At 31.2% G+C, this 72,089-nt stretch overlaps 6 protein-coding genes across 10 annotated transcripts; 1 reads left to right on the forward strand and 5 right to left on the reverse strand.

Annotated features, from left to right (window-relative positions):
• Window positions 1-4,819: 4,819 nt before the first annotated feature.
• On the reverse strand, window positions 4,820-8,366 carry LOC108335663 (uncharacterized). Its single transcript, XM_017571739.2, has 9 exons — window positions 8,139-8,366; window positions 7,124-7,247; window positions 6,978-7,045; window positions 6,830-6,889; window positions 6,569-6,727; window positions 6,113-6,259; window positions 5,596-5,810; window positions 5,377-5,485; window positions 4,820-5,298 (listed from the first exon to the last, which is right to left on the reverse strand). The coding sequence occupies exons 1-9, from the start codon at window positions 8,241-8,243 to the stop codon at window positions 5,206-5,208; spliced, it is 1,080 nt and encodes a 359-aa protein (XP_017427228.1). The 5' UTR covers window positions 8,244-8,366; the 3' UTR covers window positions 4,820-5,205.
• Window positions 8,367-14,123: 5,757 nt separating this feature from the next.
• On the forward strand, window positions 14,124-20,605 carry LOC108324770 (uncharacterized). 2 transcript variants are annotated; one of them, XM_017557702.2, is made up of 10 exons: window positions 14,124-14,457; window positions 15,540-15,634; window positions 15,722-15,819; window positions 15,907-15,956; window positions 16,086-16,181; window positions 16,295-16,384; window positions 16,476-16,568; window positions 16,976-17,071; window positions 20,118-20,183; window positions 20,285-20,605. In XM_017557702.2, the coding sequence occupies exons 1-10, from the start codon at window positions 14,275-14,277 to the stop codon at window positions 20,438-20,440; spliced, it is 1,023 nt and encodes a 340-aa protein (XP_017413191.1). In that variant the 5' UTR covers window positions 14,124-14,274; the 3' UTR covers window positions 20,441-20,605. The 2 variants fall into 2 exon arrangements, with proteins under 2 accessions (XP_017413191.1, XP_017413197.1); XM_017557708.2 differs by lacking the exons at window positions 20,118-20,183; window positions 20,285-20,605 and adding an exon at window positions 19,251-20,088.
• Window positions 20,606-22,213: 1,608 nt separating this feature from the next.
• LOC108336810 (PLASMODESMATA CALLOSE-BINDING PROTEIN 3) lies at window positions 22,214-24,394 on the reverse strand. The gene is made up of 4 exons (XM_017573260.2): window positions 24,072-24,394; window positions 23,489-23,728; window positions 23,355-23,391; window positions 22,214-22,680 (listed from the first exon to the last, which is right to left on the reverse strand). The coding sequence occupies exons 1-4, from the start codon at window positions 24,121-24,123 to the stop codon at window positions 22,497-22,499; spliced, it is 513 nt and encodes a 170-aa protein (XP_017428749.1). The 5' UTR covers window positions 24,124-24,394; the 3' UTR covers window positions 22,214-22,496.
• A 3,413-nt stretch (window positions 24,395-27,807) lies between these two features.
• On the reverse strand, window positions 27,808-31,097 carry LOC108332807 (14-3-3-like protein GF14 iota). The gene is made up of 7 exons (XM_017568111.2): window positions 30,931-31,097; window positions 30,395-30,701; window positions 29,643-29,730; window positions 29,409-29,518; window positions 28,991-29,139; window positions 28,391-28,434; window positions 27,808-28,006 (listed from the first exon to the last, which is right to left on the reverse strand). The coding sequence occupies exons 1-7, from the start codon at window positions 31,001-31,003 to the stop codon at window positions 28,001-28,003; spliced, it is 777 nt and encodes a 258-aa protein (XP_017423600.1). The 5' UTR covers window positions 31,004-31,097; the 3' UTR covers window positions 27,808-28,000.
• A 9,395-nt stretch (window positions 31,098-40,492) lies between these two features.
• LOC108322177 (probable methyltransferase PMT5) lies at window positions 40,493-46,390 on the reverse strand. Of its 2 annotated transcripts, XM_052867586.1 has the most exons (9): window positions 45,391-46,388; window positions 44,951-45,086; window positions 44,490-44,730; window positions 43,486-43,708; window positions 43,148-43,307; window positions 42,732-43,036; window positions 41,607-41,739; window positions 40,886-41,093; window positions 40,493-40,680 (listed from the first exon to the last, which is right to left on the reverse strand). In XM_052867586.1, the coding sequence occupies exons 1-8, from the start codon at window positions 45,903-45,905 to the stop codon at window positions 40,944-40,946; spliced, it is 1,863 nt and encodes a 620-aa protein (XP_052723546.1). In that variant the 5' UTR covers window positions 45,906-46,388; the 3' UTR covers window positions 40,493-40,680; window positions 40,886-40,943. The 2 variants fall into 2 exon arrangements, with proteins under 2 accessions (XP_052723546.1, XP_052723550.1); XM_052867590.1 differs by lacking the exons at window positions 40,493-40,680; window positions 40,886-41,093; window positions 41,607-41,739 and having other exon boundaries at window positions 42,894-43,038; window positions 43,146-43,307; window positions 45,391-46,390.
• Window positions 46,391-64,325: 17,935 nt separating this feature from the next.
• Window positions 64,326-69,252, reverse strand: LOC108333784 (cell division cycle 20.2, cofactor of APC complex-like). Of its 3 annotated transcripts, none has more exons than XR_008246349.1 (4): window positions 68,523-69,252; window positions 67,538-67,624; window positions 65,001-65,162; window positions 64,326-64,567 (listed from the first exon to the last, which is right to left on the reverse strand). XR_008246349.1 is itself a non-coding variant. In XM_052871339.1 (2 exons), exons 1-2 carry the CDS (start codon window positions 65,166-65,168, stop codon window positions 64,427-64,429), a joined length of 309 nt encoding a protein of 102 aa, XP_052727299.1. In that variant the 5' UTR covers window positions 65,169-65,313; the 3' UTR covers window positions 64,326-64,426. The 3 variants fall into 3 exon arrangements, 1 of the variants encoding a protein (XP_052727299.1); XR_008246348.1 differs by lacking the exon at window positions 68,523-69,252 and adding an exon at window positions 68,162-68,302; XM_052871339.1 differs by lacking the exons at window positions 67,538-67,624; window positions 68,523-69,252 and having other exon boundaries at window positions 65,001-65,313.
• Between the last annotated feature and the right edge of the window lie 2,837 nt (window positions 69,253-72,089).

Consider the following 72,089-nt stretch of genomic DNA (forward strand, 5'->3'; position numbering starts at 1 on the left):
TTTGTCTAAATAAAAGATTATTAGAATAAAAATAATATTCTTAATATATCTATAGTAATATGGGGAAATATATTTGGAATCTTCCTACTTATTTTGTCATATTTTTACTTGGGTTTTAGTTACTACAGATAAAAACGATGAGAATATAATTTGAATTTGAAATCAATAAAATAATTTTATATTTTCTAAGTTGGTATAAGAATTCTTGATATTTTGAGCCCTATTTTCATAGATTTTTCTTAATTGTTATCATTGTTATTGTTGGTCATCGTTGTTGAAGTTAGTGGAGGGATATAAAGGTATATCTCATTTGATGTTGCTACACGTAGGTTATTAATACCTCTTAAACATCAAGTGTTTTGTTTAATAATTAAAACAATAAGGATTAAATCTTTATTATCTCTTTGTTGTCTATTTTATAATATTTAGTTTGAAAGCTTTAAGGAAATAGATCATTTAAAAAAAATGATTGAATTAATGATTAAGTCCTATTAATCACATACCCTCCCTCCAAAAGGTCAGAGTACATTCAAAACAATTGGTCCTTTGTCTAAGGGTGTTTGCATTCTTGATCAAGGAGAAATTGACCATATGACCCATTTTCCTAAGCTCTTCATTTTGTATGTCAAAATGATTAAAGAAAAACTTATTACAATTACAAATGGTGATAATGTACCCACACGTTGATCTAAGAATGTAAATTTAGAATCATCTATGGTTTGAAAGGATGTTGTAAATATATCACAACCGATCAATAATTTTATCTCTATACAAAAATTTACAAAAGATTTGAATTGTTTAATAACTTTTTTATCCACTTATTATGTATTTCAAGACCTTGGCATGAGAAAAATGATTTTAATTATTAATGAGAAAAATGAGTTGTAATTGAAATCTATGGGTAGAGTTATCAACTTAATTCATGGTTCATGAGTCAATCCTAACCTACTTTTAAAAAGGTTTCCTTTAAAAAATCCTTCAAGTGGAATAAAAAACAAGTCTCAATCTCTAGAGCCTCGTCTCAAATTAATTAGAGTCAGGATTAAGGTGAGTTTAGTCCCACTACAAATGTTACATCCTGCAACATATAATTACTAAATGCACCCCGCTTAAAAGAATAAAAATTTTCTTCAAAAGTTCTTTCCAAACATTTTATATGTTCTCGAAAATTTGTTCAAAAATTTCATTTTAAAAATTTGTTTCAGAAGGTATTATATGACAAACTTGTTCCAAAATGAAGTTTATGCATTTTAGAAATCCCATTCCAAAAATATTGCTTTTAAAATTTGTTATTAAAATATAGTTATGAAAATTATATAGTCAAGATTCTAAAATATTTTCAAATAGATGATCCAAAATTCACTTTTGAAAAGGATAAGATAGTTATTTTCAAAATTTAGGGATGTATTAAAAATTATGGGGTGGAGAAGAGAAAAAGCCTTCATTTTTGTAATGAAATATTGAAGAAAAGAACAAATTTCTTAAATGAAGTGAAATGAAGAAACCACATTAAATAAAAATTATGATGTGAAATGAACAAATTTCTTAAAACCAAATTAAATAAAAATTATGATGTGAAATGAAGAAATCTATGAATGAACAAACTTAGTCAACCAAAAAGTTAAATAATAATAAAACATTAAAGTAAGCTTTTATAAGAGCCAAGATTGTTATTATTTGACATCCACATTTTTTTACTTTCATTTTACAACATATTTTAACAATAATACTATATTTAACTAATAAAAATAAATATAAATAAAATTTTAAATTTTTTTATAAACTATACAGTGATACATATATAGTTTAATATGTTGTAATATAATTTATGTAATAATTTAATAGTTTAATATGTTGTAATTTTTTTATTCATGATGAATATTTTTTTAAAAAAAGTTCATGGATTGGTCCTAATCCATAGAGCTTATTTAGATATTTTGGCTCAATGGGCTTTTTCCATAGGAGACTTTTTGACTTTGTGGATTTTTTTGGCTCCAACTCATGTGGGTCAAGGTCAAACCATGTTAAGAGTACCAAATTGATGAGTCTATCTATGGGCCAAAACACCATAAATGTCATAATCCAATACACAACATCTTAAAGATGGAAAAAATTCTAAAATATGGCTTCATCATAAAAGACTTTGGCATCCCTCTTTCAACCTTATAAAATCTTTGTTCTTTCAATTGCTCACTACAAAGTATTTTAAGTATTTAAAATGTAATATTTATCAATTGTTAAAGCATCATCGTACATCTTATCCCATATCTAGTAAAAAAAAGTAATTCTCCATTTAATTTGATCTCTCAGATGTTTGGGACCTACTTTAGAATCTACTTTGAGTAAAATGGTTTGTTACTTTTATTGATGATTGTACTTGTGTCATGTGGGCTACCTTATATAAAGTAAATATGAGGTATTTTAAATTATTATTTTTTGTCTTGTCCAAAATCAATTTGCAAAAAATATCAAAAGAATTAAGTCTGATGATGACACTTGATATGAGAATCAAGAATTGTCCAAATTTTTGTCTCATAATAATATTGTTCATGAACTAACACGTGTTAACACTCCACAACAAAACAAAGATGCAAGTAAGAAAAATCGTCATCTTCTAGAGGTAGTTAAAACCCCTTTTTCTAAATGTCTATTCCTAAAACATAATGGGGAGAAGTTGTGCGAACTACTATTTACCTCATCAACAATTTATCCACTTCTATCTTAAATGACACTCATTCTCTTGAGTCTTTTTTTGTTTTTTGTTCCCTTTATTCCTTTAGTGTGAAGTTTATCCAGTCAAGTACATGGATGTTCTACTTTTTGTTCACTCTCATCATCCTAATCACACATTATAAGAAATTACGTAATTATAAAAAAAATTTATTAACAGAAAAAAATATGTCGGTAAAATAAATACTTGTAAACCAGAAGTGGTCAGAATACTTGTAAACCAGAAGTGGTGAAACTTGACTAGGCAACATATCAAGGAGGTACCAGGATTGTCTACGATATTAGAAGTGATGAAAATACTCATTGTAAACCAGAAGTGATGAGAATACTTGTCTAATTTTCTTAAAGATTAATGAAACCTCTCAAGAGTTCTTAAGGAAGAACTAGACATAACTTAGTTTGAGTGAACCATATAAAAGTACTCCTTATTCATTATTTTATTTTATAAGCCACTAAAAAATGTCTTATAAAACCTAGTGTCTGCACAACTCTTCCAAAAGACTTTCATAAATTATTTTCCAGACGCTGAATTCAGAAGCATATTTTTTAGTACTTACTACACTACTTTATTGGTTATATCTTTCCACAAGATTAGTAAAACAACATCTAGATAAATCCTCTTTATCAACTTCTTTCATAATACTCGTCATACACTACACTACAAAAAGAATTTCAAAACATTATTTAATTGATGGTATACTTCTCCAAAACTAGAGTTTTATAGATTTATTTGTGTTTAATATTAAATGATGAGTTTAATGATTTATATCTAATTGCAATTTAGTTACTATATTATGAAACGCAAGGCATAATTTTTAAAAAATAAATAAACTTATCTTTGATTTTTGTTGTTTGTGACTGATTATATATATATATATATATATATATATATATATATATATATATATATATATATATATATATATATATATATAATACATGAGTAAAATATTATGTAGATGAACATGTAGCTAATAATTTTATATTGTAATAATTTTATATTTTATTATATTGTGAATATGTAAATAAAATATATATTTTAAATTATACACGTTTAAATAATGAAAAACTTTTTGTACTTTATAATACATTCATTCATGTGTATGCCATTATATAAAATGGATATCAACTCTTAATACTATATTGAAGTAAATTGAAAAACATATTTATATTTATTTCGATAGAAATAATGAAATTCGTCCAGGTCGATTGTCATTCCCGTACACCCATTTATAAAAAAAGCATATGAATACAAAAATAAATAAATATGATATCAATCAAACAGGCAACTAATCTCATCATTTGCTGTGTAAAAAAAAAAGAGAAGATAAAAATTTTAAGTAGGTAGAAAACTATAATCATGTTACAGTAAAAATATGATTAACTCTTAACTTTGATTTTTTTTTTCTGGATGAAAATTTGTTAATAGTTTCTCGGTTGATATCGAGAGAATATTTTCTTAATTGATATCAAGAAATATTAATAAGTTTGTGTTAATGATTGGAGAATTTTTTTGTTTCATTTTTTTATTATTGTGTATTACAATTTTTTTTCAATTAACATTACTAAAAAACAGTTTAGTTAATATTAATCACAGATTTCATAATAAAAAATAAAAACAATGACCATTTAAACAAATTTAATTTAATATGTAAAAAATAATAGTCTTTCCAAAATTAACTAAGAAAACATTCTAATACCTGCAAGAAATAACATTTGTTACGATAAATATAAAGTAAAATTAAAAAAAATCCTATTAACATAAATAAATAACCCTAATCAATATCAATAAATATCATTTTAACAATGTCTCGATCTTAATAGACTCAATAACACTCAAAACAAAATCAAACAGAAGAGATAACACAAAGAGAAGAGACCGAATTTAATATAAAAAACTTTAAATTCTCACTATTTTAAGTGAAATTAAAATTATTTAATATTAATAAATTATTTTAATATATTAAGTGAAATTCAATTTTAAGTGAAATTATTTACTCAAATAACTTTCTTTTTCATTTCTAATTCATTAGAAAGAATAATTACGATGTTAAAATTTTGTATCCATACACACTCTAAAGCAGTCCCATTTTCTTTAATTTGATTTGAGGTATATATTTCTTCTATGCGTATCGTTTTATCTTAAATGCACACATATAAACCTGACTATGTAAATGTGAAAAGATGACAAGTGTAAGGACAAAAAAAATCAGCTCGTACAAATGAGAAAATGTTGATCTTCGTGTTATGTTGTCCTTTGTTCCCCACCTGTAACAGTTTATCTCATTGTGAGTGTTCCAGTTTCCACTGTAGCAAAAAGGACAGTCTTTTATCTACATTCTCCGCACACAAGGAAAAAGCTTTTGTAGAACTGTTTCATTTTCATGCGTAAAGATAACTGCGAAGTTATAACTCCTCTCCAAAATATAGGTAATGCTCGATTCTTCTGAGCTCAGAATTCTGACAGCTATTAATTCAGATATCTGATTTGCCTGTCGCAGTTGTCCCTATAGAAACTTCATGAAGTAAGTTTCCAAGTAGCCTTTGATCTAAAATCATATTAGGAACCTGGAGACCAAGCTGAAAGGTCAGGTCTGTGAACAAGGTCAGACAGATATTAGCATAGCTGGTAGAGGAAACGAATACCTTATCACCGAAGAAAATTTTTGTGTTATTAGCAATGGCTTCGATAAACTTTAGCTGAAGAAATTCAGGGGTCAGCTTCAAGGTATTTGCTTCAGCTTCCTTAATTACTCTTGACATGCAAAATAAAATTGATAATTTATTTTTTCCAATTCCATAAATTGTAATATCTTATTCATAAATGTACATTCAGCAAAGACACTAGAAATGGGAAAATCTCACCGGTAGAAGTCTGCATCTGCCAGGCTCTTTTCCCGGGCCAGATACATTGCATTCTCTATTTCTTCTTGTCTTCTAGTACTGTCCTTTTCCAGCAATTTTTGCTCCATAAGGATCTTGCTAACATTGGCATTCTTCTCAGCCTCGCTAATGGCCATCTTCTTCATAGTCTCTGCCTCCTTCTCCGCTACTTTCTGCTTCTCAATAGCAATTAAGACCTATCCCATAACATCCAAAGCACCTTCCTTAACATCATTTAGTAGAGAGAAGAAATAAAGCTAAGATACAATGATGGAGGATCTAGCATAAAAATTCCTGCTCGAAGCATTTATAGAACTCAAGAAAATGCACAAATTTGAGAGAACTAACCGCGCAAATCAATCATAAAGGGAAAAAAACAGACACGAGCATGTGCTTACACATGTTTAATAACCGTCTCCTTCAATGAAATTATCAACTGATTACTTAAATAGCTCCACACATCTCAACAGGAAAATGACAGCTCTTACTGAAAGTATACCTTAGTACGCTCCTCTTCCATTTGTTCGAAATTGCGTCTTATGCTATTTGGAATAGTTGGCTTTGTGACCCGGACACTAATGATCTCAATTCCTGGAGCATAGCGGGTGCAGTCAACTTGAAGAGCATCTTTCATCTTTTCATCAATCTGAAAGGATCCAAATGATGGTTTTATTCAGACCACAAGAAAGGAGAAAAACCATAAACTAAAAAGATGCACATCGTTTAACTCATCTGTACAAAGCAGGAAAAGAATTACAAAGTACGGTACAATAAAAAACTTAGCATAAACTCCTTTTCAGTGGATGACAATAGAAGCTACAAGTTACTAAGCATACATCAAACTGTTTAATATCAGGTCCAACCATAATCTTCTTCTTAATAATTACTCTATGGAAGATAGCAGCATAAAATAAACTATGGCTGTAAAACTCACTTATAAATATTAATATTTAACCTGATCAAACACATCAATATAGACTTGTTGTAGACTGTGAGAGCTGCAGAACTGATTGATCTCATGATGAATCTTGTCATATATCCATGTCTTGTCATAATGTACACCATAGTTGAGTAATGTCTCAAAGACAAATTCCTTATGCAGTCGGTTAACAACCTAAAAGAAGAATATATACCACTTCATATAAAATTATTAAATATGTGATAAAAAAACACACTAGTAAATATAAGATTCTAGAAAAAAAAAAGAAACTATCACCTCAATCTTCTCAAAATTGATCATAACACCGCCTTTAGTACCGCAGGGTATATCAGTCACCTGCAATGATCACCACAATTTCAAAATTCAAAGGGATAGAGCCAAAACAACTGAAATTCCAATCCTGAACTTTCTCTAACCAAATTACCTGATCAGTCTGAAGAGTCACTTGTACAGGTTCATACTGAGTAAGAAAAGGCATCTTTAGGTGGAATCCTAGAAAATTAATATAAATAAAATTAAGCAAACCGTTGCACTAGTATAAACTGAAGAAAATAAATGAATATCCGGCACCTGGCTCTGTAATTGTTTTCAGAAGGGCGCCTCCTCTCCAGTATACCCCCACATGGCCTTCTGGGACTTGGTGCAGAATGGATAAGGTATTTTGGAAGGATGGTGATGCTGAAGGAACAAAAACCTGTAGATGAAATCACATGTCTCTCTAAGTTTCAAAGCCTGAGCAGAATCAATAGAAATATTTTCCAATTGTAAAAAATAGTACAGAAATGAGGACAAAACTAAACCTTATACCACTGTGGCTCGTCTACAAAGATCATTTATAAAAAAAGTAAATGTTTGGAAAGCACAATTAGTTTAATAAAAGTTTCAACATACTCAACATTGATAAACAAGTAAAATATGAAAATGATAAGCAGAATATCTTTATTCTCCGAAGTGATCTTCCCTAAAAAAAGTAGGTAAAAAAAAATGCCAAATCAACATCGAAACAAGACTTATATCCTATTCACCACCATTTAACTTCAGTAATTTAGAACTTTCAACTATTCCTCTACCTAACAATTGTAAGCAGATTATTGAATGTTTACATCCCTGGCAATTCCACACGTAGGTATATTACATTCCCTTTGTATAACTACAATCTCAGCACTAAATGCAATGATAGTAAAATTCATCCAAAAGTGATCAAACATAATAATAAGTATATCAAGTTTATGGTAAAAACTACTGCAATTCAACTCTACTTTGCCTATTTAATTAAGGTCAGTCCACTGAAGGAATGCTTGTTATTCAGAAATAGCACATAATGTTTTGGTGAAATATTCCTAAATTATGATACACATAGAAATCAGAGAGAGGCAAACCAATTAAACAACCAAATCAGATATGTGCGTAATGAATCAATAAAGGACTACATATACAAGCGAGATTCAGCGGAACATCATTGTAGTTATACAGCATTAGCTTTGGAGGTGCAATAAAGTGAGGCATTGTCGCTTATAGGAAAGTGGAAAATGCAAGCGAGATTGAAAGTGGAATCGCAACGAGAGAGAGACAGAGAGAGGGTTACCAGAGCGACAACGGCAAAGAATGAGAGGAAGGTGAAGAGAATGGCGGTGGAATCGCGGCTTTGCGGTGACGGAGGAGAAGCCACTGTTCGGTGCTGCGAATCCATGGCGGTGGACAGCTTTTTTTTCTTCTTTTTGTTTTGTAGATTCTTTGAGTTTTTTTGGGGTATGTGTTTCCTTCACTAGAATACTTTTTGGACAATGTAGAGTAATCTTACTGCTTCAATCGGTACTTTCTCCAACCGCTCCAAACCCAACTTTTGAAAATTAATGTTCGGCCTAAGTTTATTTATTTTTTTTTTCTATTTTTAGTTGAGTCTCTCAACAAATCTTATTACACACCTAGTCTCCCTTTTCATTGCATGCCTAGCCTTTCTCAACTTATTAAATAACATTTTTATGATGTAAGTTTCATATTATTGTCTTAATATATCTTGCACTAAATATAATTATATAATTATTTAGTCATAACAAAGTAACCACGCACAAAAAAATAAAAAATCATTCATAATTTAAAATATAATGATATTTAAAAATACACAATTACGTATATATATATATATATATATATATATATATATATATATATATATATAATCAAACCAACGAACAGTTGTCTCAATCGAAAATCTTCCACTTATACTCCTTATATTTTATATTACAACTACATAAATATTTATCCAAAAATATCATCATAAAATATTACTAATTTAAAATAAACAAAATATAAACTTATATAAAAAGACAATAGTTAGTGATGTGCTCTCGTTTAACTTATATTCTTCCAATATTGAAAATCTATATTAACTTTTATATGTTTAAGTTGTATTATTGATAGACTTTATTACTTGAGTGTTTTGAGTTAATTATACGATGTTAGGATGTTAATATTTCTTATGAGAGAGAATTGACATTGTCTCTCATTTCTTGACGTCGAATATGACACTTATGAAAATGAATCTTCAATAAATTATATTTGACTCTTGTTGCTTGAACATCTCTTAGATCATTTAAACGACATAAATTGAAAAAGAATTGTATTCATATATCTCTCAAACCACCACTTAGGAGCTTAAGTGTTAAACGTCATTGTATGAATGACCAGATAGATGCTTTTGAGCGATGAAACTAAATAAGAAATTTTAATCTCTTTTGGTTCAAATGGTTATGATAATCAAATAATTTCAAAGACAAACTTATTCAAAACTAAAAGCAATACATTCCCATTTAAAATAATCATTCATTCATATAATTAAAAATTTAGTAGTTTTCCAAATATTTAATAAATTTCAATTAGGATGGATTCTATTTTCAACTACTTTATTCTTAAAATCAATAATTTTTTTTAATGAATATTGTTAAGCTAAAGATGTTTTAAGCTCATATAAGACAAAAGTATTAAATGTTATTTAACACTTAAGTTTTGATCATAAAAAATAAGATAGTTTTAATTTCACTGATATAATTTATTTAGTGTGTAACAAACACATGAAAATTTCAAAATAATGTTTAATCATGACCAAAGAACAAGCCCTTATTGAAGATACAGTCGTGATTGCATATTCAAATAAGTGAGAAATCACTGAACCATCATGTCATCTACAAATATTGTTTGGAATTCCTTCGAGACAAAAAGAATGAAAATTGACAAAGTTGTGATGAAGCAATTTTCCATTAAGAAGCTTCACAAGAAATAAAGTTATAAATATAATAAAAATATCAAGAAAACTTATTTTGAAGTCTATAGAGAATGTAGAATTAAACATTAATTGTGAAAAAGAAATGACTCCCTAAAACCAATCAATATCAAACAACTTGTTGTAGCACATGATAACAAATGACTTGGTGTGTCACGTAAAGGACGTCAAGTATAATAGGCCCAACATGTAAAGTGATTTGCACTAGACACATCCTTGTCATGTTATATTATATACTATTTATAATTGGTATACAATGATTATCTTATCAAAATGTTAACAAATACCAATTATAAATGTATGAAACCCATTTTTCATATTCTTAGTGATATAAAGGCATTCATAGAGATATAATAGTGTGTTTCAACCGCTTCCACATACCACCAGTCAAAGGATGTTGAGAAAAAGCTATGATTCTCCACAAAAGCTCCAACAAGCAAAGAATCTAACACACACTCTTCAATAGTTCATTTACACAACTATATATGAAAAACACTACTATGCATGATGAGAATCAAAGGGATTGATTTGTTTGTTTACGAATTTATCTAAGTTCGAATGCAAACAACAAGAAATTTGGACAAAATTAGTTTTCTGAATTCTAGTGAAAAAAATGCAAGAAATGATTATGAAAGGTGGAAGAAAAGAATCACTCTTTTTCAAGGAAGACAACATACAAAGAATGGAAAAATCCTTTGATACAACCAATGTTCTTGAATCACTCAAGAACTTAGGAGAATGACTCAAGAACTCTAATATTTTTTAATAAAAATCAATTTATATTCATTTGATCAAAATAGTTCAACTTATATAGAAGCTTAAACCATTGTAATTACAAAAAAAATATTAATTGCATTTACATTCCAGGAAAGTTAATAATGATCACATTAAACTAATGATTGATTGTAACTGCACCTGTGGTAACCAAAAGTCACCAAAAAACATTCAATTGTACATCCTTTTGGTCTCCCAAAAGGCTAATGACTAAGTGACAATTAGACCTTATTACAACTCAGCATAATTTGGTCAATCAATTTTACAAAGGATTGGACCATAATTTAAACAAATTAATTACTTAAAAACTACATCACATCACCATCATTAGTTGGATTCACATCAATGCAAGAAAGAAAAAGAATTATCAACATTACACGCCCATCTGAAAAGCCTTAAGTGCTACAATAATACATTTGTTGGAACAACTGACTTATAAAAGAGGTTAAACAGATCCTAAACTCTTTTTGGAGAGGACTAAACTAGTTAACAAGAAAAGCAAACAACATAATAGAATTTATATTAGTTTAACCAAATTCATAAGGGATGTCTAGTTCTTCTTTAATCCAATCACTTAAGATGTTCCATTAAAAAATTAGTTGAATAAAACCAAGTATACTAATCACTTCTAGTTACAAAAGTGAGTGCACAAACTACTGCTTATTCTCATAAGTACAGATCCTAGTTATATGTTTTTATTCTCCACTTAAGATTAATAAAAATACACTCTTAAAGAGCGCACAAATCAAGTTCATTGGGATATATTTAATGATGTGAAGGATTACAAAGATTATCACTCATCCACAAAGACTATGTGAAATCACTGTAAGATATAAAGAATAGTATAAAAGAATTATATTTTTCATCTTCAACTCGATCACTATATATATATATATATATATATATATGCTTGAAAAAGAAATGTTGCAACTTTAATTTTATTAATACTTGATCTTTGTTGATTTCCAATTCAATGCAATGCATTAGTTCTTTACTTCTAAATCAGAATTTGAAGTTTCCCGCTCTTGAACATTTCATTTTCACTCTTACATCTTAACAGGACTTAGTTATGGATTCATGTTGATGTTCTAGTGAATCCAAAATGATCACTATATTATAAAGATTTCATAATTGAATCTTAGAAAGCAAAATTGAGAGTTAAATTGATAGTAAACTTGTTCTATAATATTTTAAGTCTTTAATATGTTTTTCATCAAATTTACATTCCTTTACTTGTTTTAATATTATTAAACTCGTTACAATAATTTGATTTCAGTTTCAATTCAGATTTTTCAGTTCTTACACTTAGATAGTAATCTGGTTAATTCTCACGCCATCTCATTCTCTCTTAGGTTTGAATGTTGATTTTCAGTTTCTGCCGTTAAATTCCAGTTCTAATAATTGTTTCATTATTGTTTCTACATTTGAATCTTTCTTATGCATTCAATTCCTGTTTTAATTCTATGTTTCCAGTTCTTACCACTTACACTGTGTTCGCTTCAAGAGAAATTACTATTTATGAGGAAAAGCAAGTGCTGATTTGCGAGATAGTTGTTGTTCGGTTACGCTGATTTGCGAAGAAAAAAATCCGCTGATTTGCGAGATAAGAATGCTTTAACCATCCCACCATCTCGAAGAGATTTGCCCTGATTTACGTTCAAATGACATATGTGTCCTCTAATATTTGTAAAATACCATACACTGTACTGTGCAGGAGATCATGTCCATGAACGTGCACATGCAACAGTAGTCCCATACAAGACAGAGGGAGTTGAACGATTTCGTTTTAATAGCAGCAGGCTAATCCGTTGGGCGTTTCACTCGCCAGCTCTGGCTGCCGGACGCTGCTCCTCTCCAGTGCTGGCTCCCGTCACCGTCATCAGCTAGTGGAGGCGGTCGAGACAGTTGGGCGGGGCGTGGAGACGTGGCCCGCCGATACTGTTGATTACATGTTGTGGGAGGATCCGAGGCTGAACAACCAGCCGAGCAGGGAGATGAACTACTATAGGGAGAGGCATTGTCCTAGGCTAGAAGAGTCGCCACTCTGCTTGATTCCGCTACCGAACGGTTACTGGGTGCCGGTGTCGTGGCCGGAGAGCTTGCACAAGGTGTGTGTTGCGTTTTGGTTACTTTTAAGAAAAGGAGCTAAGCTTCTTTTATGAGATCAACTTAGTTTATACTTAAGCTGGATTGTAAAAGTTCTTTTATTTGAGTAACTCACTAATTGACCCCTAACTAACTAATTAAGGTCATTTAATCAATAGACCTATCATTTTCATAAGCTCTTAAAGGAGTCTTTCAGTAGGGATGAGTTGTATACTCCCTTGTACGTGTTTAATTCGTATAAATAACAAAAACGATTAAATATTTATCAGAATATTAGTTCAAGCAAGTTGTAAATAATCCATTCTTAACAACCCACCTTTACCTTAACTTTTGTAATAATTATTTATAGTAATTGTGAATGTTCACATCTATTGTGTATCAAAATAAAAGGCTAACACTTTTATTTATCTAATGTAATTTACTAACTTTTTTTAATAATAATAATAATAATAATAATAATAAAATAATAATAATAATAATACAATTTATTTTCATCTAAAAAATTATTTTTTTTTCTTTTTTTTACAATATTAAAATTAATTTTAATAATTAATATTAATTTTTTACTCTTTATAAACTCTTTTACAATTAAATATAACATTAACAATTATCATTTTATATTACATTAATAACTAAGAGCATTTTGGTAATCTTCAACTTCTATCCATTAAACAAATTTTTTTTATCTGTCACATCAATCAAATCCTACACTAATTCTCACACACTTTACTTCCAAATTCACTCTCAATTACCCACAAATCCACTCCAAAAAACAACTATAAAATTACCCTCAAATCCATTCAAATCATCTCCCCCAAATACCCCCAAAAGAACAAAGCCTTAGGTTTCTTATAGTTGCTAGTTTTAAGAACTTAATTTTGCACTTATTCTTTCTATAAACTTTCAGTTTTATTATTCAATTAGTACTGTTTCCAACTTGTTGTTATGTTCATATTAATTTTCCTACTTATTAAATAAATTATTTATTTTCTTTTCTAACATCAAATTTTAGTTTCTATATATGTTTTCTAATTTAACCAAAAAAAAAAATCCTATAACAATTTAGGATAACTTTTTAAAGTTTCTATGTTCCATATAGAAGTTTTTTTCACATATTAGTTTAAAGTTCACGAAGACCTTTTTTTGACAATGCTATTTTAAAGTACCTAACGTTTTTAATTAATTTACACTTTAATAACAAATTCTTATTTATTGTGAAGTATAAATAAAAATATAAAAGAAAAACTTTCAAACATTTTATGAAAAAAAAAGAACAATTTTGTTTTATTTGAGCATAACATAAAAACAACACTTGAAAATGAAACCCAAATAATATATAAAATTTATATCATAAATTCTTATTTAAAATCAATATGACTATATTATATTCTTCTTATTCACATTATCCTGTTGTGTTAATGGCGTGAAGTCAGAGATGAGAGTGAGGATGAAGTGGCAGTTATTTGTCAGAGCATTGTACATGGCAGGTGTGACATACATATGCCACGTTCCTTCACCTTAGCCTCTTTCTCTCTGGGTTTTTCAATTTCAGTTTTTTGCAATGCTATTACTACTACCACCTAAGTTCCCTTCGCAAACGCGCTTGTCTTTTCCCTCCACTCACAAACTCAAGGTTGTGTCCGAAATAGATGTCTTCCCTTCATTTCTCCCTAAAGAAGTCCACAGAATCAAAGACCCTTTTGCGAGAAACCTTGCTAAACGGATTCAGAGACTTCCCGTTGCTGTAAAAATTCTGCATTTTTATCGTTTCCACCTTCCAATTTATTTACTTATTTACTAAATTATGCTCTTTATTTATTGCCCCTTTTCATATTCATTATGCTTGTATTCTAATACATATGCTAACATGTTGAGATATCCAATTATGAAATGGAACCATGTGATGGAATAATTTGGGGTTTTGGATGGTTTGGATAAACGTATTTTGTCTCTTTGATTCTAGTACCTTTATTTTCTCCTCCTATTTGGAGGGTATGCTTTGAACCAACTCTTTTGTTGACTAATCCCCTTATCATATGTGGTTCACTTCCCAATCAATGGAATCTTTCCTTCATTTCATTATAAAATGTTCAATAATAAATGGTATGCTAATTTTGTTTCACATGCCATTCTTTTCTACTCATCATTAGATAAGTGGTCTCTTAGGCGGAACTCCATTTGGAAACCCAAAAGTTTTAGTTCAATGATCATCACAATCAAAGATTTTGGATAAGGTGTGCTTACACATGGAGAAAGAGTTAGGAAAATTTCATGTGGGACTGTCTGTCAATGAGGTTTTATAACAGGGAGAATTAGGGAAGGAAGTGATACTGTTACGGATAAGGAAGTGGATGAGTGAAAAGTCTGCTACATGTGAAGAAATAAATAAGATTGTCACGAAGAAGGAAGTGGGGGGAGGTGGTGAAAGAGTGTGTGATAAGCAAAGAAGTAGCAGAGAGAGAAATCTATCATAAATATCTAAGTGGGGGAAAGAAAGAGTCAAGTTTTAACACGAATTGAAGTAAGGAGAGCCTCTCATAGTTAGTTAGTTATCTTCAAATAAAGATTTTCAATTCTTATAATTTGTATTATTTACTGATCCATTTCTTTGAAGGCTACCTATTGGCTCTTTAGAGTTTGGACTGTTGTGGTTGGTGTTTTTTCTATTTCCCTCTCAATCACTCAACTCTTAAACTGAATAGAAGCAATGATTTTTCTAAACAATTCCTTTTTATGGGCTGTTTGGCAAGATTTTCAGCTTGTTCTCTTGAGAAAATTGCTCAACATTTACTATTGCTCATCAGTTATTTCGTGTAACACAATCAGGTTAGGTTCTTGGAAAATCCTATCATGAGTAGTTGTGTGAAGCCAATGATGCAGAACAAGGAAAATCCAATTGTCCTACTTCATGGCTTTGACAGGTGCTCAAAACAAGCAAGTGACAGAATTTGTACATTTTTATGCACAAGTTACCTTTGGATTTCATTTCACTCCTTCTCATTGTTCAGCTCATGTTTAGAATGGAGATACACATATCCATTGCTTGAGGAAGCTGGTTACGAAACATGGGCTGTTGACATTCTTGGTTGGGGTTTCTGTGATCTAGGTTTGCTTTTCTACTTCTCCCATCTTATGTTCATTCCTTTCTTTCACTTTAATCATGGAGTTTTCTCTTTTTCTTTTTATCCATCAGAAAAACTTCCTTCATGTGATGTGGTATCAAAGCGTGATCATTTTTATCAGGTAGTTAGGTGTTTATCAGCTCATCTTCTGAGGAAATGGTTATCTCCACAAATTGACAAATTTCTTTGCATCTGTGCTTTACTTCCTATTGTTTCATTGTGTTGTGGGTGAATTGGTGTTATCTACCAGTTTTGGAAGTCCCACATCAAAAAGGCAATGATATTGGTTGGTCCAAGCCTTGGCTCTGCAGTTGTCATTGATTTTGCAGTCAATTATCCAGAAGCTGTATGTGCTATCCAACAATTTAACTTCTGAATAATAACATATTTTAAAGGATTCTTTTATTATAAGGCAATTCTGTTGTGATATAGTAATTTATTTGAAGTTAATTTTTTCAGGTGGAAAAGCTTGTTTTGATTGATGCTAGTGTGTATGCAGAAGGAACAGGAAACCTAGCAACCTTACCTAGAGCAGCAGCCTATGCTGGGGTGAGTATATCTCCAACTTTGCACAAGCCATTGTCTAGAACATCATGTCTCTGTTTTTTTCAGCTGGATAAATTCATGTGTTTTGAATCAGGCATATCTATTGAAGAGCATTCCATTACGCTTATATGCTAATTTTTTGAGCTTCACAAACTTGCCTTTCAGTACTAGCCTCGATTGGACTAATGTGAGTTGCTAGATCTTATCATTATCATTTTCTTTAGATAATGTGGTCTACATATGTGCATTTGTTTTCATTTTCATAATGCACCATGATGTACGCTTAGTCACATAAATCTATCAAACATATATCTATCATTCTAAATTTTAGTTTGACTATTTCAAAATTTAGGTTTGGAGGTTTTATCAGAAGGTCTGAGTTCTAAAGTCTACAAAAACAGTACAGTTTACTTTCTAAAGAGTAATAACCAATTTAATGACAATTATCTATTCGTTATACCACTTAACACTCAACATCACCAGCTTAAGCATGTTTTTGTTCATCACACACTCCCTCAGTGGCACTCATTCACTGTGTCATCTTTAGATGTTGCAGAATGAAGTTGCATAACATGGTCCTATAATCTTAAACAGGTTGGTCGCTTGCATTGTTTATTGCCATGGTGGGAGGATGCCACTGTTGATTTTATGACTAGCGGTGGTTATAATGTTGTCTCCCAGATAAAACAGGTATTTTCACCCATTATCAGATTTTTGGTGTCATCATGTTCTTATACTATTTGTTATAAAATCATCAATAATTCTCTCTTAATTTAAAAAAAATAAAATGTTTTAATGAAAATTAGAGAAAGAATATTTAATCTATGTTGTGACATAGTGCCCACCATTGATGATGGAAGGAGAGTTAGCCACACCAAACACCGATATTTGGAGCTTCAGAGTTCAATTTGGATTATTCCAACTAAATTAAAGAAATCACAATTTTGAATAGTGGATGGTGAAGAGAAAGTTAAAGAGATATAAAGGAGTGAATATAGAGAAAGATAGAAAGTTTAAAGGTTTGTTTAAGTTAACAAGAAAACAGATTAAGAAAAAATGATTATATCCATAATTAAATTTTTAACATTAGGGATTCATCATCTCTTTATTAAGAAAAACATTTATAACCTGTAATTGATAACAATAATAAAATAGATTATTAGTTGTAGTCTGTGTTCACATTTTTTTCTAAAAAATTACCCCATTTTTTCCATATAAAAATTTATTATTTATGTAACTGCACACAATCTTTAACTTAAATGGCATTTCTTAAAGTTTTATTTAAATTAATCGTTTTAATTTTATCTTTTAACAGAAAAGATAAATGAAAAGTAAGTCTTATCTCAAGACTCCATTAATGTTGAGCAAGAACTAAAGAAAAAATAAAATGTATTTCCAAAAACAATCAATCATCAAAATAAAAATAACATTAAATTTAATTTATTTAAATAAATTATCATGATTAGAAAGTTAACATCCAAACATCACATATTTGTTGATTATAAAATTCATTCTCTATTCTTATCTATCACTAGCCGTCTTAGCTCAAGATGAAGAATAATGTGATAAATGGCATTTTTATGTCTGCAACTTCATCAATATTTAGTTTCACATTAAATTTTTTGCCCCCATAGTAAATCAATTTTATCATCTTTTTAAGGTATACATGGCTATAATTTCAATTTTTTATTTACAGGTCTGTATGTTATTAGGAACAGGCTTATCGTAAATTTTTTCATTCATAGTTTTTTCAGTGATTTCCATTAAAAATTCATATTCTTTCTGAGAGTGTGGATTGAAGTGCTGCTATATACACTAGATCTCTTGCATGGTTGGTGGCAGGTGTCAGCTTTTTTTATTTTATGTTAATGATGATTGATGCAATTTGAACTCTCATGTTTGGTAAGTTTTATTCCTATTAGTGTCTAACTTTGAATATGAAATCTCACACCGGATAAACAAAGAAGAAGTTGACTACGACATAGATAAGAAACACAAATTGAATGCTTTAAGGTTGAGTTGAATGTTGTACTAAAATTTTGTTTAGTTGGTGAAGATGTCTCGAGTATATTTTTTTTCCTCTCTTATTCTCTACACTTTGTGTATAACTTTTTTTACTATCTTGGTTTGAATTTAAGATGATCTCACACCTTAGAGATAAAATAAGGGTTCCAAATGGATAGAGACGGCCACGCTTAAGCTCATACCAAAATAACAAAATAAAGAGTTTTCATGTATACACATTTTAATTTTAACATGTAAAACAAGTAAATTTTTAAAAAATAATATCACAACTAACTTTTTTATCATAATTTTTAAAATAATAAATAAGAAGTTATGTTTACAGATTTTAATTTTAATATTATAAAAGTAGTTTAAAAAATATAACATTTTTAGAAGATAACGGTTAGACATTGGTGGAACTCCCACATCGACTAGAGGTAAGATCAATTTATAATATATAAGTGGGTGCAAACCTCACTTACAAGTTGATTTTGTGGAATTGAGTTAGATTTAAAGTCCACCTCTTAGACTTAAAGTTCACTTCTTAACAGACATAAATCTGTGTGAGCAAGGAATAAAATTAAGAGTGTTTGGGTTTCAAAGCAAAGTGAGTTAGATTCAACATTGGTTTTATGAGTTTGTAAGATAGTCACTAAAAAGAAAAAACTTGAGTGTGCGAGGAATAAGCAAGTTCTTAGTTTATCAAATTTGTAGAATCTATTGAAGATGGCCATAAATTACAATATTTCTTGGTCTGGTCCCAAATTAGATAGGAAACTGGATTACACTTATTGGGCATTATTGATGTCCATCCATTTGAAGGCTCATAATATTTGGGGTTTTATTGAACCATGCTTACAATAAGGAGCTGATGATACAACTCGGAGGAAGGACCAGTTGGCGCTATCTCAAATTCTCCAAGGTGTAGACTATTCAATTTTTGAGAAATGCCAAAACAGCCAAAGAGGCTTGGACATTTTGAAGTTGTCATACAAAGTAGAGAAAGCTCAGAAATTCAAACTACAATCCACGCATCGAGAATATGAAAAATATGAGATGTCTGATTCAGAAACCGTGGAACAATATTATTTATAGATAACCGACCTTGTGAATAAGATGACGGTGGAGAAAATTCTACCATGCCAATGAATTTTGATAGTGTGGTGACTATAATAATTGAGTCCTACAACACAGGCACCATGACAATTGCATAATTGCGAGGGAGCATTGTAGGTGGTGGTATTGAATGTGATGGTGTTTTAAATTATTGTAAGAGAGAGTTACGTAGAGTGTAATGATGTGAAGCGTGAAGGAGAAAAAATAGAGAGCTCACGGTAATGTGTACCGAAAAGAAGAGTAGTGAAATCACATTAGAGTGTTCTTTGATTGTGAAGTAAATAAAAGTACAAGTGTAAGTGTGTGTGAGCAATGAATACAATTAAGAGTATTTGGATTTCAAAGCAAAGTGTGAGTTTTCACATGTCTCAGTGATTTCAATAACAATACTTTATTTACATTCTAATTAAAATGACAACTCATTTTTTATAATCGAATTATTAAATAAAGAGTTATTAAGTGTTTGTTCTTGTATATTTTTCATATTACTCATTTATAGTTAAGTTGAGACTCCCAACTCAGACGTGTGATATCATAACAAATTCAGCATTATAAGAGAAGTAGTTTTCTTCACTAAATCAATATGCTTTGATACAGAATTAAATTTGTTTAACAGATAAAGCAGAAAACTATAATCATTTGGGGGGAGAATGACCGCATAATCAGCAATAAGCTTGGTGTGGTAAGTCGGTACACAGCACATTTTCCACTTTTCTATTGATCCTGGGAGATTATATTTTCTATCAATGATTGCAGTTAACTTGCGAACTTCTACTGTTTCAGCGACTTCATTGTGAATTACCTGATGCCATTATACGCCAAATACCAGATTGTGGTCACCTTCCTCATGTTGAAAGACCAGATTCTCTTGTCAAATTGATTGTTGAATTTGTTCAGAGCAAGAGCACGACAGAAAATGAATGTGTTTCACCTTTGTGAGAAGGAACCATTTTGTTATGTCTTCAATGCTTCATGCTCACTTTTAAGACATCAATTCTCTCTTGTTTCACGATTTCTGATTATGTTAATATTCTACCAAATACATTCATTGTATCACAGCCAATCTGTCAAAATTGAGATTATGCTAACATCAAAATTATTGTTCGGATCGTGAGAACTCGAAAATCTTAACACATTTAAATGTATACCTTACTTGGGTTTTATTAATTGAAATCTATTCAGTCAAGATAATAAAGGGTGTAATAAAAAACATTTTTAATCCTTAATTGGCTTTAAATTGTCTCAATTGGAATTTTATTTGCCAAGAAATTATCAACTTTTGATCGCATTAATTTTTAGTTGGGTAGTGTTATAATAAGATAATTTTTTAATTATATTACGTTGAAATTTTATTTAAACTAAATTCATTCGTTCAAAAAGATGAATAAGCGGTCTAACAGACAATTTACCAAAAATGACAATCTAAATGATTTTATGATTTTGTTTGATGATTTTCATAATCTTACTTTGCCACGATCATGGATGAGATCTAAATAAAAAATGCTGTGGAAAATTCTAGATCTTACAAATTTACAAATTAAATATTGATTTCAACAAAAATTATTACAACCGTTGTTTGATGTTGCATTGAAGTTCTTTTTAATGTTAATCAGTTTTACTGGTTGACCCAAAGCACCAAACTATGCCATATTTAAGATTATCAACTTCTAATGCTAATTCAAATTTGTATGTATTTTCGTGTTGAAAATGACATTGCCATTTTTTTTTTGTCATTAATTTGGACGAAAGAACCCTAGAAAGCAATAGATCATTGAAAAATGTTTGTGACGGTGGCAACTGGCAACATGATTATTATTCATAAGTTAGCAAAATACATTAATTGCTGTGACTTGGACTCTTCTTCTCTATCTTTAGTTCAGATTCTCTTACTACGGTGTTTACCAAATAAGTTACATAGCCTCAAACAGGTTGGAATTTCCAAACAATCATTCTATAAACATAAATTAGTTCCAACCTCAAATATTGGGGGAGTCGTGCACACCATCTAGAGGGGAAAAAAATCATGTAACTGTTTGATAATATTTTTAGAAAATAACACAAGAACTCAGTATAAAATGATGTTTACGCACACACACGTATATATATTAATCATTTGAGTCAAACGATAATTTTAAATAACATTTTATTATTTCAGTTGCCTTTAACAGTAGAAAAACCATGTGCTATTTTTTATTTCAGATTTGTCGGCTATGCATGGCATGATGTGAAACAAATTTATTCTCAGTTGGTGTTGTTGACTTTTAGAAGCAATTACGTCCGAGGAAAAAAATTGTTCCACGATATGAATGAAACGCCACAGAGGAAAGAGAAGGACATAGAAAATTCAGAAAACTCACAAGTTACATAGTATTATTGATGCAGGGACATTTGAACCACCTTTGCTTTTTCTATAATATATGCACTGGTTGGTCTGTTGGGAACTTAGAATTTTCAAAACCCCATTAGCCTCACTCATAATAAAGTAGCAAGAGTACCATATCACAGGCTCCTAATTTTACACCGATTACTGTCAAATCAGTTAATGTGATACTTGTAAAACAGAGGAAAAAAACTCTAATGCATGTACCTCAGAATAATATTAAAAAGGTTAAAATGTACAATGGCTTTAGATGCAATTGAAAAAGGTTAAAATGTGAGTGACAGAGACGTAGAGTAGCCAGCTAACATGAAGTTGAATGATGAACAGAATAGTTTATAAAAATGGGGTAGCCGGATTCCATTAAATTAAAAAATAGTGTCTGTCATAGTCTTAGATGTACAAATGGAGAAAAGCCAAGTGCTACTTCCAACCCCTCAATAGTAATCATAATCAACATATATCAGCACTAAACAAAGGGACCAAATTCCTACTTTTTTTTCTCTTGCAAGGAAAAAAACAAAAACGGGTGTGATTGAATTGCTTGTGGATGATTCCCAGAAGTAAAATTACATGAAAACCTCACAAGCTTTTCTATGGTGGCATTGTACCTTTAGGCTACACCCTGATTGCTAACCACATGGTTAGCACAGAGAGCAGTAGCAACTCAGAGTTGATGCCTCCCAAATTAGCTCCATTGCCACTCAAACCAGTTGTAGATGTTGGACTTATTCCAACTGGGGTAGGAGAACCAGGAGTTGTACCAGGTGGTGATCCAGTTGATGGTGTTGTTCCTGCATTGCTGCACGACAGCCAAGATAAAAGGAGCATCAAAACCTGTTTCATTTTATCATAACCTTGGGTGATTAATTAAATGTTATGCATAAGTTTAGTCCTAAGAAATGTTTGTGAAACATCCTAATCATGCCAGCTCATATTTCAACAGAATATGCAAGTGTGACGTTGTTATTAGATAAATTTTCTGCAAGAATGTAATTCAGAATTTCTGCTTCAGGGAGGTGAGTGCATTAACCCAGAAAAAGGGATTTTAGTACATGAAACAAACTGGTTTCAGAGTCATATTGCCAGCTTTGGAATTAAAACAAATGAGTTCCAGTTTTTCAAAATGCCTTTTGGATTATGCTAAGTGAAATTTAGATGCTAATAAAATAGGGTATAATGCTAAAATTATCCAATGCCACCATTCACCTCAAACACAAAAAATGGAAACTAGAAAGAGACTTAAAAGGAACACAAAATTGGGTTACAAGAAAAACCATTTATTATTGGATGGAAGACCCCAACAGTCACCCATAAAATGCCTAGCAGAAACGGTTTTTCATCAAGATTCCAACCTCACACTCGATTGCCTCAAAATTCCTTGAATTTCCAAAGAACTTAACCGATTAAATGGATGCACGACAGATAAAACGACAAGAAATCAAATGAGACCCATAATAATCAAAGAACACATACCTAGGACTTGAGGGGTAGACACATCCAGATGATGTCGCTGTAGAAAAAAAAAAGCACAAGAAAGATAAGAGCATTAATAAAGTGAAATTCTAGAACATGTGGCCGAAAAAAGATGCATTTGGAAGTACACTTACCAGGTGGATTTGCACTGGTTGTGGCAGCACCTGCAAAATCACATGTTCCTTGAGCATTACCCTTTCTCTGGTAATAGCTATTAACTGCATAATTACAGTGATCCTTCACAGTGTTGGGTTGGTAACAAGCTCCATTTTGGAGAATAGGGGAACAGTCAGCTCCGGCTCCACAAGCATAATCTATTGCTTTCTGCAGGGCTTGATCACCAACACCATCTTTGCATAAGCAGTAAAGAGCACCTATTGCAAATCAAAAAATCAGAAACATAACAAAAAGGTTATTTCACACCATAAGTCAATTTAACAACATGGGAAACATGTTTTACATAAATAAAAAAAAAAGGTCAAAACTCCTTTAGTCCTTAAAATAACTCCAAAAGCTTTCATCTTTCTGCAGAACAGTGGAGAAGACCCTTTATAGAAAAACCCCAAAACTAAAGCAAGGAAAAAGCCTAGGAACTGCAATTCATCATACGAACCCACCCCAGAAAACCAAAGGGCGTTCATCACTTCTCAAAAGAACTTTTAAAATCAAATGTTGAATCTTTAGAAGAAACACACAAGAATCAGTGCAGGTACTTACTTGAACGACGAGTCAGGGCCAGGAAAAGCACAAGATACACAAAAAGAGCCATAACTTGAGAACTATTTATTCTGCGGCCAATTGAATGAGGCTGATGGAGCTATTTGTGTCAGAGGCTGATAGAAAGCAAGGGAGATGAAAAGAATAAGCCTTAGGAAAATAATGCGTATTTTCTAGGACAAGAAAGGACTAATCTCTGTCAGAAGCAGTATTAACTTGCTTATGTTCTACATTATTAAATTATATATATCAGTAACAGACACGAAGAATGTGTGCGTTTTATGGGAAATTGTGTAAATATGACACAATACACGTAGCTTTTTGGAGTTCTAAGTTGAACGGCTGCTTTGTTTTCTGTCATATATTTTGACTTGTACCATGATCCTGTGGTTTGAGTTGAAAGTTTTTGGGTGTGAAAGGGTAATGGTTATGGAATGGAACAGTTCCATGTGAGACTTGTCATAAGAGAGGGTAATGCATAATAGAGTCTTTTTTTCAACTTGTGAATTTGGTAGGCTAAAAAAAAATTAAAACTACACCACTTCAGCAACAGTAGATTATTGTTTCTATGTCTTCATGATTAGGTAACATAATTTATCAATTTGAAAATATGTCATTCACTAAATAAGAGTTCTCAAATCAAATAGCCATGTTACCAAAAATAACTAACATTTCAAAGGATATATAAAGGAGTTATTTTTAAGGTATGGTTTAAATGGATCGTTAATGTATTTGCCTTTGCTTTTATTTTAAATAAAAGTCATATTCTTTTCTGAAAATCACACCGACTAACTCATTTGTTGATATGCTAAACAGATAACAGTTGGAGATTTACAAAAGAAACATAAATATGACATGTTCATTTATAAAATTTAAATATTAAAATGACAGTTGAATCTAATTAAATTTAATGAAGTTAATTCTACTCAATAAATAATTAAATGCTTCACATTATTAAGATAAACAAACAAAACTTGAATGATAGACCGTTGTTGACTTTCAAATTTGAAATCTATAATAATCCTAACATATAATCAGTTTTATGACCATCATTCTCTTTAAATGAAAACTTTAGAAGGTGAAAAAAAATATGCTGAGCAACATATAATAATTGACAAAAAAAGTAATACATAAATAATAGTTTTATAGTTAAATAATCACTATAAGTGAAAACTGACTAATAAATTAACTGGTAGATTATTATAAAGTAGTTTTTAAATGATAAAGTACTTGTCAACATAGGAGTTTCACACTAATAAATTAGGTGGTAGTTTATAAGTTTTCAATTGGTTAATTAATTTATAAATTAGTTTATCACTTAGGAGAGTTTTTTCACATTTTTTTTTTCAAATTTACCCTTTAAATAATTTTTTTGAAATTAAAATAATTATTTTATCAACTTTACCACTTTTTATTTTTATTTTTTAATTTAACCATTTTTTAAATTTAACCATTTTTCTAATTATGAAACATCCTAAAAAATAAATAAAAACTATTTACAATAAATTATAAAATAATTTTTATTTAGTTTTATAATTATAATAATAACAATAATAAAACTTTTCTTATCTTTTATTATCATGAAAAATGGTTAAGACATATGTTTTTACTGGTATATATAAAAAGACTTAATATCAAGACATGCTGTTTTTACTAATATATATACGTTTTTACTAATATATACGTTTTTATTAATATATAACTACATATATAAGATACACCTTTTAAGTGTTTTTTTTTTTTGGTTTTTTCAATTTTACCCTTTTAATTACTATATTTTAAATTTAAATAATTATTCATAATAGAAAAAACTATCTTTAAATTTTATCATTTTAATATCTATTTCTTAAAATTCAAATAATTACTTATTATAAAAAATATTTATTCTTTTATTATTTTAGTAATTACTTTTTCAAATTTAAATAATTACGTATAATATTATTTACACAATATTACTTATAATACTTTTTATTTTAATAACTAAAATTTATTTTATCTATAATTATATTTATATTTATATACAATGTTTATTTTTTTAATTTTACTCTTTTTAATTACTACATTTAAAATTTAAATAATTTATAAATATTTATAAAATGTGTATACACGTACTTATGACGTTAAGCTAGTATATATAAAAAAGGGCTGGTTTGGTAACTGATTATTTTTTGGTGTATACATCTCTACTTATTTTACCTTTATTAATATAAATTTCTTTAAACTTTGAATCTACTTTTTTATAATTATTTTTTAAAAATAATTTCTTTTATAAATTTAATACCATTTTCATTTTAATAAAAAATAATTTTTATCTTTTTATAATCATTACATAAATGTAATGTTGAATCTCTCATGTTCTTCTCAGTCTATTTATGTGTTTTTCACTTTTATCCTTTAAACAACCGTTTTCTTAAATTAAAATAATTATTTTACTAGTTTTATCATTTAAGTGATTATTTTTAAAATTTAATATTTTTTCATTGTATTGTTATTTTTAATTACTTTTAAGCTAAAGTAACTATATACAGTAAAATTGAGAAAATTATTTACATTAACTTTTTTTATAATAATAAAAATAATATTTTTATTATGCTTTGTTAAGAACACATATTTATGTTTTCATTAGTATATATAATTACTTTTAAATTTTGAATAGTTTTTTTTCCTTAACTTTAAAATATAGTCAGGATAACATAAAAATATTAAATATGTACACTAAACGGAAAAATTCCTTTATATATTACTAAATATTACAATTTTTTAAAATATAATTAAATTCTTATTAAAAAAATTTATGTTTCCATTTATTTTTAAAAAACTGTGTATGTTATTTTTATTTAAAAAAAGTTATTTTTATCTAAACTAGTTAATTAAACAAGTATTACTCCAATTTAATTTTACTTATTTTTAGAAATTAAAATATTTTATTTACCAATCTATATAACTTACTAGTCTTACATTAAACTTATCTCTTAAAATATTTATTTTGTTTAATTTCCTTAACTCATCATATATTAAAATTAGTTATGTTAATGTTAATTGTTTTAAATTTAAACTATCCATAAAAAATTAAAAAGTAATCTAACATAAATAAAAATAATATAACAATTAATTGTCTAAATGAAAAAAAAAATGTTATAATAAGTAAAACAGAAATTTGAGACAATAAAAAATTAAAAAAATTATGTGTTAATTCTAGTATACATTTTTTTTAAAGTAAACTATTTTAAACATTTGATCAAATATTTACGCATTGAAGTTAACTTACAAGCTAATCAAATAAATTAATAATATCTTATTCAAAATATCAAATACACCATATATGAAAATCACTAGCCTTTTAGAAAGCAACAGAGTTTATAAACTAATTAAAATTATAAAACTGTATTTTAAAAACCAAAATTTTAATATCAACGTCAATCTAATGAAATATTTATCCATTATTCGTGTTGAAATCCTTAAAATCAATCACGATTTTAATTTAAAAAAAAAATAGAGATTTAAAGAAATAACATTAATGATGTATGTTCAATAATCATGATAAAGAGGTATTCTAATATGATCGAAGAGAAACCTCTGCAGCATGGAAGAAGGAAATGGAAAGAGAGGAGCCGCCATAGTCGGAGAAGGAAGAAACTCATTTTCGTTTTTCATGGCCCAAGTGCAAAATTACGAGAAACATGATTGAAGTCTCAAAAAACAAAAAATCTTTGAGTAAAATATGTAAATTATCCATTACTACAAATGACGAGTTTAAGATATAAGGAATGTAAAGTAAAAAAATTGTAAACTAAAAATAAAAGCCGCAAGTAGAACTTTTCTAGCATTGTTTTTATATGTAACGAAAGCACAATAACTATGAAATAGCTGTAATCTGCATTTTCTGGTCCAAATGAACAGCAATGCTCCAGGCGCAGACTATCTTACCCTCAGTGCTGTAAAACAAACAAAAAGAAAAGTCAACGGAAATTATAAATACCAATAGTGCATCAAAATTGTTGAGCTTGTAAACCATGATTTCTGTTTGACCAAAAATGAAAATTAACTGATATTAGTTGAAGCATTGACTAACTTACCATTCCAATGCAAGCATTTCTTAACCGAGTTAATTCTTGAGCTAGAAAATCATGATGCTTTTTGACCAAAAATAAAATTACTAGGCATTGATTAAAACGTTGACCATCCTACTCTAGCTGACACCCTTTTTCATTACAGGACAAACTATGAACTCATTTTACATCATTCTATTGAAACCACTTGATACAACACACTCACAGAAATAATGCAAAACACAGGCGAAAACAATTTTATACTCAAACCTCAGGAGCAGCAGGTTTGATTTCTTCTGGTTTGATTTCATCACCTGCATGAGTGTTAATGAAGTTTTTAGAGTGAGCATGTGTTTATGTATGAGTATTACTCTTGTAAATCCTCACTATCGAGAAAGAAATTATTAGTATATTAATATATTTTATGATACAAGGAAGAAAAAGAAGATTTTACTAAAAACAAGTAGCTCTAGAAAAAAGGGTGAAATTCAAAGGCAAGCAACTAATTCCTTTCACATTACTCTAATGTGATTTTCCTTCAAAGTTTCCAAGAGAGAGACACAGAGAGAGTAGTTGGCTATGGGACTCTATATATCAATCTCTTTCTATCTGTGTGAGACATAATTATTTCTCCAAAAGTAAGAGTTACTATAATAAGTAGTGAAAAGGGGTTTAAATTTATGGATCAATACGGTTTATTAATTACGAGTTGGAAATATATCTTTCTCGTAATGGGCTTTAACTACTCTAATGTAATAATAACACAACTTTTCCAACATTTTTTCTTCACTAGATAATTAAAATTTATGAAAAACTTACTAATGCACATCATTAATGTTATATATAAAGTTTAAATGGTGACGATGATACCTCCATCCTCGGGCAAATCGGAGGTCCAGAGAGTGAGATTGTCTCTCAAGAGCTGCATGATCAAGGTGCTGTCCTTGTATGACTCTTCACTCAAGGTGTCTAACTCAGCAATTGCTTCATCGAAAGCTTGCTTAGCCAAATGGCAGGCCCTGTAAGTTTTATCAATAACTAAGTCTATGTAGCAGTGTTGGGAATGTGTAGAAAGTGACAACATCCTAGGTTTCAGAAAAAGTGTGATAATTTATGAACATGGATGGACCAAGATCATAAACTCAATGACATGAACCAATGGATTTTAATGCACACCAGACCCATTACTTATGGCTCCAAATGGCCACATAGAACTAAATAATTTAGGATTTTGTTTTCTGATCCTTAGCATGTAGCTGAAACAAAAGAGAAAGGAAGATAATTTTACCTTTCAGGAGAGTTCATTATCTCATAATAGAAGACTGAGAAGTTGAGTGCAAGTCCAAGACGAATTGGATGTGTTGATGGAAGATCTGTGTTTGCTGCAGCTAAAGCAGCCTAACAATAATAGTTTGAACATCATCAAACAAACAGCACCAGATATAGATAAACAATAATATAAAGTATAAAAGAGTATAGATGAAAGAGTTCATTGCTGAAAAGAAAGACAATAGATACCAACCTCATATCCCTTCAGTGATTGCTCAGCTGCCTCCTTTCTTTCTTGATCGGTCTTGAACTCAGCTAGATATCGATAATAGTCACCCTTCCTGCATCAAAAAGAATTGATATTAAGCTCAAGAAAATTCAACACAGAACCTAAGCATGATAAAGCTATGTAAGAAGAAATATATAATGACACACAGTCTTCTTGTTACAAGATATTAGGTAGATTCTTTGAGGAAAGATACTAAAAAGTTCTGATATTAAGAAGTTATGAACAAATTGATTGAAGAGATTATCATGATATACAAGAAATCCACAAACTAAGGATTCTGTCACTTAAATGCTTAACAAATTATTCACCATTTGTGTCAAATTTAAAAATCCAAAAATTCTGAACAAGTTATTCACTCACACGAATTCGTCCTTTCTCTCAATAAAAAGAAAAGAATATCACACTCGTTAATTATTTCTTTTAGTCCAATCAATAGTTAGTAAAAGATATTGATTTAAATATCCGTGAGTATTTCACTAATCTTAAGGATGCCTGTGAAAAATGTATAAATTTAAGATATATTAATTAATGCTATGATTAAATTAACCAAACGACATAAACCTTTTAAATCTGTATCCTTGATCTAATAATATATCAGTTCTAATTTGTAGAGTAAAAGATCAAAATTTAGATGGTATTCTCTGATCAGAATTTGAACAAAGTAAATATTTGATAAGAAAAACGGTAGAAAGTAGAAAACAGCGAACATGACTCACATCTTATAGTAGAAAACGGTGGCTTCTCCAGAGGTGGAAGAAGGAACAAGATGCTTGTCAATAATTGAAAGAATATCACTGCAAATTTTGGAGAGTTCCTCTTCCACTTTCTGACGATAATTCTTTATCATTTTTGCATTGCTCTCATTTCCTTTAGACTCTTCCTTCTGTTCAATCGATGACATAATGCGCCAAGAAGCTCTTCGTGCACCAATCACATTCTTATATCCCACCGACAGCAGATTCCTCTCTTCCACGGTCAATTCTAGATCAAGTTTTGCAATCGCCTTCATGCATTCAACCATTTCTGATGAATTTCGCATGTTAATATATATACAGATACCATTTTCAACAAATCATTCAAATCGTACGTACATCATGCCATGCAACAACACTCTCATCATTAATCAAACAAAATGAATCAAATGTTGTGGATCCTTTTAATTTGATTCGTGGAAAGATAGAAAAAGAAAATCTAGATTCACACGTACAACAAGGTGGCATAATAAAATAGAAAAAGTGATGATGATGACGACCTTCATATCTCTCAGCTTGCTCAGAGAGCTTGGCGATGTAAACTTGGGTCTCTCTCTCCTTCTCCGAGGACATTGTTATGTTGATTCAGAGGAAGAAGGGTTTCAAAATGTAAGTGGTTGTGGAGAAGAAGAAGAAAAAGACGATGAAGAAGAAGATGAAGAATAAGAAGAAGAAGAATGCGAGAAAGAAGGCTAGGGAAGCGTGGAATGTATATATATAGAAGGAAGAATGCGGGGAGAGGGTAAGACTCTTTTAATTCTAGTTTCAATCTTCCTTATTCTTAGAACAAAACTAATCACAAACCCTAACTTCTAGGACTTGTTATAACAATCTTCTATATATATATATATATATATATATATATATATATATATATATATATATATATATATATATATATATAATTTTATTCATTTTAAAATTCATAATTATTGCATTTAATTAATATATTTCTTTCACATTCTACTCAGATTGCTAGATATCTGATTAAATACAAAAATTTATGCATAGATTATGTAGAGAAGAATAAAATATTAATACACCTCCTCTTACAATTTTTGCATACATGATAAATGTATGCATATAGGTTGTAAAGGATTATTTTTTTAAATAAAAATTAAACACATGCTCTTCTTGGTTAGTTTTTATTGTTCACCTTAAATGACAATATAAACATAATAAATGAGGATAAAATTGTTGTATTAAGAGTTTTACATTTTTTTTTTCAAAAGCACGTGATGCAGTTTTTTTTACTCACAAGCACATATAGTATTCAAAATTTAAGTAAAAACAAAGACAGTAAAAAAAATATAATAATTAATGTTAAATTCAACTTGAAAATAGAAAAAAAATGAAATAAAAATGAAAAGAATAATTTTTAATAATTCTTTCTAAAAAACATTATGCTTTGAAATAGTAAGTTTAGTTTATTAATTAAGCAAATCTTGTGAATTTAGTTTTGTTTTCTTAATAAGGTTTCTGGTTATTGGTTTTCTTTTTAGTCTTTTTTTTCCTGAAATTTAAAAAACTAGTAAATTATGCCAATGTTAAAAATAAGTAATTTAATCATATCTCAAATCAATTCTTAGATCAGTACTAATACGTTGAAGATGTCTAACACTTGTCAAGAAATTTTAGTGTAACAAAAGTAAATATGTTATGTAAATGTGTATTTATTATTTCAATTCTTTAGGGACTAACTGACTATATACAAATGTGACGAAGGAATTTTATTCTGACAAAAATTGTGATAACTAAAACAACTCAAATTAGAGAAGAGATTTTTGAAACTTTTTTTTTTGCTTTTAGTTAAAATATGTTAATTTTGTTTAATTTTTTTTTTAAATTTAGTCTTCACAAATAAAACAATTTTTATTTTAACTCCTATAAATATATTACTTTTTCGTTTAGTTTATAGTCCCATCATATATTAACATGAATGATTTTAACAATATCTATATAATTTTTCTGGGGATTTTGGAATCTGAATGTACCTAAGATATTTGGGAGATATTTTCATAGTGATGTATCTTATTTGGAATTTAAAACAAAAATGTTAAGGAAGACAAAAAAACTTGTAAAAAAATTAAAACTAAAATCCGATGTAACATCCCAAAAATACAGTATATAACTATATAATAGAATAATCACATTAAATAATATTACAGATCAGTCTTACACTAACGTAGAGCGTACGATTATGGCCGAACGACCTTACAGAAAGAGTTAAAAAATTTAAGTTGTACAGCGGTACAATTCTGACCGAACGGTTTACAAAATACTATACAGAACGGTAATACAAAACAAAAGGGGAAGGTGATCGAACGATCACCTTACTATCAGGCTATTGCTATTGACCGAACGGTTCTACGGTTCGGTCTTAACCTCTACCTCTACTAAATTTTCTTCTTCCAGCGCCTCTTCCAACAGCTCGTCTCCTTCTGCTCACATCCACACGGATGATCATTCCAATGACAAAGATGAACGTACAAAACAGACAAGACAGAAAACACAGGGTAAGCTTATGTAATTTAATTCATGTATAAACATATACATTTCACACAATCAAACACACAAGATAAATTTCATCATACGTTTCATGCAAAGCCTAATACTAGACTGACTGCCCGGACTGTATGAAGTTTGTGTAGCTACGACGTTCGTGCACCCGGGTGATGTAGTAACTGGGATACCCTCAACAGCTGTCACCCGAGGTTAGTCCTATCTGTCCAAATTAACCATAAGGACTAGGACCTCCTACCGTTCCCACACATGACCTACCCTCCTCTACGTGAGGACGAGTACTCACGGAACATCAGGATGAACTGCCAGCTTAGCATGCCCACATTCATACTTTACCAATTTCAATATTCATTCATGAGTCATTCCTCCCCGGAACGCTCGTTCATAATCCACAACATTTCAATCCATATCACATTCTCTTCACCTTTCATTAATAATCATCCCAATTTAACCATTTGTACAAGGATTACTAAGGGTACTAAATACTGAACGTTCAAATTTCACTTTTAAATAGACCAAATACTTGGAGTGTGACTGAGAGGTCTCCCGTTCCAGAATAGACTAAGGCCGGAAGGTTTACTATTAGGTTGGGAAAGAAACCGAGGGCAATAGATATCGTAAGAAGTGAATGGAACGAACGTTAATTACAAAGTGAGCCAATTAGATGAACTGGCTCTTGAGATATCCAACCGAACACCGAAAAATCATGCCAAGTACTAAGACTCTAGGCCGGAACCAATGTATGCAGACACTTCAAGACATTCAAAGAATAATACTTAGAAGGATTCACATGAAGAAACCAAACGCTTGTGAATACTTAGCTTGTTTGAGTTTAGTATCAAGAAAATCGAATGCTAGTCAATGACCGAGTACGGTAGAGAGAGAACTCTATTGAATTTGGACGAACGTTATTTTCATTAGATAAATTATAGGAAAGAGAATGAACGCTTGGTGTTAGACCGAGCACTACTCAGTACGAGCGCTTGGTGTAAGACCGAGCACTACTAAACTTATATTAGAAGGTTTGATAAATATAATAAGATACCATTTGGAGTAGTGTTTAAGAACAAACGAAAATATGCAAATACATATACTTAAGTTTATAACCGAATACCAAGAAACAACTATGCTTGGCCGAATGCTCATGCACAGTATTACGAAACGAAGACGCTCGTCCTCAACTAGGATTCTTCCCAAATGAAAGAATCCAATTCTAACCAAGTTTACTAGAAAAACCAAACGGTCAAGGACCGTTTAGTGACGAACGTACACTTTCATAGGGAAATTTCATACATCGAAATCATTTATCTCAATTAAATTTCTCAACATATAGTTTCATAATTTCATACATTCATAACATAGTCAATTTTCATACTTCATACAATCCATATCATAGAAATTTCATACATCAGAACATAGCACAATCATATTTCATTTCCAATCATCAAATTAACGAATGTTCATGCAGCACAACAACATACAAATTAAATTAGATAAGTTTCCCTTACCTCTGAGCGTGAACGAACGTTCCTAGAGACAGAATACGGTTCGACTGACTACAATTCCTTCTACCCTCAACGCTCAACAATTCTTCAAACTAAACTCAACAACAGACCAAAATGGTTCAGAACGAGACTATGAACTCATGCAACTAGAACTTGGTTTGCATGTGCCAGAGAACGAACGACTAAAGGAGAAGAAGAACTTACTAGTTCAGAACTCGAAACCGATCGGTTCAAACTGAATCTTTAGACGCCAGAAAAGTGCTTCTACGGTGCCTGAATGATGATCGGAGAAGAGAAATGGTGAGATTTGGTAGAGAGAAGGGAGAGCTTTTAGTGAGAAGGAGGAGAAATGAAATTTTTAGAGTTTGGGGAAGAAGGTGCATGTAGAGAGAGTGTGACGTGAATTTTCTGAAAAATCAAGTTTTGCTTCCCATGTCAAAACGAGCGTCCGCTCATCTGCCGACACCTGCCTTCCACTATCTGATTTTCGGATCCTCGTCGCTTGACACCTGGCGTCTGTTCAGAGGATTTTTGGGTGTGTTTTTAATGAAGTCTGACATAGGACTAAAGAGTTAATTAATAATTCCTTTTACAAATTGAATTTAATTTTCAAATGTCATTATTTGCACACAATACAAAATGATAATTTCCACATAATATTTTATGGAGCATTAACTAAATTTATCGAAGTTACTTGAAATACTAAATGTGTACTATTGTCTCTTTCTGGAATACAATTTTATGAAGAAATATTAAACAGTTAAAGTTTGAATTGCTAAAACTGTTTGTTAACCTAATGAACCGGTTTGTTTAGCTAAGAATAGGATGTTGGATATGAATTATTCAAAATATGTTCAGTAAAAGAGTATTTCTTAAATAATACCAAGTTAAAATTTTTAATTTAATAACTAGTAAAATAAAAAATGATTTATAATTTTATAATTGCTTACTGAAAATATGACAACATAGCGGTTTAAGGAACATATAAAACTTTATGATCTTATAATGACATTGAGGGAGAAAAGGTTTCAACATAATCTTGAATTTGAGACACTCTTATGCATTGTAATTGTTTTAAAAAGTTTTATCAAATAAAAATATAAATGGGAAAATATTTTTATTGTAATTATGCACTAAAAAATTATAAGTCAATGATCAAAATTGATCGAAAACGTTAAAAATTTGTCGATAACAATTTTTTTTCGATAGATTTTTGACGAGTTGAAATTTGTTGATAGAAATGCAGTCAGGTAATATTATTGATGAAAATTTATGTAATATCCCATAATCTCACACTTGATAATTCATAGTTGATATATTGTAGCATTATACCACCATTCACAATGAATATAAAGGATTTCATACATGATATATATATATATATATGTTTTAAACTCAGATTTCAACTACAAACTCATAAATATAACTCGAATTCTTCTAATTTATTCTGCTATCTCTTTCTTCATTGGCACTGAATCGGATGACATTCCTTCATTTGCTCCCGTATAACGAATTATACGATCATCGCACAAACACAAACAAGTAGGGTGAGCTAACATGCAACAAATCATTTATAAAACATGCATAATTACTTTGATACACTCAACAAACATCATATAATAATTATGTCAGACACTCTCATACTATCATACAACAATCGCACCATAGACACTCATCCCATCATACCACAATCCCCAATAGACACTCATCCTATCATACCACAGACACTCATCCCATCGTACCACAATCCCCAAATAGACACTCATCCAGATGATACGTTGATGAGTGATCATGGGAGGTTATACACTTGTGATGACCTCTACTTCTCCTTACAAATACACTTCCAAAATATTCCATACCATCCACAAGGTTAGTCCTCAACACTATGTCCAAAACTGGCACATAGACCAGGATCTCCTGCCCCTCTCACCACATAACTCATCCTTCTCTACTTGAGACCGGATGATTATTAGAGTATCAGGATAACCTCCAACAACAAAACCCTCAACATCAACATATACACTAATACCATGTCATTACAGAATAGTCAGAACCTACTGGATTTGAGCAGGGCTGCTCTATGATCAGAGATGTACCAACTCCGGTTAACCTTAATATAATTACTAGGTTTGAACCCATGTCCCTAGTGTTACAAGGTGTTTACCATCTGAACTACTGTAAATTTCTGTTTAACTTATTACGTTTTATTTATATAAGTTTATTAATTATATTTTCCATTCACAAAGAAATTTATTACTACTAGTAATAAAATTGTTACTATTAAGGTGAATATTTTTCATGGGTCTTACAATTTATATCTCTTGGTAATTACCGAAAGAAAAATGTATTAATAATTATCGAAAGAAAAATTCATTGATAAATATCGCAATCTGATTCATCTTTCTCCTTTCTTCTTCTTCCTTCTTTTAGGGATTTTTTTTATTTGTGCATGGTGAGTCCTACGATGAAACTGAGACCAATCCATCTTCAACTTAATCTATTTTCCATCATCTACATATCCACTCTCAATTTCTTTACTACCAAAGCCAAAGTCTAATGACCTACAAACAACATATACAATCTCACTTCAATAATCATCACAAATTCAACCTAAGAAAAAAAAAAGGGTGAGACGCAGTGGTGACTCATTAGAGTGGAGGTGACTCGTTAGCAGAGAGAAAATGTTCACAACGGTTACCAGTGATGATACTCTGTCGATATCTATGGTGGTTGTTAATAGAGACGAAATGAAGATGAAGGATACTTAACTCTTTTGTTTATAGATGGAGAGTAAATCCCAAATGGTTTTTAGGTTTGAAGAATTAGGGATTAGGGTTTAAAAAGGAAATGAAGATGAAGAAGCTTGAATGCACTTTTACACCTTCATTCCTACCACTTATGTATCTATTAGGATTTTTGAGCAGGAATTTATCATTCTTTTTTTTTGACGGATTTACCAATGAAAAAATGATGGATTTATTGACAAAAATATTCATTAATAACCATTTTAAATTATTGACGGATTTTATTGATGAATTTTAAGATCTGCAAGTACTGATAATTTTTATCAACGAAAAAATTTGTTAGTAAATGAAATATATATTATCGACGAATTTGTTCATCAATAAAAATTTATTAAAATTTGTCGATAATTAAAATTTCAAAATTCACTAATAATATTCATTAATAATTTTGTTAGTAAAATTTCATCGATAATTCTAAGATCTTTTGTATTGATAAAAAGATATATATTTTGTTGAAACAAAAAGTAATATATTTTGTTGTAATTACTGAGAAATATTAGTTGTGAATTCAAGTGTTTTAAACTATAAGTAAAATGTAAATAATATAAAAGAACACATCATGATTCACGAAACACATGTAATGTGTCAATACATTTCTTCTTAAAGATATCCTAAATAATTAAGTTTACTAATAAAAGTATCAAATGAATATTCTTATTATATTTTATATTTTTTTTATCAATAATAACAAATATAATTAATAGAAATAATTTCATTCTCTAAACTCATAAAGAAGAGAATAAAAGAAATTTATAATCATTGTAACCTCTCTATTCTAACATATAGGATTCTATAAAAATAAAGGAAAATAAAATTTTTAAAGAGGTCTCTTTTATACTACTATGGAGTACTTAATCAATATTATTCTTTTATCTAAAGGTACGAAGTTTCACATTGATTATAAATAAGGTTTTTCACAAAAGTGAGTATAAATATTATCTTATAGGTTAATTTTATGAGATTGAATTTTACTTAAAGTTCACTATTTAACATGATATCACGAGTAGAGCTTATTTTAACAAATTTTGTTATTTGTTGAAACTTTTATTTCACCTGTTATCAGACTGTTATTAGATCATTCATTAATGTTTAGTTCCATACGAAAGATAAATATACCTCAACGTGAAAAAGATGTATTAGAAGTTTATTATCAACTAGAAATAACACAAATTCACAGTATATAAATAAATGTAAATTTCACCTTAAAAAAACCAATTTTGTCATGTTGTCTTAAAGTTTCTTTCTTAACCTTAAATGCATTATTCAACTTTTTTGTATTCAATTACAAATCCACGTATCCTAGCACATGGAATTTTATTGTTTTATATAATAATTTGATATATATATATATATATATTATTAATTTTTTATGTAATTTTATTTATTATGTACGAACAAAATTATTAAGTATACTATTACTATAGATTATATTGAAATTAAGTTGCAATAAAATAGTTTAACTATAATTGTATATTGTACGAATACTAAATAAACTCACTTGTATTATTTTAACTCTTTTTAATTTTGAAAAGAAATAAATATTTTCATTAACATATTAGTGTATGTATATGTATGGATAATATTGAATACAGATAAATAAATAAATGAGTATGTACAAATCTAATTCCATTTCTATCTTAATTTGATTAAACATCTATAATTCATTAGATAATTTAAACAAAATTATTTTCAGTATTTTAAGATTTTCTAAAATTTTTTTCTTGATATTTCACATTGAAGAAAATAATTTGTATTCTTTAATCCGTGATAATATTATTATGTTTTGTTTGCTATTATATTTAATTTATAATTAGGGTAGTAAGAAAAAGGATAGAAATGTAAAATATAAGTATACACGTACTCTTTTCTTTTAATTAAATATGTCTTTCACTCAAACTATTTATTAAGATTGTATTTCTTCAAAATATGTACCAATCTTATCCCTACACTTTATAAAACAATGTAAAATGTTTTTAAGAGCAAACAATAACTAAGAAAGTTGAAGTTTCTCTCTTCTTTCTATCAATTTCTCTTTCCTCATTACAACGTTTTGTGCTTTCGCCAGCACTGAAATCTCCCTAACTATCATGGTGAGAAGAGAGAGTTGAAGTGAAAAGAGAGAAACGCTAAGCGTCTTCACTACTATTGGCTACTAAGACACTTTACATTCTTTTATTATGTGTATGGTTCAATCTCATATGGAAAATACTCTACATTCTTTTATGGAAAAAGTTTTTTTTTTTTACAACTTTTTTTATAAGGCATACGTGATGATTTATGATGGGTCTGTTTCAATTATTTTTTAAAATAAATTCAAATAAACTAATAAAATGGTGACAGGTGTCATGTTATAAAAATTGTTAGAAAAAGTTATTAAAATATCATAATCTCCTTTTATATACTAATCTCATGTACTTTTACAAAATACAATTTGAGTGGATAAAACAAATATTTAATTTTACTTTTTTTTCTTTAGGATTTAGGATCTAAGGGTTTAAGCACTTATTTTTCTATTATCTCTCATGTTAACTTATTTTGTTTTCCATATTAAAAGTAAAATAAGAAAGCAATTTGTGTAAAACTTATAACAAAATTACAAACAAATCCAAAGACATAATTTATTTAATTAATATTTTTAAAATTTTCCTATATTTTCCTATTTATTTAAAAAAAAGTGTTATGATGAAATTTATTATCGCCTGAACTTTTTTTGCAATTGTTTACACAAATTATTTTGAAATAAACTAATAATAAAAACTGTATAATTTTTAGAAGGAAAATTTAATTAATTTGCATAACAATGAAAATAAAATTTACAAAGTTTTAATTCTTAAATTGAATTTATGTTCTGTTAGAAATAAACATTTAAAAAAAAGAAGTTATTAGTGATGATTTTATATCTATTATTTGCTTGGCTATTAAAAAAGTGTTTTGCTTTTAAAGAATGTTTATATGAGAATAATGCCCTTTGAAATGCTTTTCCTTCGAAATATTAAATTTGAAAATTAGAAGTAAGAGAAACCACTTGCACCAGCAGATAAATCAAACTAAATTGCAATGTCAATTCCACATGTGAGTGGGACACACACGAGGGGAAGATTAGGTAACTATTCCACATTCTTCAATTTCATGCCCATTCACATTCTTTCTCAAAAAATTAGCGATTGTTCACACAAGTAATAGAAGTCCAATGATTGATAAAGAAATATTAAAGTAAAAAAAATAAAGAATGCTAATAAGATATTGGAAAAATGAATTACTACAAACTTCGACAAAAAATAAAGGGTAACTAAATTCAACAAGAACCTTCACAATCTACAGCTTCCTCAATCCTCTGATCAGGATGTGGACACGATTGAAAACGTCAAGGCTCTGAGCTTTGTATATACAAACATGTGCCAACTAAACAATTCATTCTCTGAAATTGCACAACGCAGATTATATCAGTTGTATGCTACAGGGAATCATATTCACAAACTTCTTTGTCAATGCTCAAACTGGAATGACCGACACAAGTTTTGTAAATGTATCTAAAATGTTGTAATTTTATACTAAACTAAATGCTACCCACTTTTCTCAAAGTAAGATGTTACACTGCTTAGAAAGAAGTTTAGAGGAATTACCGAGCAAAAAAATTGTATTCATTTATCATGGTGAGATATACTAGTGCTCCATAAGCAATTATTTTTTCAAAAAAGGTTTCTGGCAAACAAGTAGCCGCTGGTCACTTCCATTCTGAAGATCAATTACCCTTGCTTCCCAACGTACTTGTGTGGCAACCATGCGAGCCATCTCAATAGCTCTCATAGTATCAGAAAGAATGACCCAACCCTACAAAAACAATGAAACGTAAAAAAAAAGTAAGGCTTCATTGACCATTCCAATATACTGGGACTAAACTACTTGTCTTCAGATGGACAAATTCAATAACTGCTACCTTTGGTCTCATATGTAGACCCCTTTAACCCTCCACAAGAATTAAGAAATTTAGTACATTTAATTAGTGGTATAAAATTAATCAACAATTTCTATAATTATTTTTTTCAGAATTATCCTTAAAATTATTGGGATACCGTTTTTAAATCTCTTTCCACCCAATTAATTAAGGTATCTCCACTTAAGTACTGACATTTTGCTTTCTATATAGGAAAAGATAAAGTGAATGAAAGGGATACTTCTGAATAGTGAGTAAATTCGTCTATCCTCAAGAGAGAGGATCTGGGTTCCATAAAAAAAATTAGACATTTGAAAGCGGTCTTATGATAAGAACTATGGAGAACTTTCGAAGAGATTCTTATAAAAATCTTAGAGGGAATATTTCATATTACCACCATCACAACATACCTCTGGACGCAATATTCTATCCATCTCCAGGAACAAGTCTATCGTGCTGCACCTCTCTGAGGATAGATGTGAAAGAAGTCCATCTGCATGAAGCAAATCATATGTCCGGGGATAGGTGGGAAAAGGTTCACACCTGAAGATCAATGTATTAGTAGTCGTATACAAAAATGAATTACTCGGAAGTTCATAAGCGATAACTCTTTTACGAAGAGGTTGTCAATCAATTCCAAACAGAAGCATGACGTTCTTTAAAATTGGGTTTCAAAATAGAACTACGTCTACTTCCAAATCCAATAGATCAAGTGCATGTATCCACCTTACGTTCATCTTCAAATTCAATCTCAAAAAGAAAAGCAAAATAAAGAACATTGAACATTAGGTATTGAAATCTCAACATTGAATGTTAGATATAAATTATTGGTATTTTATGCATGCTGTCTACGTTTTTTAAAAATGTATATAAAATTATTTACTTTCTAAAGATTTTATGAAACGTAGAGACTATTATTTGTTTGGTGACAATTATAAAAAAATGCTCTTCTTTTCAAAAGAGTGCTATACTTACATGCTTATTCCCCCAAAAGCAATTCAACTAAGAAATCTGTTATTTTTCAGATCTGATTTTAAATAAACATTTTAAAAAAAAAATACGCTAATACTATCTTCAAAATAAAAGAGATCTTTCATGGAAAAAATAACTGAAATAAATGGACTCTAAATTAAAAGTCTACGTTAGCTGATCTAATGGCATTCAATAATTTACAACATAAGAAGTTGCTAAAGAACTATTTTTGTACATACATCACTAAATCATTTTCAATGCTGATATTTTCACATTAAGCAGTAAAATCACCATGGTTCTTGAAGTAAAGTATCTAAAATTGCTGTTACTTTCTCAACTAGCATACACCATTCTTATGTCATTTGTTATAAGAATGAGCCAATAATAAATAATAAGGCAAGTGAAATAGCTTTATCAGGCTTAGTGAAATTATCAGTTTATAACCCTCAAACAGTCATTACCTTCACACCTGAAACAATTTTTCATGTGTATGGAAACCTTGTTTATATTATGGTTTCACAAACAACTTTTTTAGATCATGAACAGTAAAACAAGCAACTCACCAGTCATGCATGACACCGGCAAAACCTCTATCTAGTATAAGAGGAAGAAGTGCATTAGAAGCTGTGGAAGAAACCACGTTCATAACCCAGACTGACTTTTTCTCCTCGAGCAGGGCAGCATTCAACCCCCCAAAATTAGCACTCATGTCCATAACATTCCGGACCATATTATATGGAGGGAATGGATCTTCATCTCCAAGTCTCTTCGGATGGTCAGAGAAAATTAGCGGGGTAAGTAACGACCAATAATTGTTGACAGCTGATCTCCAATGTTGCAAATCTTCATAAAATTCTTCAGGTTGAACTCCTGCAATAATAAAGAAAAATCATGAAAAGGAAAAGCATTACAGAAAGGAACAAAATTTGGAGGGGAAGAAACAAGAAGAAAGACATGCAGAAGAAATCTGTTAATACTTTCCATGAATTTTAAGTTCAGCCGAGCTCAATCCAGATTCAGAAGATCTGTTCTGTATTGCAATCCAGCGCTTGCTAGACGTCCCACTTATACATGGCACAAGAGGCCTATAATATGACTGAGTATCCTCTCCTTCACATAGCTGTATAGTACTCTGCTTACTACAATTAAGAAACAAATGTTGCTGAAAACCTATAGTTATAAGTGAAAGTGTTCAATGAAGAGCCAGCAGCCCAACTAGTGATAGTTGATGGTAGCCATCTCAGATAGAGAAACAATTTAGTTGCTCAAATAATTATTTATCATTTACATCACTCATGTTACTACAGTTATCCTTACCGAGATGCATAACATCCAACATCAGTAGCCTTCTGCCACACAAAACTTTCATCTTGCTGAGCTACAAGAGTCCAGCAGAGTTGTTGGGTGAACACTTCTATTGTGTTTGACATTATTCTCTTTTTATCCTTTGATGAACCCTGTGGTCTCGTTGTAGGTGAGGTTAAAACAAAATATCCTCCGGGTTTAAGAACACGATCAACTTCTATAAGGAAGAATCCATCTGAGGGATGAAGTCAATGTTAGAAAGCAAGGGACAGCAGTTCATACAGAAGCTAAATGATATTCACTTATAGGATGGTCAATGGAATAATGGAAAGAGAATAAGGAAATGGTAATGATATGAGAGAGAGAGAGAGAGAGAGAGAGAGAGAGAATGATAAAAAATGGTCACATTCTCATACAAACATTTCAGAGACCTATTTCAGCCATCAATTTCATTCGTGACAAACAAATTACTCAATTAAAATAGTAAGCAACTTTTATGACTGAATGAAGGCCCACCTTTTTCTAGCGATGAAATTCAATTAAATCATAAAGAATGGATGTAACAAGGATCTGACTTCTAAACGCTTGATACAAAGATATATCAAGAATCAATTGCCAAATACACTTAAGATGTTAGGTGAAGACCAAGAATGCTTTTTATATCTCCAACAAAAGGTTACTGCACTGTGGCATTTCAAGAGTTGATGATAATTAGTCACTAATTTGACATTTGACAGACAGCCTAATCATACCTATTTGGCCTCAAAATCTACAGCACCAAATATTGTGCACAATACTGACTGAGTCTTCTTTTTCTCTCATTTGTTGTAAAATACAACTTTTTGAACAATTACGTGGAATTCAAATTCAGATTCACAAAAATATGAATCTGTTAATCAACATTTCAGTTAACAATACGGCAAAACACAAATAGAATTTGTAAGTATAATGTCAACAAGGAAATCCACTCTGCTAAGAATGAAATAGTGATGAATGCCCATAAATTGTATAATTACCTTTTTCATCCCACACAATGCCGCACTGAGCACAGTGAACCATGTCATATGATAATGATGGATATGGAAGCTGTCTGGAGATAAAGTTGCCAATCATAGCTGGAAGACCTCTCTCAAGAGACAATTGAACTTGGCTGCCAGTAGCTTCATACGCCGCAATACAAACCACCATTATTTTCAGTGACAATAAATGAGCTCCAAAGCTACCAAATCCACAATTAATATCTAGTATATTGCGAATCTGTTATAAAGTAATTAATGAAGATCAGTCATATACATATTATGGAACAAAAACAACATGGTCCTCAATGAGAATCATAAAGAGGACATAATCACCTAAATAACATTATCTTTCATTACTGTTACTACATGGAACTATTTTGCACAAACCCTGTCCGTGTAAAGCATACTAGTTCCCAAAAGAATAAAAGTCAGTGGACAATGGTGGACAGAAGACTTACACCGGCTTGAGGAAGCTCAATGTCACTTCCTAAGCCTATCATCTCTGCAAGTTGGCGAGCATAATCTTTCACACTGTTGAATATGAACCCATCCTGCGAGTGAAAGGCGATTTGATTCTCTTCTAATAGCATCAACCTAGTGAAATCACCACAATATTTAAGAAAATGAAAATAAGAAAGATTAAAAAGCAATCAATCATAATGAATCAGAACAGACAGAAGCCATTCAAGCAGTCTTTTCGTCTTACCACCCCCTCCCCCGAAAAAGATCACGCAGTTATAAGGTTCTTAAATTGCTAAGAGGCTTCTGCTATCACATTTCGACCGCAGTTACTCATAATTTTCTGCTATTTTAAAAATTGCAATGCAACTATAACCCCAAGTTTAAAGAATGGTTAGGGGATCAACTTCACACCGTATTAATTAATTACAGTAAGTACCTTTTGGTCATACTTCCAGAGGAAAGAAACTGATCTTTGGTGATCTTCACATTTGCGCTCCATATGACATCCCTCCCACTCGGCCACCGCAACGGAGTCTTGTATTCCTTGGGAGGCCGAACCAAACACCTCTCCGACACCTTATACACCTCGCAATGCCGATCAAACTCCTCTCCGTCTTTAAACCCAGAAATCAAATTCGCAGAGACATTGTGACACGGCACGAAATTCTCCCTTTCCTTTCCGCAAAGCTCCACCTCCTTCTGCCTCGAGCCACCACTCGACACACTCCTTAATTCCAAGTAATCCGCCGCGGCCTGCTCCTTTATCCTTCTGTAATTCGTGTAGATTAGCGATTCCGCAGTGCGAGACGCTGAATCATCGGTGTTCGAAGAAGAAGATGAACTCAACACTGCAATCAGTGCAAGGATACTTATCAGACACAGGATTAACCAGCTCAGTGGCGGCTTATGGCCAATTACGAAAGACTGTTTCTTCAACCAAGAGCTTCTCATGTCCAAAGTCGTGAGTCACACGCAGATTCAAAACGACACTAAATTGTAAACTCCTTTAACCCTAGTCCTTCAACCATGACACCGCAAATCCTCACTTCTCTGCGACCACTGAAACGACAACTCACGCAATTGAACCACAAACGCAGATTAGAACGCGAAATCACGAAAGTTTAGGGAGACGGTCGTGCAATGCCAATCGGAGGATATAGCGAGCGTGCGAAAGATCAAACAGATCGCCGGTAAATTGGAATTTGAAAACGCGACGCGGATCCGATTGCGCCTGGCTTCGAACAGAGGAATTAGGGTTTGGGCGGAGATGATGACGATGATGATGATGAAGAAGAAGAAGAAAAAGAAGAAGAGCTTGAGATTGATTTAGAGATCGATTGATTCTGAAATGGTGAGAAAAAGAGCATTGTTGTTGTTGGGTCCAGATTATTTTAGATTGCTAACTTTCCTTGCTTTCAAAACTAACATTATCTCTTTCTTACTTTATATGCCTCTCAAGCTTCCATTATTAATCAGATTCAAAACAACAACATCATTATTGATCTTAATTAATGACCTTTTATACATTTAACTACTTTTGGAATTAAATTAAATTACCACCCTATAAAATTGGTATCTTCTAATCTAGCATTCATTAAACAAACAAAACAATATATATACAAATTTTGTTCAACAAGTGTGTTAACAATTTTCATTGTGTGCGTCTCTCTCCACGTTTTTGTTATAATTATAATTATCAAAATACAAATAATAGTTAACACACCAGTTTTCATTAATTGCTATCAATTTTTTGCTCTTCTTTTTTAATCAATTAATATTTCTTTAATTAATTTCTTAACTAAGATACTTATTAGCATGGTCATTTATTAAATTTCAAGAATAGAACCACCAAAGCATTGACGACAACTTGTTAAGGAATAATCTTACAGCTACCAAATGGAGGCAGGCAGATCTGGTAGTTGCCAACCATGTTCCAGTTTTTCTCTTTTCTTTTCTTTTTTAGAAAAATCGTGAACGAGGGGAAGAGAATAAAATGGATCAAGTTTTTATTTTAAATCGATTATGATCTTAATTTCTAAATTTTTATGGACAAAGAATTATTTTTGAGTGAAACTTTGATATATTTTATTTTTAAATTTTAAAAATAAATAAATAATTTTTTAAGACAATTATATTAAATTTTGTTGATTCAAATGTTATTAAAATATAAATATATCAATGTAAATAAATCAAATTTTAATATAAAACATTTTTGACGTATATAAAAAATTTAACATATAATTAAGTTTAAAGAACTATAATTATTTAATTTTAAAGTTTAAAAACTAAAATACATTAAAATTTTAAATATATATTAATTTCAATTTTATATCAAAATTTAATGACCAAAAATGTATTAAATCTAATTAAATTTAAATTTATTTTTTATTTAAAGATTGATTTTCTAAACACTCTTCAGTACTTAATTATTATTATTTTTTACTCAATTCTATTTAAAACATTACGTGTGTTTAGTATTTTACCGATTTTATGTATTAACTTAAAGGCTTAATACCTCTTTTAGTCCCTCCAGAGAAGGATTGGATTCAAAATGGTCCTACTTTTTTTAAAAAGTAAAAATTGATCCCAAATTTTGAAAAAATGGTTCAGGTTAATACTTTTTGCTAACAGCATAAAAGTTAAAACGGTGCAGTTGCCCCTAGACAAAACTTAATGAATAACATGTCAATTTTATGTGATTGTGTGGCAGTATTAAATTTACTAACGTGTAAAATTAAAATTGGGAGAAAATAAACTGAGTAAACAGGTTTTACGAGAGAGGTTGGCACTGAGCCGCTCCTCCAGAACTCTCTCGGCTTCCTCCTCGGTGAGCGTAGTCTCAGAGTCGGCAGCGGACGGAGAGAGAGTGACGGCGGTGGCTGACATGTGGTGGAAGCGCATGAAGAAGAAGGCGGTGGCAGCGATGACGATGCAGGTGGTTTGGGCGAGGGGGGCGAGGAAGGAGTTTAGGGTTTGGAAAAATGAGGATAGAGAGAGGGCGTTTTTGGAGGAGGGAGACGCGGGGTCATTTGAGGAGCGTGAAATGGAGGCTCTGATGGAAAGCAACCTGAACGAAGACGAAGAGGAAAATTGTGATGGAGGTCGAGAGCGGAAAGAGAGAGAAGAGGATAAGAGTGTGGGAAATGGTAAAGTGTGGTGATTGAGAGTGATATTAGAGTGGCACAGTTTTGGAAGAGAATCCATGTGTAAAGCCCGGTTAGGAGATACAAAACTGAACATTGGGGTTCTCTGATGAAGAAGAAGAAGAAGAAGCTAAAACCCTTACTTAGGAATTATTGCACCGGAACTAGCAAAACTATTCTAGCCTTCCTAAAAATAATTCCTTTCTAATTTCAAATATATAGTGTCAGGATCACGTGTTGCTCTGTGCTTCAATTTATTTTATTTCACCTGCATCACTGGTCTTGCGATCTTTGTTCGTTCCTGAGGATTTTCCACCCTTCCAAGATCCTTTCCCTTTTCCTTTATGTCGTGCTAGCAATACTTGTAATGCTTTTCAATTCCCTCTAACTTGAGTTACGCTTTTCAATTTGTTCTTGAAATTTCACCTTCAAACGAGACTCAAATTTCAAGAAAGCTTTCACGAGAATGTTTAATCCCAAATCACGATTTTGATTCTAACCCTAACTCCTCTTTTTTTTAACCTCTCTTGTAAAACCTGTTGCCACGTACTCAATTTATTTTCTCCCAATTTTAATTTTATACATTAATAAATCTAATACTGTCACGCAATCACATAAAATTGACACGTCATTAAGTTTTGGCTAGGGGGCAGTTGCACCGTTTAACTTTTGATGCCGTTAGCAAAAAGGATTAACTTGAACCGTTTTTTCAAAAGTTGAGATCAATTGTTACTTTTTAAGAAAGATAGGACCATTTTGAACACATCCCCTCTTTCGAGGGATTAAAAGAGGTATTAAGCCTAACTTAAATTATTAATGTGTCCATGATTATTATTTTTTAGATTTTTAGGAATTAAAGTATTTTTAATTATTTTTTGGACCAATTTTAATATTTTGATGTTGGATTATGAAATCTAGAATTGAATGCATTTCCATTTAGGAGTAGATGATATGTTCCAGGTATTTCATATTTATAGTATACTTGTACTTTCGTATAGGACAAAATCGTAATTCGGTGGTACACTTACAGCTATTACTGCAGCATGCATGTGTAGGCAATTTCTATTTATATTCACGGATATATAAAGTACTATTTTTAAATAAAAAATATAAATCAATGTTTAGAAATTCTCTCTTGGTGTTTATGTGTTTTAGACATTTTTGTCCTTTAACTAGTTATGAAAATCATTCTTCAGTTACAAGTTATTATTACTAATAGCTTCCATGATAGTTAATAAAAAGCTTTCAAAATTCCCCACCCAGCATGCACGTGTGACATGACATAAATATAATCTCTTTTATTCATAGTAATTTTCAATAGAATCTAAAATATCTCTGATGTTAACGTAATTTCCTATTTTACTTAAATTAAGTCTTATTATTATGTTTTATTAATTTTAGATATCTTCTCATTTGCTCTAATATAAGAGTTTTACGATATGTACATTTTTCATCCCTTTCTATTTATATTTTAATTTTTATAATTTTAAAATTAATTATTGTATTATCTTAAAATTAAAAAAAATATTATTTAGGATTAAGATCTGGGTTTTATTTTAGATTAGAGTTCTCAAAATTAAATAAATATGATTTATGTATTAAAAAATTATAAAACTAATTGTAAATTTTATTTAACAAAATATATTAATCTCAAAAATACATTTTACATAAATTTGGAAATCAAACTCATAATAATATGTTTAAATAATAGCAATACTAATCAAACAAATGACATTACTGTATTTCTCAACTCATTGCAAATACTAAAAATGATTGGAAAGAATACCAATTAGTTGTGTATATAATGCATATGAGACACTCAATTTATTAATTTATAAAGTTTCTTATAATTGGTTATTATTGTATATATTTAAATACTCAGTTATTTCATTATAAAAAATAAAAATTAATTTCATGGTTGTTATTTTAAATATATATTTATCGATCACATCGTCATTAAAAAGATAGAGTTTAGCATTTTTACTTTTATCTCTAATATATTATTGAATTTTAAGAATTTGATATGATCATAACTAACTAAATAAGATAAGACTATTATTAGTAACCATACCTATAATATGGAGATTCGAACTTTAACTTCCTCTTGTATTAATATATACTTTTGATTTATAATTATTCGTATTCTCTTATTAAGTTTAATGTACATACGAATGCCATTTGGAGGGGAATCTTTATTTGATATTAGACATTCAATTTTCAATGATCTCACAGTTAGATATTGATACAACTTTTTTAAACAATAATCCTGGTTATTGATTAGATATTTTAAAATTCAGTGTTCAATTAAATCTAGATATAGTTTTAATATATCAATTAAATTTAGATTTTTAAATTTAATTTAAATTAACTAAATTAAATTAAAGTTGAATTTACTTTGTTAATTAGATTTAGTGATATATCAATATAATATAATTGATTATTAAGTTTATTAGACATAAGTTGACTCAATTTAACTCAACCTGGATTCAAATTACTTATATCGACCTATATTTGATTCATTCGATTAGACTTCAGTATGAGTTATTTCACCTTAACATCATCTAAAATTGACTTGAGTCAACTTGAACATAGTTTGACTTTATAAATAATATTTGTATGAATTTATCATAGTTTAATGTATTATGTTAATTTTTATGATGTTAGAGAGCTATCAAAAGAGTTAAAATATGTATGAATATTAGTTTGTGCACCATTTATTAGTTTGGGCACGCTGGCCCAATGGTGGAGGTGTTGGTCCAACTTCCTAGACATGAGCGACCTGCCTTTGAATCTTTGCTACTGAGGGAATTAAATTCCTTAAGTGATCAAGCTCCTTCCAGCATGGACTCTAAACCGAGCCATGGAGAGACTGAACTGCTTGTGTCTATGGCTTTAGATGGGAGCAAACCAAGCTCTTGGGTCGGGCTGTAGGGTAGTACTCGACCCATTTGTCCAGGAGGACAAATTAGTGTGTTGGGTAATATTTTTGCTTAATTTCGGTCATGGATAAGAGGTGTGACAGTTTAGGCCTAATTTTAGGGGTTATAAACCTTTGGCTTGAGTCGACTTTGGACCTAGATAACTTAACATGGCATGGTCTTTTACTGCCTTGGTTTGACTTAGATACACCTCGATTTTAGATTTTCAAAATCCAAAAAAGGATTTAATCTAAATCGTTTAAGTCTACATTTTTCTTTGTATTCATTTAAAAAATATTTTGATGAGATCATGGGTCGGGCTGTAGGGTAGTACTTGACCCATTTGTCCATGGGGACAAATTAGTGTGTTGGGTAATATTTTTGCTTAATTTCGGTCATGGATAAGAGGTGTGACAATTTAGGCCTAATTTTAGGGGTTATTAACCTTTGGCTTGAGTCGACTTTGGACCTAGACTAACTTAACATGACATGGTCTTTTACTGCTTTGGTTTGACTTAGATACACCTCGATTTTAGATTTTCAAAATCCAAAAAAGGATTTAATCTAAATCGTTTAAGTCTACATTTTTCCTTGTATTCATTTAAAAAATATTTTGATGAGATCAACACATAAAGGTCAAGTTAAATGTGAAATGACACTTAAAGTACTTTCGTTCATTCTAACATCTCTCTAATATGTGTTGGTTTTTCTATTTTGCATCAATAATGATAGTTCTTTCTTTCCATTCATCGTTTAAGGTCATGATAATAGTTAACTCTACCTAAATCAAAAGTCTATATTATTGAAATCATCTTAACAATCTTTTACTCACATTGTTGTTATGTTGTATCTTTCTTACCCTTAATTGATTAATGTATATTGAATTACCATTGGTTATAATTTTTTTACTTAATTAGTAATTTGGTTTTAATTTTGGTTGAAAAATTTAAAGTAGATCAATTTTTTTTGTTTTTGTTTCAATAAAGTTCCAATTTTTGAAAAAAAAATGATTTAATTTGGTCATTTCGCTAGTATTGTACCAACAACGTTAAAGATATGTCATATGTCAATTTATAGTTTTTTATTTTAATTCCTTTTTAAATTAGTTTTTGTCCACATATAATGTTAGGCAGGTGGGTGTGTCACGTGGTAGTGAGAATGTCATATGTCAATATTAATGTCACTTATGAAACATCAAGTGTCAATCAATTCAGTCCATATATATATTAAATTTAAAACTATTTTTTTTAAAAAATTGATGAATGTTGTCATTTGCTAAATTATGGCCAAATATACTATTAATATAAATGATATGCTGATATTTTTATTAAAATTAACATATAAAATTAAACTAATTAATATTAAATTACTTTAATTTTATAATAATAATAATTATTATAATTAAAAAATGATTTTTAGATATTAATAATTTAAATTATTGTATATTTTAATATTTTTAATTATATAATAAAAAAAGATTTTTAAAATTATTTTTATATTTAATATTTTTAAAAATATTTATTTTATATTTTATTTTATGTTAAGCGAGACAATACTTTATTATTTATCATATAAATATTATTATATTTTTTAAATAAATTTAAGTTTCATTTAGAAAAAGTAAATATTTAGATTTACTATATTATTAATCCATTTGTTTATAAGATTAAAAGTAATTTATTTAAATAGAATTTAATAATATCATTAGAGTTAGTTTAAAAATAATTTCAAAAGTATTTAATAAAAAAATAAATTTTTATGTAAATATCAATACAAATAATAAATTTGATTCTTTGAGAGAAATAACATTACTCCATTTAAAAAAATTAGGACTGAGTTAAATAAAAATATATATAGAGACTTAATTAAATACAAAATAATGATAATTTGCAATCACACAAACACTTGACACTCATATATTCCTGTTACCTGGACACAAAAAAATTTACAAAAATAATTAAAAGAATCAAATAATAAAATAAAAAATGTAAACTGACTCGTGAAATGTCTATAATGTCGTGGGTACGGTGCTAACAAAAATAACCTAATTGAATCAAATTTTCAAAAACTAAAAGGTAAAAAAGAACCTACTTCAAATTTTTTTAACCAAAATTGGGACCAAATGACTAATTAATTTTTTTTTAATTTCTAATAAAATATTATAATATTATTATTATTAGTATAATCCATAAATTCAATGAATTTGTCAATATGTAATTTTCATACAAGATTTTGAAGATAATATTTGAATCATATTTTGTGATATTTTACATCTCTCGCCCTTTCTCATAAAACAATGCTTTCCTACATTCTTTTGCAACTTCGGTTGGAAAAAGTTCTCTAATATAATAAAATTCAACGAATTGTAAATTATTTGTTTTTTTATATCTAACCAATTTTTTCATGAACATATACAATCCCTATTTCACCTTAGAATCATCAAGTCTAAAATTAGGTTCATAGTCAAAGTGAGGCTTGAAATAATATATTATGAAATTATTTATTCCAGTCAATTGGTTTCAAAACATCTTCGTAGCTACATTGAATACCAATTGTGCTATATTAGAAATAATTATTTACATATTAATAATTAGTTATTCAACCATATTTATTATGTGATCCAAGAATAATGTATATTTTAGACATCAAGATTTTTATATTTATTGACGATATTGGTGTTTATATTTATTTTGTACTTGATATCTCGCACTACAGTCTAGTTGTAGTTGAATTTATTTTGTGTTATGTTCCAGTAGTATAATTGGTGTGTAAGTTCAAATGATTTGTTGAAGACTTCGAGTATTGTGGAACTTAAAGTCTATAGCGAGAGTCACACTTTAATAGATAATGTGTACAAACAAATTTAGGTTGGTTTTGAAAATTTGAAGCGAACATAAATATTTTGTGAAAATCTTTAGACATATAAGTGTGGGAAGAATGAATGAGATTTGTTAGCATTGCGTGTATATGAGTAAAACTCGAAAGGAAATATGTGTGGATTTTGAGAATATGATTTGTTTCTTCTTATGATTTAGGTTTCATGATAAGTTGACAAACTTGCTTTCTTTTCGGTTGGATATTGCTATTTCTAGACTTATATTTTTTCATCTTAGACAAAGTTGAATGATAAATCTCTCACCCAAATAGAGTTGTTTCATCATAATATGGATATAGCCCACCAATATAATAAGTTAAATTTTCATAAAGGTGGTGTCTTTTCTACTACTAGTTAATATTCTTAACTACCATTTTGTTTCAATTTTAATAAGAATTTACCCGTACATGAAATAAGTCTCTCAATCAACCTCTATTATAGGAGTGTCTCCACTTGATGTGTTACAACTTTGGTATAAAATTGAGAGAATAAATTATAGCAAGGATATATGCTATTGGATATAAGTCAACTAAAACATACACTTGTATCATCATTTTTCTTCATTTGTCCATGCAATGAGAGAAGAGAATGAACAATTGAAAAAAAAAGTTAAAAATAGTTTAAATTAAGATAGATGATAATCATCATAGCTAAACAATGAGAGAAAATCAATAAAAACAACAAATTGTTGCAAATGTTAACGGATGGATGTTCAACCTTCTTAAATATGAACTAAAACTAACACTAGTGCAGAATTGGCCTTTAACGTCACCTCATAGACGTCCGTCCACAAAAGCCCCAACGTAAATAATTGACCGATGGCATATCCGTAAATAAGTGAAACTGTAGACGTCCGTTGTAGGGGAGGGGGACAGACGTCTATAATATAGACGTCCGGTCCCGTCCCCCGGACGTCTAAGAGGCTGGAACAATCACCTCTTCAACTCCCTCTGTCAGCCCTTAACCGTCCGTTGTGGAGGGGGCCGGACGTCTATAATATTATAGACGTCCGTCCCCCCATATCGGACGTTTAGGGTGCTGACAGGGTCGTTGAAGAATTAATTGTCTTCAGCCCCTTAAACGTTTAGGGGTTGACAGGGGAGTTGAAACGTTCATTTCTTCAGCCTCTTAGACGTCCGTTGTGGAGGGGTCGGACGTCTATAATATTATAGATGTCAAGGCCCCTCCCACGGACGTCTAAAACCCCCTGTGAATATCAATTTTAAATCCCCAAAGATGTCATATTAGTGATAGCCTCGACGTCAATAGTATTATAAACGTCGGGGCCCCATAGTACTGGACGTCTAATAGTATTTATACTAAAACGCGAACCCGCGAGCAGTTACGCTCACTGTTCATCGTCTTCCCCGTGAACTCTCTCTGCGGCATTGCATTTTCAGGTGCGTTTTCTCTCTTTTGGACCGTTTAAATTTACTTTCAATCCGATTACATTGCTATGTGATGAAATATCTTTGATTTGAACCGATTAAAAATCGTTTTCGGTGCGTTTTGGTGCAGTTTGATGCGTGTTCTTGGGCAGCTTTTTCGACTGTTTTTGGCCTACGTTTTAGGCTGTGCCCTCCTCGATTTCCCTCCCTTTCATTTGGAATCTACTTTTCAGGTTAGCTTGTTCGTTGATAAAGGTTTTTTGTATGCATGTTATTGGTTTTTGTGTATGCATGTTTTTGACTCTATAAGGTATGCATGTGTTATTGGCTTTTGAATATGCATGTATTAGTTGTGTTATTATAATTGTGATATGTTAGAATGTAAGTATCAAATCATTGAGTGACACTTAGTTCCCGTTTGAAATTTAACACAAACGATTAGTCTTTTAATCGTTTGTGTTAAATTTTGAATTGTCCGATTGGACAGTTTAAGAAAATTAATTTTCATAATTTGCAAAACATGTCAATTGGAGTTTATGTATAAGATTGATAAAATTTCGGTTCAGTATTTGTGTTGTTCTCCGGATGCATATTTGATTGTGGTCATCGTTGACTACTCTCATTTCGTGTATTTCGGAGACCAATGCGAAATGCTGCCGAAATCTTATCAATTTTATCATGTAGACTTCTTTGCACGTGTCTTAGCAAATTATGAAAATTAATTTTTTTGAATGGGTAGGGCCTAACCTTGTGAGAGTTAAAAAACTTATACTGATGATTTTACGAACATAGTATTGATCGAAGCTGGATGAATGAACGTCGCATCAGTGAAGAATATGATAAGGGTGTTTCGGAGTTCTTGCAATACGTTGAACAAAATGCTAAGTCTGTGAACGGGACATATTTTTGTCCTTGTGTTCGTTGTCTTAATCAAATACGGCAAGACTTAGGCAATGTGCTTGACCATCTATTCATGTACGGCATAATGAGGACTTATACCGTTTGGACTTGGCATGGAGAAGTACTGGACCAGCCTACCACGTCACGAGGAACGGATTATGTGGAAGAATGGATGAGTGACCATTTAGAGGACATGATACATGATGTCGGTGAAGATAATTTTGGAAGAACTAATTTGTATGATTCTCTTATTAATGATTCAGAGCAATCGTTGTTCCAAGGATGCTCGAACTTTACACGTCTGTCTGCAACTTTAAAGTTGTTTGGTTTAAAAGCAAGGAATGGATGGACCGATAAAAGTTTCACCGAGTTGTTGGAGTTGTTGAAGGAGATGCTTCCAGAAAACAATACTCTACCTATTCGTAATTACGAGGCCAAATTTTTTTTTATGTCCAATGGGTCTTGAATATCAAAAGATACATGCTTGTCCTAATGATTGTGTTTTGTACACAAAGGAGTTTGCTTCGCTAAAGTATTGTCCAACATGTGGTTTATCCCATTTTAAAAAGAAATCTAACAGAATCACTGCTAACAGAACTTTACACGTCTGTCTGCAACTTTAAAGTTGTTTGGTTTAAAAGCAAGGAATGGATGGACCGATAAAAGTTTCACCGAGTTGTTGGAGTTGTTGAAGGAGATGCTTCCAGAAAACAATACTCTACCTATTCGTAATTACGAGGCCAAATTTTTTTTTATGTCCAATGGGTCTTGAATATCAAAAGATACATGCTTGTCCTAATGATTGTGTTTTGTACACAAAGGAGTTTGCTTCGCTAAAGTATTGTCCAACATGTGGTTTATCCCGTTTTAAAAAGAAATCTAACAGAATCACTGCTAATGAAGGTAATGATGGTGCACCTGTTAAGGTGATGTGGTATTTGCCTATAATACCTAGGTTCTCTGTAAAAGAAGATGCAAAGAACCTTAAATGGCACTCTGACGAAAGAAAGTGCGATAATCTTCTTCGATACCCTGCTGATTCACCACAATGGAAAAGATTGATGACAAATTCCCAGAATTTGGTGCAGATCCAAGAAACTTACGGCTTGCACTTGCAACTGATGGTATGAATCCTTATGGAAACTTAAGTAGCAAACACAGTTCGTGCCTAGTTATGTTGATGATTTACAATCTTTCTCCTTTGTTGTGCACGAAGAGAAAATATGTGATGTTATCCATGATGATATCGGGTCCTAGACAACCTGGAAATGACATTGATGTTTACTTACAACCTTTAATTGATGATTTGAAATTGTTGTGGGAAGAAGGGGTCGACGTGTTTGATTCACATGTTCAGGAACAGTTCCGTTTGCGTGCAATGTTGTTTTGCACTATAAATGATTTCCCAGCGTATGGAAACTTGAGCGGTTATAGTGTTAAAGGTCATTTTGCATGTCCCATATGTGAAGAAAACACTAGTTACCTTCAGTTGAGGCATGGTCAGAAGACGGTATATACAAGACATCGAAAATTTCTTCCTCGTCATCATCCTTATCGTAGATTGAAAAAAGCATTTAATGGAAGTGCTAAGGATGAGGTTGTGTGCAGACCCCGAAATGGTGAAGAGGTGTACAACGAAGTCAAAAACATTGACATTGTGTTTGGAAAACATCGTAAAACCACCTCTGCAAAAAACATTTGGAAGAAACGATCAATATTTTTTAAGCTTCCATATTGGTTTGAACTTGATGTTAGACATTGTATTGATGTGATGCATGTTGAAAAAAATGTTTGTGACAGTGTCATCGGAACTTTATTAAACGTGAAAGGGAAGAGCAAAGACGGAATAAAAGCACGACAAGATTTGGTTGACATGGGAATCTGATCTGAGTTACATCCACAGATAATAGGAAGACGCACCTATCTGCCCCCAGCCTGTCACACACTTTCTAAAAAAGAAAAACAAAGTTTTTGTAACTGTTTAAGAAGTGTGAAGGTTCCATAAGGTTATTCTTCAAATATTAGTAACCTTGTGTCTATGCAAGACTTAAAGCTAGTTGGTTTAAAGTCTCACGATTGTCATGTATTGATGCAACAATTGTTACCTGTTGTTATTCGAGGCATATTACCTCCTTCTGTTAGGGGTATTCTGACACGTCTGAGTTTTTTCTTTAATGCCATTTGCAAGAAAGTTGTTGACCCTCGAGGTTTAGATGAATTGGAAAATGAGGGAATAAGACTACTATGTCAATTGAAGATGTATTTTCCACCTTCGTTTTTTGACATCATGGTACATTTGATTGTTTATCTAGTCAGAGAAATTCGATTATGTGGGTCGGTCTTCTTAAGGTGGATGTACCCAATTGAAAGATACATGAAGATCTTAAAGGGATATGTCAAGAATCAGTATAGACCAGAAGCTTCAATCATAGAGCGATACGTTGCAGAAGAAGCCATTGAATTTTTTTCAAGTTATATGCCATCTTGTGAACCCGTGGGTCTTCCCAAGAGCAGACATGAAGGAAAATGTGAAGGTAAGGGTGTTCGAGGTGTGAGAATTCAAAGTGTTAGCAGAAAAGAAATTGACCAAGCTCATTTGTACGTCTTAAACAACACTGTTGATGTGATTCCTTAGATTTCTGACCACGTTAATGAAATAAAGGCAGCAAACCCAAAAATGAGTGAAAAATGACATCTTAATGAACATGTGAAAACCTTCTTACAATGGTTTAAGAAAAAGATTTATGCGACTCCACATGTTTCTGAAACTTTATTGAGGTTATCTCGTGGGCCGAACACGAATGTCATTACATATGGTGGGTACTATATAAACAATATTTCTTTTCATACAAAGGTAAAAGATGACAAAAGCAGAGTTCAAAATAGTGGCGTCACACTACAAGCTGAGGCTGTGCACTTTGCTAGTTCTAAAGATAAAAATCCAATCACAACATCCATCAGTTATTTTGGAATAATACAAGAAATATGGGAAGTTGATTACGTCACTTTTAGAGTCCCAGTTTTCAAGTGTAAATGGGTTGATATAAATTCTGGTGTCATGACAGATGACCTCGATTTCACATTGGTAGACTTGAACAAGATGAATTACATTGATGAACCATTTATCATGGCTAGTCAAGCAAGACAAATATTCTACATAAATGATCCAGCGAATAACAAATGGTCAGTGGTTTTAGAAGGAAAAAACATGCATGGACATGATGATGACGATTCTCTTGATATACTTGAGACAACATTTGTTGCATCTAGACCCACTGAAGACCCAGTTGATGACGTTGCCGATGTCATCTAGGCAATTCGTAGTGATCACAATGAAGGGATTTGGGAAAAACAATATCTTAATAGGTTGATATTTTTGTTTTTTATTGACTTTATATGTATGTTCATCATAATTGAATTATTACTAACCTTGTATAATTTTTCAGGTATGTCGGCCTCAGATTCAGGATCGGGAAAGACCAGACGTGGTCGAGGCGTCACCCGAGTGGTAGATGTGACATCCGGACGTGTGGATGGTCAGAGGAGACATGTTGACATTGACCCCAGATCAGGTCATCCATCAGGGCCAAATGCTGATAGGTTTAGGAGTTATCTGGGTAAGTTAGCAAAAAGTCATGTCTCTATCCTTCATGCATGTTGGGATGACGTCCCAAAGGTCGACAAGAACCTCTTATGACAAGATATTCAGGTATGTTTATACTTCATGCAATTTGTGATATACTTATCTTTCATGTTTTATTATCAATAACATGTTTTTTGTTTTTGACAGCAACATTATGATATTCCAAACACAATACAAATTAGAAAGAAAGTGTTATCGCATATAGCGATAAGATAGAGGGATTTCAAGACAAGGCTGACACGTCTCTATGTCTTTGGAGACAGGAAACATGAAAATCCCTGTCAGCAATATACATTCACAGAGGAGGATTGGATGCAGTTTCGTGCATCTAGAGAGTCTGAGGAATGGAAGGTATGTTTCTTAACATCTGAAAATGTATTCATTGAATTTTTATGATTTTACACTTATTTATATACACGGTTTCACATGGTAAAAGGTTAGCCGCCCACGAAAGAAAAGGCTAACCGATGCACCACACTTGTTATCATGAGGTGGTTACGCAAAACTGGAAAAGAAACTTAGAAAGTCTAGAGCGGATGCCTTGGGACTTGAGTCGCCGGACCTAGCACCTACAGCTGCTAGGTACGAGCTGTGGAAGGCTGCTCGGACTAAATCTGATGGGAACATGACATCTTCCTCAGCTTCCTTGATCTCACAGAGAATTGTAAGTTCAAATTATAAGCAGTTGTTTGATTGTGTATCTGTCACAACATGTCTTCTAAGTAACGATTGTTTTTTTATGTGCAGGATGAGTTGGTTGAGCAGCAGACTCAGGGCACATTTGCTGGCCAAGGTAGGGACGACATTCTAACAACGGCCATTGGAAGGCCCGAGCACCCAGGACGTGTACGTGGAGTTCCTAGGGCGATTGGTCTTCGTGACTACTTTGGCCCTACACAGAAAAACCCCCCATCAATGAGTCAGGAGACACTGAGGCAGATGGATCTTTAGTGGGAGGAAAGACTCAACCAAAGCATGAGATCAATGGAGCAACGATTCATGGAGGAGTTACAAGAACAAAAAGAAATACAAAGAGCGTTTGAAGAAAAGCTGCATTCCATGACACAAGGCAACATGGGGGCCGCTGAAACTCCCACACCACCTCGGGTCAGCACTAGAGGATCATGCTCTGCTGTAGAACCCACTCAGTATAGCGGTCAGTATGAGCTGTTGGTTGATGGGAATCCCCCACGCATTGTCGCTGTCGGGCGAGTGCTTGAGGGAGGACAGACTATTCATGGTGTTGCCATATTACCCCAGCACGTGCGTGTGACGATTGACGAGGTTCGGGATCTCCAGGCTCAGGTGCCTGTACCCACTCCAGAAATTAACTTTGTGGGAGAGGCCATAGGATCATTTATTGCCTGGCCTAGAGCATTGATCATGATCACATCGCTACTCCACAGGTATAATGTCTTTTTCCTTAGTATTTCTATGTTTATTCTTCAAATATTTGTTGATAACTCTTTGACGTAAATTCTTATCTTTAGTTCACATGTCCTCAGAAGCACCCAATTCATGATACAGTCATACATGAAGATGATGACATGGCTGAAGCGGAGGATGATCCTCTATCAAAGCTAATGACAAAATTACCCAGGTTGAAGAAAGCACCATTAGAACTATACTGGGATTTGAGAGTATTTGGTCTTCCCCCACATGTGCCAGTTTATATCACAATATCTGATGCATTGGAGATGATTGGGGGAGATCGGATGTTGAATATTTCCATCATTCAGTTGTGGTGCATGTAAGATAGTCAATTTGGTCTTTCATATTACTTTTATTTAGATTCTTATAGTTTCTAACAACTTAACTTTGTTGTTTTAGGTATATGGACACAATCGTTGTAGAACAAGGTCGATCTTCCATGTACGGATTTGTTGAACCTCAGACCATTCAACCGTCTGGTAACACACTTCAAAACATACAACATTATTTGCAAACATGGATGGATGAGTCAAAAAGAGACGTATACCTTGTGCCATACATTGATGGGTAGGTGTTGTTATATGTGGCCAGTTCATTATTATAGTTTCCTTAATTAGTTAAATAACTATTTATCCTTTATGATAGCATGCACTGGCAGCTGATGGTCATCATTCCCAAAGCATGTAAAATTATATAGTTTTGTTCGTTGCATAGGAAGATGAAAAATGACTTGAGAACAATGCTTTAAGGGTATGTTTTTCTCCAAAAATGACTTTGAATTTTATGTTCACCTTCAACTTTTATGATAAATATAGTCATATTAATTATACTTTGTGTTTTCCATTTGTACAAAGTTATTGGTAAATCACGTGGTCAACTGGTTCAAATTTTGTATCCAAAGGTTTTAATTTATTTATAGTTCTAATTCATTATTTTCTATGTTATTGAATGATCTAAATTCTTAACTATTTAGTTTGTTATTTTAGTGTAACCAACAGCTAGATTCATGGGAATGTGGCTTCTATGTGATGTGTTGGATTAAGACCATCATTCGAGCTATCATTACACATGACTGGAATGAGGTAATAACGTATACCTTGAATACATTACAAATCAAATTTATCTTCAAACATATATGAAACCATAATGAATCTTTCTTGAATTTTGCAGCGCTTCAAGAGTACATCGCCTATACCAGAGGACACAATTAGACAGATAAGGCAGGAGTGGACCGCTTATCTTCTGCAAAGATGGAGTTAGGAATAGTTTTATTTGTTGTTGAACATTGCTTAGTTTTAGTTTAAGTTTTAACTTGATAGTTTTGGTAGTGGATTATATTTTACATTAAGTAGAACTTTGTTTATATGAAACGCATATATATATTATTGCAAAATTGTTCTAGGACAATTTTCTGCTTTTCAGGTGTGGTTTTATTGCAAAAATAAATTAATTTTTAAAAAAAAAACGCCCAGTAGACGTCGGTTAGTGCACTGTCGGACGTCTATAGACGTCTGGCAGTGCACACACCGACGTCCAACCCTATCCTAGCACAAGACAATTTAGGCATGTGGTCATCGGGTGACACACCTCGGACGTGTGTATAGACGTCGGGGGAGGAGGAGACGGACGTCTGTATAGACGTCTGACGGGCATATTGGACGTCTATATGGACGTCCGAGGGTGTACACCGGACGTCTGGATAGGCGTCGGGCGTGACACATCGGACGTCTATACACACGTCCGATGTGGACTCCCCGACATCTGAGTAACGTCACCCACAAAGACGTCGGGGGAAGGTCGAACGTCAAAAAACCAAAAGAACAGACGTCTAAAGCCCTTTCTACACTAGTGTAATATAATATTTTTATTGTAAAAAAAAGTTGTATTGTGTTGTTAAAATATTTTCTTAATATATTCTAAGAATATATTCTAAGAATGCTTTCTTTGCTTTCTTAATATATAAGAGTTTTCTTAATATATTCTTATAATATATTGTAAGAATGCTTTCTTAATATATTCTAAGAGTTGGAGGTGGGTTGATCAGTACACCGACATTTATAATTTTAAAGACTAAAATGTTGTTGAATGCTTAATTTATTTGTCCAATTATATAATATCACTCTTATATTTTCTTCTTATAATAATTTTTTAAAATATTTAGTGAAATAAGTGAAGAACTTAATATTGTAACTAATCATGGTTAATATTTAGTGAAATAAATCTTTAAAATATTTAGTGAAATAAGTTACTACCAAAATCTGTAATTTTTTCATATGTTTTTTTTAGTATTTTTCAGGGTTTTATCCTCCGAAAAACACGTTTTTCGTGGTTGTAGAAAATCACTGGGAAAATCACCATCACAAAATTACCGGCAATTTTCGGCTAAACCGCTCTTATTTCCAGGGGTTTCTGGAACCGCAGGAACTAACCGAAGTTTTATAAAAATCACCGGAAATAACCGGGGTTTTATGTAAACCGCCGGAAATAACCGGGGTTTCATAAATCCGCCCCTATTTGCAGGGGTTTACTCCATAACCGCCCGAAATGTATACCCCTCAATCTTGCTTTTACATACCAACTTTTGTAAAACTTAATTTGATATTTGGTGCAATGCTTAACAACCTAAAAACTAATTGTGTTTAGTACTATTTTTAACTGTGTAGGCTGTGCTCAATAAAGTTATTGTGCTCATTTATCTTTGTTTCTTTACCGATATTTCATTTTTTCTAGTTATTATAATAAACCATTTTTTATTTAATCTTTTTAGATAAATATTTTATTGCTCTTTCTATACTTTTCGTTGTAGTTATAATTGTAATTTTCTTTTTTTAGAAATAAATATTTGAATAATTATTCATTTTATCTTACTATATACATATATACAGTTGATAAAGGTATTGTACATTATGAACTTAATTATACATTTAATATCGTCGTATAAATTTATCGTAAATAGGTGTATCACTAATAAAACAACATAAGCTAGTTTGAGGATTTCCCCGTTCTTTTGTCATAACAAATACAAGAATCTTCAATGTTTTGCTACTAATATTATATACTTCTCTTTCTCTCAGTAACGTTAAATTAAAAAAATGCTAATGTATTAAGACCAATGTCAACGTTACTATTTACACAAAACATAACCATGAATGAAGAAAATTGTCTCTGTTTCCATCACCTTATTGGAGAAACCTTGAGAGACAAAAGGTTATCCAGATCTGTCTCATAGTTATTACTTACAGGTGGCCCAAATACATTCCAAAAGCGAAGAGTTTCATCTACTCCAGTTGACACAACTATTAAACCATCTGGACTCTGCAAAACATATTAATAATCTAATTATACTTTCAAGAAGTAACTACCAAATCAAAGATTAAATTCTTATTGCTGCATATTTAGTTAATTGTATGTCATTTTCTGTCTTTATTCGTGCAATTCCTGATTCTGTTCTTCCTTCTCAATCTTTGTTACCTATGAAAATCTTATAAGCTTGAAAAATTCACACGGCAAAAATAAGCATTGATGTTGAATTTGGATTCTTTGCTAGATTTTTCTGTGTTGTTTCTCTAAGTGTCTTCAAAATGCACTGATGAACTATGAATTTGATATTTTAAAATATATTAAAAATAATTTTAAAATACCAACATCAATATATTTTTAATGCTTAGCAGAGGACTACACTAAAGAAACCCAACAGATAGTCTTGACTCATTGACGCAAGAGTTTTATATTATGACTTGCAGCATACCTGACATATATCAAGTACTCTAGAAGTGTGACGTTCCAAGGCACGCACTTTAGTCATAGATGGATATCTCCACAAACAAAGTTGATTGTGATGTGCACTTGTGCTGAATCCATGACCACTTAATACCTCCTTATGATGTCTATTCCATTCTAATCTGCAAACCTGCATGAAAGTTTGATGCCCAAGTCCAGATAAGAAAATGGTGATTTATTCTTTTTGGCTAATGACAATGCTTAATACTTAAGAACTAATTCAACATGATAACAAGACAGTTACTGTGTTTATATGTTTATTCATTGGTCTCTCAACTACACTCAAGTGGTTTTCAAGTTCTAACCACATTCCTCTGCTTTCTATAAATATGTCCTTTCTGATAGGATATGTAGTATCACTAGTGCAGCGAGGGGCTTTTACCGCGGTTATTTTTCAATATACGTCGCGGTTTACGAACCGCGGCATATTCAGCCGCGGTAGTAAGTCAGAGACTTTAGGCCGCGGTTATGACCGCGGTATATAGGTTGCGGAATATGCCGCGGTTGTCCAAGGAACCGCTGCCTAAATCCTTTTTTAAAAAAAAAAAATTTTGTCCACTATATGCCGCGGTTGTAACCACAACCGCGACATATTCCCCTGCAGTTTTTTAAAATTGCAGGTCTGTTTTTGTGATATCCACTACCACAAAAACAGACCTGCATATAAAGACAATTCATATTAATTAGTGTATATGAATTCAACATTTGGGAAAAAATCAAAATTTGTTAAAGTTACCAAAACTATAGTAATTTCATACATTACCAAAACTATAACAATTGTTATTATGCAAAAACTAATGAAGAAATCATGTTAAGAATGCAAAAGGGCATAAATACCTGGAACAGGGGCGGCGAAAAAGCTTGGTGCAACAAAGGGGAATGGCAGCGGAGAGGAATGACAAGCGTTTCAAACGATTTTGATCGGCTAAAACTGTTTCTTATCGTCAAAAATGGGAAATGACCGAACAATTTTGAGTTTAAACGGTGAAGAAATGAGGGAACTGAGATGGGTGGTCGACGGGAGAAGAAAACTCGAAGTCCAGCGAGCGTCTGCACGAACAAGACGATAATGTTCCAAAGTTTTATTTTTTAACTCTGACTGGGGAATCTACCGCGGTTCACTACTTAACCGCGGTATAAGATGACATTTTTGAAATTATTTTTAAACTATATGCCGCGGTTCGGTGGGCAACCGCGGTATATTCCTCCAAAGTTTTATTTTTTAACTCTGACTAGGGAATCTACCGCGGTTCACTACTTAACCGCGGTATAAGATGGCATTTTTGAAATTATTTTTAAACTATATGCCGCGGTTCGGCGGGCAACCGCGATATATTCCTCTAAATATTTCAAATTCATTTTAAATTTATTTCAGGTAGGAGAATAGGTTGCGGTTACTCTGAGAACCGCGGCATATACCCCTATAACTTCTGAAATTCTCTGACTCAGTCAGCCCCTGCAATAAATTGGCAGAGGTATATGCCGCGGTTTTCCAGAGAACCGCGGCATATACACTGTTATTTAATTTTTTTTTCAGACGTGACGTCAAAGGGGATGGTTGACTGGCGTATATGCCGCGGTTCCCCTCTGAACCGCGGCATATTCCTCCGATTTATTTACAAAACTGCCACCGCGCACCATTATGCTGCGGTTTCTAGTGAACCGTGGCATAATGTGCGCTGTAAAAACCCAATTTTTTACTAGTGTATATTAGACAGTTTGTACCAACACTTGCACACGAACCTTCCTAGGTATGTCATTTTCAACTCTACTGTTTCAACAAAAAAAATTCATTGGTCTCTCAACTACACTCAAGTGGTTTTCAAGTTCCAACACTGTTTTCACTACGAGGGTGGGCCAAATGTTCCTCATTTACACCAAGAATTGTGGACACCACACTGTGATGCACTCTCACATTGATGATAATACCAAATACATCTTCTTTTTCCTCTCATATATCTTGTCTTGGAGTGATAGATGGATGATTTCTGTAATGTCAATCTCCTCTCTCTTGAACATGAACATTACTAGCCATCAGAAAGCGTTGGGGAGGAATTTCTAACTAAATCTTTTTACCAAACAGATTAAATTTACAAAATGTTTATACTCAAAGTTCTTCATGTACAGAATAATTTTTTACTTGAAAACTATGAGGCAAGGATACAACAAGATTCTTCACAGTATAAGAAAACAAGGACTTGAAATCACAGATACAACAAGCCTTTGAGTTGACACACCAATCAAGAAAATTAGCACACATTCAATTTAAAATTAGCAGTCTTGAGTGAAAATGGTAACTTAAAAATTATAAGATTGAAGATTAAAGTAAGTGATGCTAATAATAATCGTAGTGACTGATAAAGTAACCATCCATGTATAAATTAAAAAAGCATATCTATTAAGACATTTGAGCAACTAGTGGGTTAAGAGGACAGTTTGTGTAGGAGTGGCTGAAGTATAATCCAGCTCCTTCAAGGAACTAATTAAATAATCGTAGAATCATACCTTCCAAGAATGCAAAGATTTTAGTGTAAACTCTGCTACTGAGTGTATCGATTGACTATAGCCTTCAGCATTCACAAGTTCAGATAACTGCAGCATAAATCAAAGCGGGAACGTGATTTATTAATCAAGAAATACTAGTACAAGATCGATCCAAGAAATTCAGGAAAACTTAATTATGCAAATTCAAGTGAACAAAATCAAACAAGAGACTAAGATGTGAGCAGTCACGAAAAACCAGGTTGGAATAGTTCCTCTATACCTGTTAATCTTTATCAAGAAAGAAAGAAAATAGAGAAACAATGGAAAATCGAAAAGGAAAATAATAAGACAAGCTCTAAAACTGGGAAGAGGAGATACAAAAGAAACATGAAAGCAACACTTAAAAGCTTTGAACAAAATCCCTCAATATTTGTAGGCAAGTGCACGAAGGGGATTGTTGTTTAAAAAGGATGAAAATTAAAAAAGGAGATGTACATTGTTGCAGACCATTTGTTACTGATTGGAGATTCACTTGTGCATGTTCTTGGATGGAAACTTAGTAACTTAGAGAAGAAAACTCTACAAAAGGTAATTATAGAATAAAACAATTCATACTTTAATCATTAAATTTTATTTCCTTAGTACCTCTTGTTTCTCCTTGTGAAGAAATCATTGAAAAGGAACCAAACAAACCAGACATTCACTCCAAAATTGCCTTCAATATTGACCTTTTCAAAGACTATGGAAACAGAAGCAAATAAGTCAAGAAAATATGTAAAAATATCCAAATTTATTATGCAATTGTTTAAGGGAAAAACATATAAAATAAGAATATATATAAATGACCAACTAAAGCAAATAAAATGAGAAGCAATAAGAAATTACCTTCACAAAGAAGTCATTAATATCTAACAACAACAACTTTGATTCAAAGTAATAAGCCAAGCAAACACCACCATATGCGTCTTTAAAGTTAGTAATATCTAACAAAACTTAACAAGCTTACATCTTAAAACACCGTCGAGGAGGCCGTAAAGAAGGAGGTGGTTCCAGTCAACGACTAATTCCACCTTGTGCGACTCACTCCCAAACTCTTCAAAAACGTCAATCACAAGATCTACGAGCTCTAGATTTTTGGAATTAAGGATTTGAAACAGGAAAAGATAAGGGAATTAGGAATTGTAAAGTGACGAAGGATTGTGAGATGGAAAAGCCGAGACGAAAAGACTGTGAAAATAAAAACGGAAAGACACGAAGTTTGGGAAGATGGAAATGGCGACACGTGCAAATCATAAGCTCTTCAAAACCGTCATCGGAGAACTCCTAATGCTTGAAGAAGTTGAGACGCGATAAGTAGAAAACAAAGCTCTGGAAGCGCGGCTTTGGCTTGAAAAGTATATTTTGTACAAATATTTTGTACAGTTTCGATAGTTTGATAAAGAAACTCCTGAAACTCTTATAACTTGACTGCGGTTTTGATAGTTAGAAAACTTGACTGTTAGAAGAGGTTTTTAGAACCCCTATAAACAAACCTCACCTTTATTTTTGTAGTGAGTGAAATGTTTTATTTTTGTAGTGAGTGAAGAACCTAATATTGTAATTAATCATGGTTAATATTTAGTGAAATAAGACCTAATATTGCAATTAATCATGGTTAATATTTAGTGAAATAAGTGAAGAACCTAATTGTAATGTTATAAATAAGTGGATTCAGTCAATTATTTAGAATTAACTGATTAATGTTTTCATCTTATTAGAATTAATTGATTAATATTTTCATCTGATTACTATTTCCATAATAGTAGCTTATTAGTAATTATAAGGTCCAATGACCTAATTATTCAGTATGAGAAATAATAGATCAATTGATTATTTGTGAGCTACAATATTATAATTTTGGCGTTTTGATAGCTAACTATTTTTAATTTTGCTCATCTTGATTCTGAATATGTAGTTGTAGCAGTTTATTGTTTTTACTTGAATAAAAAAAGACTTGTTCAGATTTCAACCATGAACAATAATTCAATTCATATTGATTTCTCATATATAATTCATTTTGTAATTTTAAATCATTCATTAATAAATTTGAACTTTTATTATTTAGTTTGAAAGTATGAATAAACTTAAGTATGATGCATTTGATTTATACATTTTATAAACTTTTAGATTTGTTTAAAATAATTTTATACTCAGAAAAAGATCTACAAGTTAAAGACATAACTTTATTTCTCATACTTAGGTATAAAAGAAAAAAGAGACTCTTCCTTCTCACAAACTAGAACAACATATTATATTATAGTTTATAGTATTCTCATCTCATCTCACGAGACCCTCCCATCATCATCGCATGCATATTATTTTCAGTCACCAACAAACTAAGCACCAGACTTACAAAAGGACACTAAAGTAGCAACAACACATATAAAGTACAAGGAACGAGTCATTAGTTAGGTTCATTTCTTGTTGTCCATGTCCATGTTCCTGTTGATGTTGGTCATGTTCCTTCCGCTGTCAGCACCACCATCTGCATTTCCTTGGCGTGCAGGAGGTGTGCCAGTGGTGGAATACGCAGTGCTGTATTCAAATCCGGAGGCTCCGTAGTTGGGGCCACTGTAGGGTCCACCCGTAGGTGGGGCCCCATAACCAGCATTCCCTATGTTTCCATAAGCGTAGTTGGCCACTGGGTCTATTGCCGTTCTGCTTCCGAACTCGTCTCTCCACCGATCCCACTCGTCGTTGTTCTTGCAAATATCAGGGTTGTTGTGACGCACGTCATAGTCTCTCTGATCGGTACCGGATTCCTCTCTGTTGGGTTGTTGGTGTGCCATTTGGAAGAGAACCAATGCTGATTTGTGAGTGTGTGTGAGTTTGAGGTTGTCTTTCATATACTGAGAGGTTAGGCGGTGGTGAGTTAGGGCAAATCACACCTTAGGTTATCAGCATCTGCCACGTTGCTTTTGAGTCATTTGTTCTCAACACGTAGCTTCTCTCAATTTTAACATGGTTAACAATAAGAAGCTTTAGAACCTTCTCATTACATTCCAGACTTCAGAAAGTTTCATTTTTTACATGTAACCTTTTAGTTATATACAGTAATTATTTGTTAGTGAGGCTTCACAGATAGAAATCTTCATTTGTTTCCAAGTACCCTAAATGATATGAATGTGAAATTTTTTTTATATCAATTTGATATAATCATATTAAAAAATAATAGTATTTGGTTATTATAAGTGAATAAGCAATTCAACTTTACCATATTCCGTTTTCTCTTCAATATTATTAGTAAAAACAAATGTGTGTTATTTTTTTATGATAACAAAATTAATGATAATAAAAAAATTATATTTAAAAAAATCAAATAAAAATATATAAGTTTAGTTTGAAAGATTAAGGAGAGAGTGGAAAAGATTGTAGATTTAATTTCTTTTATTAACAAAATACTAATAATTAACATTTATAAAAAAAAATAATAAAATAATTATTTTAATTTAAATTATAATTACTTTAAAAAAATGGCATACACCTGAGAAATTTTCTTTACACAATAATATAGATTATATAAATAAATATAATTAGAAACAAAAAAGAAATGATATATAATAAAAGTTGAAGATCATATTTATATAGTATGGATGAAATAATTATATAATTTTTTACTTTTTCTTCTATCACAATATATAAATTATTATAAAACTTAAAAAAATTATAAATTTGCCATTGGAAATCTGAAAATGCAATAAATGAAAGGAAACAATTTTTGTTTCCAAAATTCAGACAAATGAAAAAGAACAAGGGTTGTATTATCTCAACGAAACCGTTCACACTGATAGTTGTAAAAGTTGATTATCAAAGCATTATTCGTTCAACAAGAATGTTTTTGGAAGCCACAGATTATTAGTGAATAAAATACCTTTTGCTTCAAGTAAAGCAAATAAAGTAAAGTTTTTGCTTGAGACGAAAAACCATTCAATTTTAGTAAGTGTCCTAAAAAAACACATTATCAGTTATTTGTAAATTGTATATGAGATATAATATTGATGTGGATGTTACCAAGATAAATTTAAAAGAGATATATTCCATCAAATCTTTATTGAATTGAAACTTTCATTGAAGTCGTGGATGTCATGATGAAATCTAATTTTAAAAGATATTGGTATGACTTGTTTTACACTAAAGTCCTACATCTCATACACTAGTTTTTAGTTTGAAATAAAAAAAATTAAAAGCCATGATTTATACACACAACTCATTTACAAAATTGTTGTTATCAATAATATTCTTAGACGTCCCTTGTCATAAACATTCTAAGACTTAGCACCCCTTAATACCTTGAGCTCCTAGTCAAATTTTCAATTTCATATATTTTATGTTTTTTAAGAGAGAATCATTCCTTTAAATTCAATGATTACTTCCATATAAATACACTAGAATAATTTTATTATCGACATAAATTTATCAATGATTTTTAATCTTTGATAATGGATGATTACTGAAGGATTTATCGACAAACTAAATTGTTTTTTTTACCGACGACCTATGACTTTCGATAATGTGCGGTGACATAAAATTCCAA

The sequence above is a fragment of the Vigna angularis genome, chromosome 1 (assembly GCF_016808095.1).
Source record: "Vigna angularis cultivar LongXiaoDou No.4 chromosome 1, ASM1680809v1, whole genome shotgun sequence".
Lineage (NCBI taxonomy): Eukaryota > Viridiplantae > Streptophyta > Magnoliopsida > Fabales > Fabaceae > Vigna > Vigna angularis.

Excerpts from the sequence above, each read along its gene's own strand:
- LOC108335663 (XM_017571739.2), bottom strand. The coding sequence starts at position 8,243 with ATGGATTCGCAGCACCGAACAGTGGCTTCTCCTCCGTCACCGCAAAGC. Across the intron at positions 6,728-6,829 it reads TCAATTTTGAGAAGATTGAG|GTTGTTAACCGACTGCATAA; the intron begins GTGATAGTTTCT and ends TTCTTCTTTTAG. Across the intron at positions 5,486-5,595 it reads GCAGATGCAGACTTCTACCG|AGTAATTAAGGAAGCTGAAG; the intron begins GTGAGATTTTCC and ends TTGCATGTCAAG.
- LOC108324770 (XM_017557702.2), top strand. The coding sequence starts at position 14,275 with ATGCTATTACTACTACCACCTAAGTTCCCTTCGCAAACGCGCTTGTCT. Across the intron at positions 16,182-16,294 it reads CAGTCAATTATCCAGAAGCT|GTGGAAAAGCTTGTTTTGAT; the intron begins GTATGTGCTATC and ends TAATTTTTTCAG. Across the intron at positions 17,072-20,117 it reads TTGTCTCCCAGATAAAACAG|ATAAAGCAGAAAACTATAAT; the intron begins GTATTTTCACCC and ends TTTGTTTAACAG.
- LOC108336810 (XM_017573260.2), bottom strand. The coding sequence starts at position 24,123 with ATGGCTCTTTTTGTGTATCTTGTGCTTTTCCTGGCCCTGACTCGTCGT. Across the intron at positions 23,392-23,488 it reads AACCAGTGCAAATCCACCTG|CGACATCATCTGGATGTGTC; the intron begins GTAAGTGTACTT and ends TTTTTTCTACAG. Across the intron at positions 22,681-23,354 it reads GTCTACCCCTCAAGTCCTAG|CAATGCAGGAACAACACCAT; the intron begins GTATGTGTTCTT and ends GCTGTCGTGCAG.
- LOC108332807 (XM_017568111.2), bottom strand. The coding sequence starts at position 31,003 with ATGTCCTCGGAGAAGGAGAGAGAGACCCAAGTTTACATCGCCAAGCTC. Across the intron at positions 30,702-30,930 it reads GCAAGCTGAGAGATATGAAG|AAATGGTTGAATGCATGAAG; the intron begins GTCGTCATCATC and ends GAAATTCATCAG. Across the intron at positions 29,519-29,642 it reads AATCACTGAAGGGATATGAG|GCTGCTTTAGCTGCAGCAAA; the intron begins GTTGGTATCTAT and ends TATTATTGTTAG.
- LOC108322177 (XM_052867586.1), bottom strand. The coding sequence starts at position 45,905 with ATGAGAAGCTCTTGGTTGAAGAAACAGTCTTTCGTAATTGGCCATAAG. Across the intron at positions 43,308-43,485 it reads GTTGGATGTTATGCATCTCG|TAAGCAGAGTACTATACAGC; the intron begins GTAAGGATAACT and ends TCTTAATTGTAG. Across the intron at positions 41,094-41,606 it reads ATAGAATATTGCGTCCAGAG|GGTTGGGTCATTCTTTCTGA; the intron begins GTATGTTGTGAT and ends TTGTTTTTGTAG.
- LOC108333784 (XM_052871339.1), bottom strand. The coding sequence starts at position 65,168 with ATGCAGGTTTGCAGATTAGAATGGAATAGACATCATAAGGAGGTATTA. Across the intron at positions 64,568-65,000 it reads GAGTACTTGATATATGTCAG|AGTCCAGATGGTTTAATAGT; the intron begins GTATGCTGCAAG and ends TATGTTTTGCAG.